The sequence below is a fragment of the Ixodes scapularis genome, unplaced genomic scaffold (genome assembly GCF_016920785.2).
Source record: "Ixodes scapularis isolate PalLabHiFi unplaced genomic scaffold, ASM1692078v2 PGA_scaffold9__187_contigs__length_104089568, whole genome shotgun sequence".
Classification (NCBI taxonomy): domain Eukaryota; kingdom Metazoa; phylum Arthropoda; class Arachnida; order Ixodida; family Ixodidae; genus Ixodes; species Ixodes scapularis.
In genome coordinates this window covers 71,259,495-71,331,266 of record NW_024609884.1, presented here as the reverse complement: position 1 = coordinate 71,331,266, position 71,772 = coordinate 71,259,495, and the positions used below count along the sequence as shown (strand labels likewise).

The 71,772-nt window shown below is 44.8% G+C and overlaps 2 protein-coding genes across 3 annotated transcripts; both read right to left on the bottom strand.

The window, feature by feature from the left end:
• Positions 1 to 25,971: 25,971 nt before the first annotated feature.
• Positions 25,972 to 41,262, bottom strand: LOC8035488 (putative methyltransferase DDB_G0268948). 2 transcript variants are annotated; one of them, XM_029981332.3, is made up of 6 exons: positions 40,247 to 40,526; positions 31,757 to 31,911; positions 29,123 to 29,330; positions 28,261 to 28,361; positions 26,797 to 26,934; positions 25,972 to 26,291 (listed from the first exon to the last, which is right to left on the bottom strand). In XM_029981332.3, the coding sequence occupies exons 1-6, from the start codon at positions 40,352 to 40,354 to the stop codon at positions 26,189 to 26,191; spliced, it is 813 nt and encodes a 270-aa protein (XP_029837192.2). In that variant the 5' UTR covers positions 40,355 to 40,526; the 3' UTR covers positions 25,972 to 26,188. The 2 variants fall into 2 exon arrangements, with proteins under 2 accessions (XP_029837192.2, XP_029837200.2); XM_029981340.3 differs by lacking the exon at positions 40,247 to 40,526 and adding an exon at positions 41,217 to 41,262 and having other exon boundaries at positions 26,010 to 26,291.
• A 4,906-nt stretch (positions 41,263 to 46,168) lies between these two features.
• On the bottom strand, positions 46,169 to 60,871 carry LOC115321080. Its single transcript, XM_040207618.3, has 6 exons — positions 59,972 to 60,871; positions 55,029 to 55,106; positions 53,187 to 53,243; positions 48,348 to 48,471; positions 47,246 to 47,956; positions 46,169 to 46,233 (listed from the first exon to the last, which is right to left on the bottom strand). The coding sequence occupies exons 1-5, from the start codon at positions 60,281 to 60,283 to the stop codon at positions 47,808 to 47,810; spliced, it is 720 nt and encodes a 239-aa protein (XP_040063552.1). The 5' UTR covers positions 60,284 to 60,871; the 3' UTR covers positions 46,169 to 46,233; positions 47,246 to 47,807.
• Positions 60,872 to 71,772: the final 10,901 nt, after the last annotated feature.

Here is a 71,772-nt window from a genome sequence, read left to right as displayed (position 1 = left end):
AGTTGCTGCATTCAGAGAATACGTGACCAGGCTTGGCCTCTGCCTGTGGCACCAAGGAGGCCACGTCGAAGCCCTGGTTTTAACCGAATTAGAGCCGTAGTGTCCTGCCTAGAACTAACCTGACAACTGTCTACGGAACGAACTCACACCTTCCCGTCAAGTGTACAGTTTATTTTGATACCCTGACAAAGGCTCTTTTTAGGGCTGCCAAATGCTGTCGTCACGGAGCCTGGCCATTCTTGACGCTCCTGCTCTCCCATGCCTTTGAAAGCACATGCAGATTAGATTATGTGTATGTGCCCCCTTCTCTCCTCAGATATCTCTCGCTTTATCACCTTCATCTTATACAGTCCGGAGTCACACACAGTGTTACATCTGTCAATCAGTGGAAGGCTCACGTCACGACAACAAAAATGCAGAGTCAGCTGGTGAAGCAACAAAACATCTTTATCCACGGCAAACAAAAGCATTATACAAATAAACAACTTAGCGAGCCTAACCTGAGTTTAAAAAACAGTCCACTAACAACCTGCAATCGTACCCAAACCGAGCGGAGCACGTGAGAAACGGTGTGGCGGTGCTGTGCCGCAAACCTCCAGGCGGAAACCAAAAACCCTTGGCCGATTGAGGCGCCATCTGTCAGACACCGTCGCAAACATAGGAATTTCGTCTGCTGCTTCACGGACGGCATCCTCTCGTAGGCGAAAACAGTTTTTTACCTCTAACGTTTTATTTCGGTAATGGTAGGTGTTGACATTTTGGCATCTTGCTCGAACGGCTGAGCATAGGTTTTGACGGAGTTGGAGCTCCCCACATTAGGGTGACCACCTGTCCCGCGACTCGCGGGACTGTCCCGCATTGAGGGCTCGTGTCCTGCGTCCCGCAAGAAATACCAAAATCTTGAAAATGTCCCGCATTTCACCACTGTTCTAAACTTCACTATTCAACTCATGACGCTGCTGAACAACGGGGCACGGGGAAGTGCGAAGGTCGCTGGCAATCGTGTGAATCGCGATGGTACACCATTTTCGATCCAAGCATTGCGGGAAGCGACCGTCGTTCTCGCATTAGAATTGACGTGCTTGAGCCGTTGTGCCTCTCTTCCCTTGATGGCAATATATTGGAGAGATAATTGCTCGCCAAAAGTTTAAAATAAATTATTGTAATTATTTTCATATCGCGCTGTGTCATTGAAAAAAAAAAACGTTGCTCTCAATTTTTTTTTCTTGAGTGTGTGAAGGCGGTTACACAAGACAAGACGACGGCAACTCAAAACGGTAAAAAAAAAAAAAACGACTAGAAATTTGTGTTGGAGCATGTTGGTAAAAATGAGAATCAACAGGAAACAAGAAGCCATAAAACATTCACTGTTTTTTTGTTGTTTTTTTTCCTTCTGATTGAGTTCTGCTGCAGTCGATTTTATGTTTTCAACTTAGGCACATGTGTAAACATATGTGCCATTAAAACTCAAAATATATCACTGGGAATGAAAATTATTTGGGCTTAATTGCCGCAATACAATTTGCAGCTGTATAATATGTTTTGAGACAAGACAAGATGTGCGCAGAGCCGCATTTCGTGACGTCTGTTGATAAATTTCCTCGAATATTTATTTTTTCTATGATTCTATTTTCCCTCCTTGTGCCCCAGTCTCAGGTAAAAAAAATACCTGAGACTGGGATACAAGGGGGGAAAATATGCTTCCTGCTTCTACCGCAGGCTCGAGTTAAAAAGTATCATGGTAAACTTCCCCCAGCTCGACTGCGCACGAAGTTAATTTTTGCAGTCGCCACACACTGAGGGCAAGTTCGTCTGCTTCTTGCGCAGGGGGTAGCGGTGACGTCAGAACGCCGAGCCCTGATTGGCTGATCGCGTCCCCCTATCTGAGCGTCGTCTGCTCCCTCGCGACGTCGTCTGCGTCTGTCTTACCTTTCCTGCGACTTTCGGAAGTGCAGAGGGCAGAGGCCAGGTTCACAAAGCGATCTTACGCCAAAAATATGCGTAAGACAAAACTTGAGAACAAATTCGTATTCACGAAACGAAATTTTTGTAAGTTTTGCGCAGGTTACGACGAAATCCTACGACAGCTCCGAAGCTGTCTTACGCACTTCTTACCATCAAATCAGCATGTCCGACAGCGTCGCGGTCGCGACGACCAACGGACGTTTGTTTTTCTACGTGCGCTTCTCACGCGTCCCGACTTCAAGCAGCAAGAAAAAAGTAAAAAGTACTTGAAACAGACCACGACGAACAAGAACGCTGGATTCACAAACACCCGGGAAAAGCTCCAACGGCCACGATTCCACCGAACACGACCAAGCGAGCACGGCAGATAGGCCTAGCAGGCACTCCGACTCGGCGACCGTCTGCCCACGACCGGCTGGCGTGCTGAATGGAATATGCCCACGCGACCCTTGTGAACCCTTCGCGTCTTATACTTTGTTCGCTGACCTCAATTTTAGATTAAGAGGTCAATCTCTTCCTCTTGTCATCTCCTTGTTTTCCGAGGCAACGGTGACTCTCGCCGGTAAAAAAGCGGTGAATCTCCGACAGACGCAGGAAAGGTAAAGCAGACATCGCTTTGACGCCGTTAAAGAGTGAGGAGTTTCGCCGCACACGAAAGGAGGGAGAAAGTATTTCGGAGGGCACTTGCGGACACTAACCACCCTCACTCTCGGTTCTTAGCAAACAAACCTCGGCGCCTCGGGACACCTCGCCAGTGAGTCCTTTGACTTCCCTCCTTGCATGATGCGCGTCTGCTAGTTGTTGGACAAAAACAACGTACCGCTCGAGTTATTTCGTCTGCCCTCTCTGAAAGGCGAAGTCGAGCTCGCTCAACTTCCAAAAGTCGCAGGAAAGGTAAAACAGACGCAGGCGGCGTTGCGAGCAGACGACACTGCAAAGGAGCAGACGACGCTCAGATAGGGGGTCGCGATCAGCCAATCAGGGCTCGGCGTTCTGACGTCACCGCTACTTCCTTTCTCATGCGCAGAAGACGAAAATGAGCCCACTTGCGAGGCGGATACCGTTCGTCTCCTACCTACCCCCCCCCCCCCCCCCCCCCGCCTAAAAGATGGTATTTTTAGAGAAAGTTACGTAAACACTTGGCGCTTCAGACTGTTAACCCTGATAAGTACGCGACAGCAAGCAAGTTTGTCTGCTCTTCGCGCATACCTCGTGCAGTTGTTTACCCCCGAATCTTCTCCGATGGGCGCGTTCAGTAGCGGCCCCGGAGTCAGGGAGTCACTGGGGAATTGTAGTAGACCGTTTCCGTAGCCCGCTAAGCACCCGGATAGCGCTCCGTAATCCGCCACGAGACCTTGAACTATGCAGAGAAGGCTGGCGGCGCGCATGCGCAGCTGCGGCGTTTTCTTCACGGATACCGTAGCGGAGGAGAAAAACGGTCTACTACAATTCCCTACTGACTCCTTCCACTGGACGGCCAAAAGTCAATTCCGGTGCACGTAACTCCGGGGCTTCGGAGTCAAGCTCCGAACCACCGAGTCCGGAGACGGTGCACGTAGAGTCAAAGGAGCTAAAAACGAAGACATTTCCTGACTGGTGACGATTTCCAGCGAGAAAATCCAAAGAGCTCTGACTCGAGCGTAGAGTTATTATAATGTACGCTAGAGGTTCAACTGACGCTAGTGTCTATGCGACTTCCGTGACGCAAATTGAAGCAGGCAGCAACCAGTCTACTTTTGCAGTGCTCCTGTGCATTCCTATGGGAAAACGCGCGTGCATTTTGTCTCTTCGCCGGAAAATAATACGTAACACTTGGGTTATTTGGGTTGTACCGAATAGTATGTACCTTGATTAGCACTATAAACGTGTAATTTCTTTAGTTACCGCATTTTTCTTTATCAGTGAACGATGTTTAACTTCGTTACATTTCAGTCCCGAACGTGTGTTCCGCAGCGGATGTGTAAAAACAAGCGACGTTTCAAAGCAAAATTACAACCGAAAGGAATATCGAGTGTGTTCAAGGTTCGCCAGCATTGCGGTGACGCTTATATTGGTAATACGCCAGTCCTGTCGTCGTGTATGAGCGGATGAAAACATTCAAAACGTAGATAATAAAGTCCGTGGGCTATGAAAGGTGTCTCTTCGTATTGTTTTCTCTGCCGGGCAGCTTTTATCGGGCACTTGTTCTCAAAGATTTGTAGCGTGCGGGTGATCTGTTCAACGCAAAACAAACATCTTCGCTCAGAGCAGAAAGAATAAAGCGGTACTTACTTATTTAAAATCTGAATAGATTGCGTGGCCTTCAATTTATTTTAATCGTATACATGCACGGGTAGTTCCTGATCCAGTGTTACTGCGTTTGCCATATCCCTTAATTCCCAGATGTTCTTCGTTCGTCGCGTTCGGGCTAACAGTGTTTGACAGTGCACATAAATACACGTACGAAGCCATTTTAGCACCGTTTTTAATGCGATGAATTTGAAAGAAAAACGCCGAAACTGACCAATTATTTCGTCGGCCTGACTGAGAAATGTTCCAAGCTGCCTAGTACGTATACGAATTATTTGGGGTATTTGCTCTTACGATCGAGCGCAGAGAAAAAAATGCACTCACTGTTTCCCATAGAAATGCATTACCGGAAGTCAATTTTGGACTGGTTACTGTCTGCTTCAATTTGCGTCAGCACACTAGCACCACTTGAACCTCTAGCGTGCATTATAATAACTCTATGGACTCGAGTCACTCCGTTCGGAAGGCAAGGGAGGCGCTACTGAACGCGCCCAGTGTCTAGTTTATTTTTGAGGTACGAAAAGCCGGGTTTTCTCACAAACACCCGGTACTTCATTTGGCCTTCCGTCAACATGGGGCCTGGCTTTAAAAGCACAAAAGACTGCGCCTGGGTGTCGGCTGTGTACGCACAGCCGGGCAGCAGTCAAAGCCGCAGCACAGGCACTGGGCTCAAGTATACACGCTTCAATTAAAGCGCGAGCGCGCTGTTCATCAGTCGACAAGGAGGATATCGCGCATCAAAGGGATTGAGATTGCGATGTGTGCATTAACTTATTCTGGAATGATATATCTTGACACCGGTATGACACTGGAAATGCTCACAACGAAAAGTGCTCAGCAAGCTAAGCATTGTTTCTCGGCTCTCAGTGGTTGGAGAGATGATTAACGGGTGAAATGTTCGTTGTAAAGTCGTCTCTTCGCGCCGAAATAGCATTTGTATCGAGAGTATGTTTTTATTTTTGAGAAAACATAATCTGGACAGAGTCATTTTTTTCAAAAATGTCCCGACAAGGCGTTTTTTGCTTCGGCTTCAAATGATAGCAAACAAGGCTGCCGGCGAGCGTAGCTCGTGGCGCTCGTTTATTTTTACGAGCGCGAGTCGTTCTGCGTTCACCGAAGTGTTTAGAGGGAGATCTCTTCAACTGAACCAGTTTGCAGCAAACAACTGCCGCAAGTACGCGCCTTCGGAAATGTTTGGCGGGTGCTTGTTTCCGTAGCGGGACTGCATGGTCTATGCGGAGACCAAATCGTCTGCATGATCTTGCGCAGAAGTTGCGGTTACGTCCGAGCGACGCCGAGCTGTGATTGGCTTTGATTGAAAGGATAGTCGGTAGACCCCAATGCTAAATGCCTTAAAATCTGGTCCCACTTTTTTTTTTTTTTCAATCAGTTAATAAGAGCTCGGCGTTCTGACATCATCACAACCCCTGCACAAGAAGCAGACGAACTTGCGCTCCGCATAGCTGAGCGTCCCACATCAACATACCGTATTTACTCGAGTAATAGCCGCACTATTTATGAACAAGGCCCTTGCGTCTACTTTCGCACAGAACACATATACAGCCAATCATTGCGTTGCGCAGAAATAACATAGCGAATAACCAGATCTAGCACACTATGTTCCATACAAATGCAATGTTCACAGATGATATATCTTCGCACGAAAACGTTATCTCTGTCCAGTAAACAGCTGGAATCATGCTGTCCATCGCGGTGATTGGCAATCTGCGTGCTCCGCGGAAAAGCGAACCCTCAGGTTTTCTTCATAAACAGTGCGGCTATTACTCGAGTAAATACGGTATGTTGCTTGATCAGGCTTGATTTCTTCGTTTAACCGTGTTGATGCTGAATAAAGATGTTGGTTCTCGTAAAATCGGCCCCGCTGCTCTGTGAATTGTGAAACCGTAGTGGTTGCAACCATGATTTCAATACCGAGAAGATAACTACACAGGGAAGAATTTGTGAAACATTTGGTTGGAGCAAATCGGGCGTAAGTAGCTCACAAGTTTTACAGTGCACCTGGCCTGCCAGAACGAATATTTGTAGGTCGCGTTTTAATAGTGCGTTATCAGGGACGCGCCGGCATGGGTAGGTTTTGTGCTGCATGCACCCTCCTGAAAACAGGAAAGCAGTCGTTTGTCTTATGCGCATGCGCTTTTAAGCGTAGTTTCCATTCGAAATGCCTCAGCATTCACCCCGATGACCACAATATTTCCATGCGTGACGTCATAAGCATTTACAAGTGTGGCGAATGTATCAAACGAACTGCGCCCGATGCAAGCCTCGTGGACAATCAAGGGGCGCCTTCAGAAGACGATACGGGCTCGTCTGCACCCTTCCTAGGTGAGTCCTCTATGTCGGCAGAACTCGCCAGCCTTCTAAATGCACTTCTTGCGAAAGTCGACAACCTGACAGCAGAAGTGAAACCATTGCAGGCGGAAAACGTACCTATGAAAAATGAAAAGACGAGCGCTCTGCTTTTAAAGCGTGCCGTCGAGGTTAACGCAACCGTCGCCAATCAGCTGGGAGACTCCCTCTAAGCCCCCAAACATGGCCCCAACTACTCCGAGGTAGCTCAGAGGCAGTGATGGGCACGTTACCAGTAAAAAGTAACAGTGTTACAGTTACAGTTACCTAGGGGGAAAAGTAACTATGTTACAGTTACAGTTACCGGTATCAAAAAGTAAAGTGTTACAGTTACAGTTACTAAAAAAACAGTAACGCCGTTACTTTCTCGTTACAGTACAAAAATTGAACTCAAGGAATCACAAACAAAAACCATATTATTTTATTTGTTACACTATAAGTGAGAAGAAAGGTAAACTGAGAAATTAGAAAAATGTAAACTCGAAGGGTGGTTTTTTTTTTTTTTTTTCTTCTTTTTTTGCGCCATTCGCCGTTTCAGCATTCGTTTCAGCATTATGATGTGCATAATTTATTTGCAATAACTGTTATAACTTAGAATCAACCGTTTTTCAAAATTGTCATCGGCCCGCGTCAGTGAACGTGTTGGTTTATTTTTCACTCTGAAACGAATGAGGGGAGAGATGGTCACATAATTACCTTGCGGGATATACTCGGAAGCAGGCCTAAGCATAGCAGGTCAAACAGCTTCGGAATGAAGTGAGAAAGGAGACAATTAGCTTCTGGTGCTTTACGAGTGTACGACGACTACCGCGGCGTCTATGTCCGAAACGCCAACTGTGGAAGTCGCGTTCACTCGAGCGGCTCCGAAGAGAATGAATAAGTTAAACAAGCGCCGGCTTTCTGCACAATATGGGGACGGCTTCCTTGATAACTAATAGGGATGAGGAAACGGCGAACGGCTGGCTGTAAAAACGACAGCACGGACATATCCCAGACACAGCCCAGACGGAATACTCGGAAACATCGCACGACCACCGGCACCGACACCCGCAGATGGTCCCATGGTCCCCAGTTTCGTGCTGACTCGTCCGTCGTCCGTTCTCGGTCGGGAACTAAACCAGGCAATTTTTGTTTGTTTAATGCGTAGCCACACTTCTTATTATTATTTTCTTTTTTCAGCGAGTTTAGAGAAAACTACTTCAAGATGGCAATTTCACCATGTCCTCGGCAGTGGGTTCTAATTTATATAGTAAACAAAAAAGTACCTGTAACGGCGTAAACAGTTAGAGTTACCCAATAAAAAAAGTAACAGTGCTACAGTTACAAGTTACCAGTATTAAAGAGTAACGCGCTACAGGCAAAAGTTAGCGGAAAAAGTGACTACTCTCCGTTTCACCTTCAGTCCGAGCGCAGTGGACGCCACGAGCCATCCCAGCCGATCCAGCGCCGGGAGAAAGTCGCGTGACCTGCCGGTGGGGCGGGGCGACACAGGGAGCTCAAGGTCGCATGACACTCCCTCAACGCCGCATTGGCTGGGATGGCTCCTAGCGTCCGCTGTGCTCGGACGGAAGGTGAAACGGAGTATAGTTACCGGTAACGCGTTACTAGTAACTAGTTACTGCCCAATACTGCTCAGAGGCATGTCGACGTTCCCCGTCGCGGTGCTCAGCCCGCAAAGAGGTCCGGACCGTCGATGCGGCGCTGCCCCTCCAGCCGGTGGACCACCAGCTGGTTTGCCCTATGGAGGCGACGCGACTTCGCCGTTTCCTTCTTCGGTGCCGGGATGGACCAGAGTGATAAGGCAATCGGGACGCCATTGTCGGCGCTAACAAGTCGACTAATATTTTTACTGTCGCGCGTGGACCCGTCAAAAAGGCCCTTTTTTGTCTCGACTTTAGCCGAACACATCCGTGGACGACACCACCTACCTTCTGAGTGGCATGGTGACTGGCAATGAACAGACCTGTACCAGGCTAAAAAGCAATTGTATTCATCGTATACGTCTTTCCGCATTTCTGTAAGCGCCGTCAGTTTTGACCTCATCAACGACCCATCGGTGTGGCCTGAAGGCTGTCCCGTCTTTTTCGCGGTATCCTGAGGAACCGCGAGCCCGTATTTGCCGTTAATCGCGTGCATCGTCTCCAGTAGCTCATATACAGAACTATTTTAATCACCTCGACACACGCCTTGTTGACTTTCTTAATGATGACATCATTGCGTTCAAGAGAAGAGTCGACCATCTGATAAAGAGTGTGCTGTCATCGGGTCGAGTTCCGAATTTGCTTTGTTGTCTTTTACCGTTGTAAATTGACTGGTGCTCTACCGTTTTAGGCTTTTGGCTGTTGGTATAGCACTGTGAATAAATAAATAATGGTCAACCACCTTGTTCGAGGATGCCACGCGGAAAAAAAAAACAGAAAAACTAAAAGGACTGCATATTTATTTTGATAATTTTAGTACTCTCGGTTTCTTCTTTACCGCACATCGACAGACGCCGTGGTTCATGAATTATGGAACGCTAGAACGTCGCTTTTATTAGAAAGTTTTAGGGAACCGGAACAAAATACGATCGATGGACAAAAACAATCGATACCTTGGATCGGGCGTGTGGACCGATCGTGTGCCTTGAAACGGCTTTGGGAAAACCGTATTTGCAGACGGTTACAGACGATCGGTACCGGTCGCGCACCCTGGCACCGAAAGCCTGCATAGGCCTCATCGAGAAAAGACAGATTTGCGTGTGTGTGTAAGGCAACGAGGTAGGCGGCCAAAGAGGGAGAGAGGACTTGCTAAAAAGGAAATACTACCGTGGGAGCTACAGCCAGGGGCGGAACGGTCATCGTTAGGGGGGGCTGAGAGCGATACAGAGCCGTATATGTAGACAGTTTGGCCATTGGCCTTCGACGAGTTTAAGGTTTTGAGTGAAAGTCGCATATCGCACATAGATCACCTGTGGCATTTCTTTACGAAACTAGTTGTAGAGTGCCTTGATAAAGTGCGTCCCTACCAGAACAAAAAGAAAGCTGAACACAATCCATGGATTAACAAAGAGATTATTCAGCAGAAACGAAGGATCTCACGATGTGGTGCTCAAAACCAAAAAACACCGGATCCTCGCAAACGTGATAGCTTACGGCTACTCAGCAGAAATCTCAAATCAATGATTAAAAATGCTAAAGGTACATATTATAACTAAACAATGGATCGCTTTATGACTTCGTTCCTTGGTAAATTCTATAGGCAACTTTCACCCCGAAAAAACAGTGTTTAAATACTTGATATCGAAGGCCATTCGATACAGAACGAAACTGATATTGCTAATTGTTTTAATGAATACTTTTCGAGTGTGTTTTCTAGCGATGACGGAAATTCACCGACGTTTCCTTTAACTGGAGAACGTGCCTCCCATTGCTGATTGCATAATAACAAAAAAGGGCTTTTTTGATTTTTTTTTTTTTTTTAATCTTGATACTATTAAATCTCCAGGGCTCGATGAAGTTCCTAACGAATTCTTACGAAGATATGCAGAATCGATTAGTAACTACCTTTTGAGAATCTTTCAAATGTCACTTCGCCAGGGGATAGTACCATCTGAGTGGAAACGGGCGAAAGTTATTCCGATATTAAAATCTGGTGCTGCAATTTCAGTAGCCAACTACAGACCAATATCGTTGACATCGACTTGTGGGAAACTTTTGGAACACATAGTTGCTGCACATATACGTCCTTTTTTATCAGAACACCGATTGCTGGACGACAAACAACACGGGTTCCAGCGAGGCTTATCAACTACGACGCAGCTTGTAGAAGTGGTTCACAATTTCGCAGCAGTTTTGAATCGAAGGGGACGGGTGGACGTCATTTTTCTCGATTTTCAAAAGGCGCTCGATAAGGTCAACCATAGAAAGTTTCTAACGAAACTACAACTGATGGTTAAGAACCCTAAGCTCACTACATGGATTAAATCGTTTTTAAGTGGGAGAACGCAATTCGTAGACATGAAAGGTAGAAGAAGGTCGAATATGTGCTAAGTTAGATCGAGGGTCCCTCGAGGGGTCCGTGCTTGGGCCCTTGTTGTTCTTGATGTTTATTAATGACTTGGTTTCCACCTTAACCGTACACGCCAGGTTGTTCACTGACGATTGCATCCTTTTTACCCAAGTAAAAGCTGATTCGGACCAACTTAATCTCAACAGATCTCTATCTTAGATTGGTGACTGGTGCAAGGAGTGGCAAATGTCACTAAATAATTCAAAGACTGTGTTTATGACTATTACTCACAAAATAATGGCCTTAAATTTTCAGTATAGTATAGACAATGAACCACTGACCCGTGTTTTAGAATACAAATACCTATATGTTACAATATCTCATGACCTTCGTTGGGGGGCTCACATCAACAATATCATTAAAAAACTAACTCAAAACTGTGGTTTCTGCGACGAACCTTGAAGGAAAGCTCGAGTGACACCAAATTGACAGCGTATAAGTTGCTATTCTGACCACTATTAGAGTACGCGGGGGAAGTTTGGGATCCTCACTCAAAGTGTGAAGTGCTAAAAGTGGAGAGGGTACAGCGATGGCTCTGTGTTTTATTTTTTCCGGGTTTCGGAGGCTGGACTCCCCCACTGAGCTGTATTCCAAAGCAAATCTCCTCTTACTAAAATATCGACGCAAAAAATAAAAGACAGGAATTCTTGTTTATGATATGGAATAATCTGCGTTTGGTTAACAAAGATAGTTATTTGACACCGCATAAGTCGAGGATCTCAAGAAATAAGCACAGTCATACTCTACAACAGTACCGGTGCCTGAAGATCTGCTTTATGTATTCATTTTTTCATTAACTATCAGCGATTGGAATCTAGTCCCCGAGGCGGTGGTTTCCTGACATTCCTTATCGTCGTTTTGCGCTCGAATTGATATGTACAATGGTGGCTCACTGTATTTCTAGGATTGTTTTTCTTGTGTCACGGTCGCTAAATATTTGTACTTTGTGGTATTGTTGCAATAGCTGAGTGGTGATGTGTTGTATAGTTGTTTTTATGTATTATTTATTAACCCACACTTATTATAGTCTTACATAAGACTGATAGTATGTGAAATAAATAAATAAATAAATTCATTGGGAAGTATAGGAGACGAATTAGGAAGCGCCATTGGCCGAAAGCGGGCTGGGCGTGTTCCAGCGCGTCTTCACAAATTCGAATGTGGCCAACCAGAAGCCGGAAATAATACCCTGATGGTGGTCGCGAGAAACAAGCTTAATAAGCGCGTCGGAGTAACTCTTGGTGATCGAAAATATGGCGCACGTGATGTTTCAATCACGGTCATTCAAAATCATGGTGGAAGAGTGCGATATAATCCGTACGCCAGGTGCCGAGGGCAAGGAATCTGCCGTCCGAGCGGTCACACTCTGTCCGAGCAAAACAGAGTTGAGCGGCAAATTTGTTTCTTTTAAAACTATGTCAATTTCTCCCTAACCAGACAGACCTCTGTCGAAAATGTTTAGGTTTAAATGACCGTGATTGAAACATCACGTGCACTCTATTTTTAACCATGAAGGGTTATTATTAAAACTGCTTTTCGTTACCACCACTAGGGGATTCTTTTCGGCTTCTGGTTGGCCAAGAGAGCATGTCAAGCCCTCTTTCTGCGTCTGGTGTACGCCCTGGCTCTGCCCGCGCCTCCCATTCACCAAGCTAGCGATAAACTATACTGAAAGTGACATCCAATTGGCCACCACCATGCGCAGTTTTTACCAGTATACACTCTAAAACCGGTCTCTCATAAAAAACGCTGTCCCTCTGATTTTAGAGGGGACAACAATGCTTTCAGGGGGACAGCTCTTTTTAAGAGGGAAATTGAAAAATAAAATAGCAACATCTAGAGGGACACCAACATATTAAGAGAGACCAAGGAAACCGTTTCGTTAGTCCCTCTGAACAGGAAAGAGAGACAAAAAGATTCACGCGAGTCCCTTCATATTAAGAGGGGACCGGTCCCGCTTAGCTGGACCAATGTAGTTCGGTCAGAAGGAGGGGGGCAGGCGCACTAATCAACGGCAAAGAGTTCGGACGGTGCTAAGGCTTCGCGCCAATTCACGGAGAGCTGGAAACGGTCGTTGCCGGAGAGTCGCAAGCGTCATGCTGCTCGTTTGACTTCCTTCGGGTGAGTAATCTTGTCATATTGGGGCTTTTGATTTGGGTGCATTGCGGGTGGGAATAACGAGCCATCAATATTTTCACGCTGGCTGTGAGATGCACGAGCTTTGCATGTAGAGTGAGAGTGTTCAGCTGTAGTCCGCGGACGCGGTCGCTTCCTGGATCTGCTCGTTCAGCTAGCACAAAGCGTCGCTAATCGTTTGCCCTGCCGTCAGCCGCAGGGCTGTCTTTCGCACAAAACACTTTTAGCGGGTTAGGGTGTCCCAATGTGTACGCGTCTGTCTTAGGCTGGTGATATCAGACCATTTTCTGTCCGACGCTTTTGTCTACTTTTTAATTTCGAACGCGCGTTCGTTCTTCCCCCAGCTCGAGCTGCTAGCTTTGGCACTGCTACGCCGGCATTTTAATACCGGCAATTTCCTTGTATTTTATCCGTGAGCTTACACTGTCGGCATCGAGTACTACAAAGGATGGCATCACCCTCCCTAAGGCAAAGCCAACATAAAGGCACCCTAGCGGGGGCAGTCAGTGTTTGTAAGCTTGGCTCGCCGATTTTTTTCCCGGTGTGCACTCTAAATGCTTGAGGTTGACCGCCCGAGAGCGTTGATTGACAGAAACAATGTTGGCGATTTTGCGTTTGTTTGCCTTCACAATTCATTACAGCAATTTACACTGCAACGTTATGTTGTAGACATTGTTAGCGTTGCAGTGATTATGAACATTTTTTTTCTCAAGTGGGCGGCAAGCAAGAACCCATAATGTGTGTGCATGTGTTTGTGAAAAGGGCAGGGGGATTGGACGAGCACAAAACAAAAAGAAGAAAATAAAGGTTTTTTTTTTTTCTTCGCGTGTTCGCGTTGCGTCGGCGTCGCGGCGTCTGCGGAAAGGGGGGAAGGGTGTAGCGGTGGCCAGGGAGTACATCTTTTTTTTAATTTCTTTGGCGTACTGTTTTGTTCGTTATATTTTGACGGTCGTGCCGGCACAGCTACCGGCTTTTTTTTTTTTGGCGCCATGTTTTTGTTTTTGGAGATTTTATTTATGATGTTTATTATGCTCTTTGTTTTCTGTAGCTGGCTGAATATTTTTTTTTCTGTGTCGTACATCCGCGAAAAATATATAAACAGAAGTTTGCTTTTTTTTTCTTTTTCTTTCTTATGCGCTTTAGGGCTAGGTTGACTATGGGCGTTAAATGACTGACCGTTATTAACAATCTTGTTTTCAGAGTGAGGCAATGGCAACGAACGTTGACATGAAGGGAATCAGGCGGGGGTTCCGCTCGGATTGCTCGTGTAAAGAGCTCTACCGGGACCCTCTGCGCGGTGGAACGCACCACCCTGAGTGGTGAGCCTACTGCGGCCACCCGCACACGGTTCACGACGAACTCGGTAATTATTAACTTTTTGTATTCTGGTATGTAGGTAGGCTCTATTTACGTTCTGTTGGCATATGCACTGCTTCTGAAAAAAAAAAAAAAAAAAATGAATGGCTTGCGGCGAGATGTTTACAGAAATGTAATTTTTTATTTGATTATGTTGCTTTCTAAAACATGCACTAGATCCCTTCTGCAGCTTCGAGCCGCAAATGCAATCCATGCTTTCCAAAGCACATGGGGCTTCTAAAGTTCATCTACTATTAAATGCGTTTTCGTTTTGCCTTGGTAATACAGAAACGATTGATTCTCGTAAATTAATTAAAACTGCAGTCTATTCTCGTACCAAAAATTAATACTAGCAGAAGTTACGTCATAAGCTAATGTCACTCGCTATTTCACCGTATACAGATTGGGTTCCGAATCTTTGAACTGTTTGCACTTTATTTTCGCATTTGTTTCCTAGCGCCTGCTTGATAAGAGGTGAAAGCGCTTCATTACCTTTATTCTAATTCCCACTCTCTGTATCTAAAGGAAAACAATATTGTCTTTCATTCAGCTAAAGGTGGATGCACAACTTCGGTTCCATAACGCGATCGTCACCACGCTGGGAAAACTGGAGGAGGTAAAAGGCGCCTTCTGCGGAGACAACCCAACAACATTCTTGAACATTAAGACCATTCTCCGGTCTCGATTGGCCAGAAGTTCTCTCATCACCTATGGTATGTGAAAAGCGAATGCAAAAATAGAAATCTAAGTTTGACGCTGACGCAATTTTTTTTTTTTTTTAACAATTGCTGCTTGCAGGACGATTTTACCCCTGACGAAAAAGTTCCAAGACCCAAGACTTTCTTCGATTCGGAGAAAGGGATCGTTTCTGGGAACTGGTCAGTGAAACTCACCGCTAGCACGACTATGGAGGGGGCACTCGTCATGTGCTTATGGGTGTACTACATAACGGGACTCTCCTACCCTGTGGCATGTGGACGAACCCTTGGACTCCTCTAGGGTCTGCTCGTTGAAAATGAAGTGTTTCGATTCAGTTTATGTCGTAGAAGCTCACAAAAATCGCTTATGGCCGTTCAAAAACAACAGAAATTCTGAGCTTCTGCTGATGGCAAGAGACGCCGAATAATTCGTTTTTAATGCTATGAAGTAGGTAACTACGCTCTAAAAAAAAGCACAGCAATCTACTTTCCCGAGCCAGCACTTGGAAAGTCAATCACCGTAACTCACGGAAGCAGCTCACCGAATCACGATGCCCAAACATAAGATTAGACCAAAAAAGCCAGTCCGAGTTGTGACATTAACCAATGCAAAACATCACGCTTGTTGTGTTAATGTCGCAACTCATTTTTTTTTTGTATAATCATATGTTTCGGCATCTACATTCGCTGAGCTGCCTCCGAGAGTTATAGTGATTGTCTTTCCAAGTGTTGTGCGGGAAAGTAGACGCACGGGCATTTTTTTAGAATGTACTTTTCTTTTTGTGTTATCCGCTAAAAAAAAGCTTTTTTTTCTAGCACAAGTGTATTGTTATTGTTTATGATAGGCAAAATGAGTCACTTTGCAGCACGAAATTTTTTGTGTGATAGTTTCTAAGAAACGCCGATTTTTGGCGTCGTTCTAAGTCTTTTTTATTCGTAAAAGCTACCAGAACATCGTTATAGAATTATTATTTTGATAAAGACATATCGAAATATTTTCTTCTGTCATGGCAAATAAAACAGTGTTTACTCTTAAAGATTGTTACTGTTTTCTTTAACACATTAATTCCGTTTATCAAACAAGATATACAGATCAAATTTCAGTTCTGCTACGCAGCACAGAATAACTTTGGTTAAAAAATATCAGCGAAAGTGCGAGAAGTGCAGTGCAGCATGTCAGCTGACACTCAAAACACGAAGGAGCAGAAATTGTACGATACAATAACAAAGGTAACTTAAAGCCGGGGTCACGCTGCTTATACATCATACAAAATACATTCTGCAGGCATGTTCCAATACGAGTCACCGCGACATCCGTGCTTTGTATGCCACGTGACAAAGCAACCTCTTGATTTGGTTGCCTCGTGGCGTACGAGGCACGGATGTCGCGGCGACTCGTTCCGGAACATGTCTGCAGAATGGATTTTGTATGATGTATAAGCAGCGTCACCCCGACTTAAGGGGGACTATACCCCTGCATTTTAAGCGGGCCACCGTCCCTCCGAATTTAAGGAAGAAAATATCTAAAATCTGTCCCTCTTACTAAGGGACTCTGACCTCAAATTTAAGGGAGACGCCGCCTCGCTTACTTTAAGAGGGGTGGTGTCTCACTTAATTAAGAGGGAGCATCTCCATGTAATATTAAGAGGTCTGTCGCCCCCCTTAAAGTTAAGTGGGAAAAAATCGAAGAAATGTCCCTCTTACTAAGTGGGACCGGGCTTAGAGTGTAGACACGTGACCTAACGAAGTACCACGCACAAATAACTGCTTATTGATCTTTATTAACAGTGCCGACGAAATAAGTTATGTTTCGTTTGTCTTAAGTCCAAAATATCGGAAAAGTTATTGTGTACGACTCTCTGCGCACCAAGAGAAGGCGCTTGTTGCGTTCGAACTGGCGGCGATGGACGAGGAGGACGTCGTACGGCAGTTCAGGTCTCAAAAGAGGATCTCCCCCACCTCCAATCAGCGCTGCTGACTGAGATTATTGTAGAAGGTGGAAGGTCGTCGGCGTTAGGGGGAATGCCACCTATGGTTTATCGGCGCAGCGCACCCCGGAGACGCTGACAACCCACGGCTGGGTCCGGGTGTCAGGGGTCGAGGCCCTCACGCTCGGGCTGAGGAGGCTGACCGACCCCAACCGCATCGGCGCTCATGTTTCTCTCGCGATCGCGTGCGCTACAGATAGCAGATGATCACGGTTCTACGCCTGCGAACCGATCGTCGCGCCGTGAACGGTACGACTACGAAGAAAACATAAAGAAAAACTTGTTGTCACTTTACCGCTGTCTACTTTAGTTTAAATTATCACCCAATATTCAGAAAGCTCGTTCTATGGGATGTATATGTGATTAGCATTAGTAAACAAACGTTTAATTCATGCAACATTTTTAAACAAACTATTGAAACTCTTGATGCAAAAGACTGTTGCTCACTCTCAGACTTGTACGTAGTTCAACTACTCTACTCAAGTTACTGTAGTTTAGCTACTTTTCTTAGTAGTTTAGTAACTTTCAATTACATTTTTATTGTGGTAATTAGTAGTTTACTTGATTTACTTTTTCAAGTAACTTCTACTCAAATCACAAATTACTTGTAAATTTTAGTGGTAGGTTTGCTGGTTAACAAACATTCCTGCACAAAACGAGATAAGAGGTCGGAATATCAGCTTATATTTTCAAAGAGGGGGAAGCATGTGGCGTAGGCAAGGGGGCGGTGGGGTAGTTTGGGGGGTTCAAAACCCTCTAAAATTTTCACGAGCCCCCTACCGCAACAACCCTGCTACGAGGCGCGGAGAGCGGACAGACACGTCGCAAAGGAAGCCCAGTAAATGCGAGATTAGCGTCGAAGACTGGCATTTTGTTGTGTCCCGAAGCTCAAGGAGACTTGACGTATTTAAAGAAAGGGTTTGTCCCCGCTTCTACCCAACACAGGAACTCTCGCCCACTACAGGAGGTGTACTCACTGCTGCCTCACTCAAAGGAGTCAACAAAATGCAGCACCCGCTCTGAAGCCCACCCGGTGCTCCCGCAGTTTGTGCTGTACTTGAAGGATCTCGTGCTAAAGGGCAAAGCAAAGGTGACCCTTTTGCGTTGCCTTTCCTCCTAAAACTCGGCACATGCAGGTCTTTCAAGATTTGAAGATCATTCGCGAAGCTTAATAATTCCCCCAACGTTTTTGCAAAAAAATAAATTAATTAAAATAAACTGAATAGAGAAGTATTTTAAGATAACATATACTTAAAGTACTATTTCAAGTAGGATTAGAGAACTTGTACTATGCATAAAGTACATTCTCTGAGCATGTACTAGAAAGTATTTTTTCTGGTAATTTCTGAAGAAAGTAAAATTCCCGACTTTATCGTACATTCCCCAAATTTAAAAACAAAAGATGGCGTATCGTCATGCGAAAACGCTCTATCAGCTTTCGAGACGTCATCCGGTCATTTTCTCTCAGTTAAGTAATGGCGGCTATAAGACCGATAAAAATAAATGCCTTATAAGTGTATTGTGTTAAATAGTTCGTCAGCGAGAGTAAAACAACTACTCCGTGGCGACTTGACTTTATTCAATATTTGCCGCCATTTCTGAAAAGAAAAACACTGATGCTCCTCCGATTACCCCTGGAGCAATGCATACCATATAAAATAAAGTATTAAAATAGGGTATGAAAGGGCATCATGGAAAGATTGTGTTAAAAGTATTTGTACCTTTACTTTAAAAGTATGTTATATTTATAGTACTTTGCCTCAAGTACATTGCACCCTGTGTACTTACGATACTTGAAGTACATAACCTCCAATTGACTTTGTACTTTACTTCAAATACTTTTTATGTGTACTTTACGGAACACTGTAACCAAGCAAACACTGTCTGCAAAATCAAGCTCAGGCAGTGCTAAACCTCAAAGTAGAGATGGTACGTCCGCGGTACATCATTGACCAGAAAACAAAAAGTACGAAACAATTAATCACGCAGAAGCAGAACCAGCTATTAAAACATTTATGTGAGAACACAAGCCGCTTTACATTTGGCTTACAGAATTTCGCTAACGGATCAAAACATGTATGTAATACCTTCTTGTTACTATAAAAAATATAAAAGTAACTTCAAAAGTGATTCGCTACTTTGTTACGGTTGTTAGCAATTTACTCAATTACTTTCCATTTGAGTAATTTCTACTCTACTCAAATTACTTTTGAGGCCAATACTCAGTAACTCAGCTTAATGACTTTTTTTAGTAACTTGTACGTACACGTCTGCTCACTCTGTCGCCACTGCAGATAACCCACATAGTCATAATGGGTAATAAGTGCCCGAAATGCTCATCTCAATGTTTGTATAAAAATAATAAAAAATAAAAATGTAATAACATAAGTAAAAAAAAAAAAAACATTTTGCAGGTCAGTCGGATCGAACCCTCCATCTTGCGTACAAAGCTGGAGTTTGCTTCATTTGTTTGGAATTGTATCAACCACACTGCGTCATGCTCCATTGAGCGTGTTCAAATACGCTTCATGGGCATAATCTATGACAGGCATTTCGGGCGCAATTGTTACTACAACTATAATGTACTATTTAAGAAACTAGGGTAGCGCACCTTGCTTGATAGAAGGCGTTTACATGATTTTATAATTTCCATAAGGTTGTGAACGGAAGTTGGATTATCGCGTTTGTTAACTACTGTTTGTTTCCATGTTCCCTTGCTGTCTACTCGGTTTCAGAGCCCGTTATACACCCGGACTTTATAGGATACGTCTCCCTTAACAAGAATGCAGCTGGAATTTAACAAACTTGTCCAATCTGCTATAGACATTTTTAGTGACGTGACAACTTTTCGACGTACACTGGAGTCGATCCTTTGTGTATAATATTGAATCTATGTGACTGTCTCCATTTCATTTCCAATGACAAACTGTGTACCACAATTTAGGCTATGTGCTGTTTGTGGACACAACAAAATAAAGATTATTATTACTATTCGCTCTCCTACGAGCCCTAAAATAGCGCTTTAAAGGATACTTCAACGAAATTTGAAATATACCCGCCATGTTCAAAAATAGGTTGAATATGAACCACAATATCCGTAAATGACTATCGCACGTTTGTTTTTTGAGACTGATGACTGTATTTGTCGTTATAAATGGCCCACTCTGGCAAGCGCTCGGAGAGCAGACAGCGGAGACCACGTGACATCCAATGCAATCGTGAAGCAGTTCGTCTCGGGACGAGCAAAGCTACGGCGAGGCTGACGTCGAGAGGATGGCGTATAGTCGGAGCGGCAAATGCCCCTCAAAGGGAATCATATATCCCCCCGAAACCTCCGTATCCTATACACCTTTCCAAAAACCGCTCCTAGGCCGCCGCCATGTTACTGATGCTGATGCGGCTGGCGCGACTCTCGCGCCCTCTATCAGCTGGAAATTTTCCGCCACTCTCTGGGACTGTGAAGACCCGCACAACGCGGTTCTCTACCTACGTTTTTGCCGTTTGCATTCGACGTTTTTTCGCCTCTTCAAAGCTTCCACTTAATTCTTTTTATGCGTGCTGCGACCCTTTATGTGTTATCTTTCATTCTGAGAAATAAGGCTGGTAAGTGCCTGCCATTCAAGCTTTTCCGCTCGACATTCACGAGAAACGAAGGAGGTGAAGGACGTCGAACGACCCTCGACGCAATTTTGCGAACATTGTTCTCCCCCCTCCCAGAGATAATCCGCGTAGAATCCTCAGTCATCTCCAAAAATAGTTGTCCGGGTTGGGGTGAGAAACGGGTCAGTCGCGTTTGTTTCTTGGCCTTCGTGCGGTTGTGCAAATGGGAAGCTATCCCCAAAACGTGCCTCAAAACGTGCCTCAAAACGAAGTCGTCTCGGATTCCGTCCGATCGTCAAGATGTGACTGTCGTCGACTGTGACTGTGTTATTTGAGATCTTTCTCAAATAAATTCTTTTCGGATAACGCTCCATCGTGTGGTACGTACGATATATTGTTTGAATGTTAACACTTCCTCAATTGTATGTCCGTGTCCTGTCCACCGGTAAACACGTTATTTGTGAGCGTGAAAAATGCATGCCTTTAGGCCCTCTTTTGTTGCAATTTATTTTTGACAGCAAAGCGCTTTGTCGTTTCACGTGCGGCGAATCCCGCGGCGCCGTCAAAACTTATCGGAAGAAAAAAAAAATAACTAGAACTATACATTCCAGTCGCATTCGTTCTGTCGCGCGCGTACCCAACAAAAATAGTTTACTTTTTTTTTTGTTACTTTTTTTGTTTTTTCAAATGTGGCGCAATGCTTTCTCAATATCCTTGGGAAAATACATGTACCATGAAACACAAAATATAGCGGGAAAAGACGAGAATTTAGCCGCCAGCAGCGTTTGAAGCTGCGCCTACGCAGGCTGCGCCTATTGAAATCAGTCCAGTCAGTTAGGGTTAGGAGGGACGCCAGTGAGAGTCTAGCCTCAAACTCAGTGACTGGGCTCGAAAACGGTTTGTTGCCCCTGGGGTCGAGTGTTTTTTGGAAAGGTGCTTTATCTTTCGACTTTGATTTAGCATTGTGGAGGCCACGAAAGGGAAATTAGAAACCGACCGCCGCCCCCCCCCCCCCCTCCCCTCCCCTCCCCTCCCCTCCCCCCCCCCCCCCCCCCCCCCCCCCCCCCACCTTCCCCCGCCATGGAAACAAATACGACTTTCGAGGATTAGCTTCCCCCCTCCGATGGATACAAAGGCTGCTTTCAGGGGCTCGGTTCCCCCTCCAATGAATACAAAGGTCGCTTTCTTAAAAAGTGGGATCGGAGACGAGTTCGAACCCATTGAAGCGGAAAAAGGAGCGTTTCCAGTGAACGCTTCTTTCGACTGCGGACAGATTTGAAACGGGTGCATCACGCTTGTGGGAGGAGCTTCTCCTACCTTCTTGACTTGTAACCAGCCACCGAAGCGGCTGCTTTTGTACGAATTTTGAGTGACGAGTTAATCTTCTATAATCTTGTAGAGGGACAATAGCGACTTCTGGGTCAAACAAAAGGCGTTCTCGGGAAGAGGGGAGTTCCTCCTTTCCCTCTTCTCTCGTCGTGGCCGGAGGCGAGACAGTTACCGTCACTACCTCTCAAGGTTCCTAGACGGGTATTACAAACGAGGGGTTAGCGACATCCCCCAGGTGCTCTTTGCTAATCGTTTAATTCGTTTTAAAATTCCTTTTCGTGACTTTTTTAACAAGATATTGGTGTGTTCGATGTGATACTTCTCTTTTTTCTCTTTGCTCTAAAATCTTGCAACATATGCAGCTCAGTGATATAGGGCGATAATTCTCTACATTGTGTTTTGATCCGTGCTTATGGATTGGCGTAACACACATCATCTTCCATTGACCTGGGAGTACACTTTGTTCTAGCGATTTACAAAAAAATAATCCCTACGTAGCGAGACACAACAAATGAGCATAATTTTAAAACTCTCGGTGATAAACCATCGGGACCTACAGCCTTTTTAATATCAAGCTCATCTAAGCACTTCTTTATCCCTTCTACACTGATGGCGACCGGAGGCATTTGATTCACAATTTGTTCATTGAGAGGGGGGTAAGAATGAGTTCTGACGCTGGAGGCAAAAATAGGGGCTGGAAGTATGTATTAAAACAGCTTGATTTTTTGTAACTTTCTTCAATTACTTCCCCAAGGTAAAATATATTTGGAATTCCCATGTTCTCCTTACGCGTCTTTGTGAGGTATTTTCAAAATTCCTTGCTTCTAAGTCGCATGCCATCGGGAAGTTTATCAAAATACTCGCGTTTTGCAGTGGTAATAGCTTTCCTTATAGGTTACATTCAGTTTCTCTAGATCTGCGGCTGCCGATATGCATGGGTGTAATCTATAATTTTTATACCCACGTCTGCGCTTTTTTATCACCTCTTTTACGGCAGCTGTCATCCAGGGCTTATCATTCATTGCTTTTGCACGTATTATTTTAACGGGAACATATTTTCCTATTAATTCCAACAAACGATTTTTGAAAAATTCCCATGTAGCGTCTACACTGTTTTCTAGAGCGAAAAGCTCGAAACCTTTAAAAGATTCAGTCAGCCCTTTCTCGTGCTGACTTGTCCGTCCATTCTCGGTCGTGGGCTAAAGCAGGCAATTTTTTAGTTGTTCAATGCGTGGCCATGCTTCTTGTTTGTTTTCTTGTGAGCTAGGAGTTTCTCGAAAAATACTTCAAGATATGGCAATTTCACCGTGTCTGCGGCTCTGGGTTATAATTTATATAGTAAAAAAAGTAACTAACTGCCTAAACAGTTAACAGTTACCCAATAAAAAAAAGTAAGTGTTACAGTTACAAGTATTAAAGAGTAACGCATTACACGTAAAAGTTACCAAAAAAAAGTATTTAGTTACCGGTAACGCATTACTAGTAACTAGTTACTGCCCAAGACTGCCTGTGCATGGGGTGCAGCGTGTCATTCATTGTAGGCTCATTGCCGTATCCTGTATATAAAGTGGCAGCGGTGTTTTCCAACGTATACATTCATGCTGTGCAAGGGTGACTCGTACCACTGAGTATGAAACATTCAGTTTGTTTCATTTTGTGGCTTGACAGGAAGAGTGGCAAACATAATACAACCATTAAGTTTAGGTAAATTTTTATTGACCCCTGATGTTTATGATGTTTAAACAAATCACAAGTAAGAACAAGGTGCCTGAAAACAAATGTAGACTACGACTATACAGGGTGTTTCACGAAAAGTGGACAAACTCGATATTGCGAAAACGATGCATTGCAACAAAAAAGACTTGTCGTTTTGTTCCTGGGTCAGGAACCCATTTAGGAAAATTATTATAAAGTATGGGATATTTAAGTTGTTATTTTTTCGTAATTAACTTTTTTAATACTGTGTTTAAGGGCATGCTTTTAATTGGAAAATTGCTGAGCATCATCGAAAAACACTAAATCAATAAATAGCAGAATGATAGAAGGCAGGCACAGCATTTTACGGCTTCCTGAAAAACTGCCAACCCTTGACAATTTTTTTTTTTTTTTTTTTTTTTTTCGGTTTGCATTCGGAGCGCTTTTTGGCCCCGATGGAACCGCGCCCCGTAGAGAAATAGTGCACGTTTTAAGAGCTGCTTCTTTTTTTTTTTTTTTTTTTTTTTTTTTTGCACCGCGCCAAAGCAATAGACCTTATTCAGATTCGTGCGCCATCTGTCGGACGTGGCGCCAACCTTCCTTCCGACGCCATCTTTGAGGCGACTGGCAAAGCGCTGTGGCCGTTTGCGGCGCGTGAAAGCGACGCGCAGCGACCGCACGACTGCTCTGTTCCGCTATTGTATTCAACGAGGAAATAAAATGAAAAAAAAAACGATGTAAAGATTCAGGTCGTATTGTTTTCTTTTCAAGTTAAAGGTATTATAGCCAATGTTTTAATAGCCGTGCTTTCCTGCACTACTCATGCTCCTAAAAAGAGCACCCGCGCGTTAGTGCTGTGTGCTTTTACAAGGCTGTTAAACCTTTTTTTTTTTTTTAACATATGACACTTTCCACAGTGGCATGAAGGGCTCATGATATTTGCATGTAACAACAGCGAGCATCTATTATTTTCTGTGATTTTTTGGGAGCTCGATGTTGGCTAGCATCGTAGCTTCGCTCGCACAGAGGAACGGCGAGGTCAGTCAACGTTACTCAGATACACCGGTTTAAGATTTTTTTTTTTCTTTTTCTCGCTCAAGTAAGTCTGTTACATCCAATTGAAGGCTGATGCAAAAAGAGCTAGGCAACGCAACAACTTCGTTTAGCACATGAATGATAAAGACAACGGTGCTAAAGAGCAAAGGTAAACGCCCGCTTACTTTACGCTGTATCATTATTATTACTCGACTCTCAGATTTCGAGAAACATTTTCAAGATGTGGACGAAAGCATAGAAGCGGGCTCCTTCTTGACTGCTAACCTGGACCTGTTGGCGAGTTTAACAGTCCCGTTTGCTCGCTTCCCAACAGATCGGGTTTGCGCTGGGGGAGAAGCTTTTTTGTTTGGAGCCAATACTGCAAGCAGCTACTTTTATGGGCACTGGTCATATTCCATTGCGAGTAAGCATGAAATTTAACTCTACGTGACCGCGCTCCCAGGAGGAGCTCATTAAAATGTCGCTGACATTTATTAATGCATTTTCTCTCACGGGGCTAAACAGTATATATGTGCCAGTACTGAATTTATTTGTTAGTATTATTCTTATGATTACAAAAGGAAAATGTTCCAACTTTCCGTAAAATCTTTTTTTTTTTTTTTTTGATTTCTCATACGTTATGTTCCGCATACTTGTAGTGCGGCAACTCGCTGGTCATTCCCTTTTACGTTTTTGTGCCTCGCATATGCTTGGGTGAGCATGGTAGTGTAGATCTTCAGCGAAGTTTTTTTTTTTAATTTTTTACCTGCAATAAAAAATACTACTATCGTAAATTCGTGCTGTCTCACACGCACTCCTTATTATGATGTTTTGAGCTACCATTCGATGATCTCCCCAAGCAACTAAATAAAAATTGATGTAATAAATTCTTTTGTCTTTTTTTTGTGTGTGTGTAATCATATCTTCAATATTCCTAAGGTTAAGAAAACGGGGAACCAAGATTAAACGCTCAACGCCGCAATCATAGAACTCTGCAATTCGGGTCTGTACACGCTGGATAAATGCGCACTGGGTGAAGAAGTGCTCGCATTATTTAGACCTGCAGCCGCAAATGCCAAATAAAAACAAACTGCCACACAGTAGCTGACGGCTCTGCTAAATATATCATATAAATCGTCTTTCTGCGAACAGGCATAATCGGCTGATCAGGCAACTTAACGCACGATCCTAAAACAAGTGCGTGAGTCGGCCTGCTATGGTGATAGAATGAAGCTCATTTTTATAAAAAGAAATTCCTAGTGAAATAGCTGGAAACAAACTTGAGCTTAATATACGGAAGTTATTCTCGAGCAACTAACACCATCAATATACTAAAAAAATTAATAAAACGCAGAAACATGCACGAACGCAACGCTGGGAGAGCGGTTCGTATACTGCGGCTGGCTGCGGGGAGGCGAAGCCTCAAAGATGGCACCGAACCTTTGATAGTACCCGTGGCCACCAAGAGATGGCGCTAATAATGAATAAGGTCTATTGAATGAACATGTTTATTCTGTCCCCATACTCTTACCCGACCCTATCAACTATTTTTCGCGAAGACCGCGGGCCGCAGTGGCACGCAGCCCGTGTCGCCGCGGGCCACCTCCCCGTGTTCCGCTGACCCCAGTGACGCCACTGCCCAGACGTCACAAATTGCAGCATTGGTGTTGATCCAGTGTGTTAACCCAAGGGCTTGCGGGCCATAAGCAGGAAGAATTGAATCTTCACTTCGATCGGTGTCGACTCTGGTGTGCTTTGCTCTGTAGAGAAGTTGTCCATCAGCCTATGAGAAAAAAACACGAAGTGGTAGTAATTACAAGGAAATATATTATTGAAGTTACCATGTGATCATGCCAGAAGCAGACTTGAGTGACGCTCTCGCGCCCCACCCCCACCCCTCGCCCCCCATGCCCATCAAAATTATTTAGATTTTTCGAGGCGATTTCTGACATGTTTGCCATCTAAGAAAACTAAAAACTGTGAAATGTCACTAACAGACAAGAATTTTTGGAATACGTGCGACTTCCACGGAGTGCAAGTTGGTCTGCTTCTTGAGCAGGGGTTGCGGTCAAGTCAGAATGCCGAGTTCTGATAGGCTCTGATTGGAAAGATTGTGTACAGACCTCAATGCTAGCTGCCTTGAGGTCTACCCACCATCCTTCCAATCAGAGCTCTGCGTTTGGACGTCACCGGACCCCTGCACAAGACGCAGACAAACTTGCGCTCCACAGAGGAGTGTGAAACCGCATCAAAATGGGTGCGGTTGAGCACATCAGCGCCAAACTTACACTGAAGTCAGTCTCTTTATGAGACTCTCCGCCTCGGCGGGCTCTTCATTCAAGAAGACCTGGTAGCTAGCCCAGCTGCGGATGTAGTTGACGTAGTGGGCCACTGTCTGCACCTTCCTGTCTTCGATGCAGTTCACTCTGAAAGCAAAACAGCCGGCACATCGGGTACCCAAAGATGCCACCAATTATCAAAGACTTTTCGCATTCCTCAAGATTCCCTCACGCAGATCTAACGACCTGTGCCGTCTGGTGACGGTTCTGCCTCGCTCGTTTGAAGGGACACTAACAGGCTATTTATGATCCTCATGGTTTTTACATGTCCATGACACACGAGAGCCCAATTACCCAAAGCACAATTTGCAACTCGAAATTCTTCTTTTTTTTTTTTTCCCCCAAAAATTGTTGATTAGGAATTGGGCGATTTGAGTTGCACTCACTCTCTTCTCCGTGGTCACGTGCCATCTTCTATGGTTTAGACACAACCACCAAAGATAATCAAAGTCGTGGGTCATCGAAGGCAAACACTCAATATTGAAAATAGAAAAGAACTGTGATAACCATTTTTTGTGGCTTCTAAAAAGCTGCAAATATGTTCATTGAAAAAAAAAAAAAAGTAGCACAGCCACGTGACTTGCGGTAACTTTCTGCTCCTCTATATTTCTTCTTCCTTCCCGGTCCAGTTTCGGTTCTGAGCAGTTGCGTTTTTTTACTTTATCAAAAATATATGCGACGCTGTAGCAAAATATTCATTGGGTAGTCTTCTGACACCATTATAGATCGCCTGGCAAGACAAAGTGTTTTGGGGGATGTCGGTGTCCCTTTAAGTGCTTCATCTTCCAATGTTTTGAGTGTTTCAAATTGGAATTTTTTTCCACAAACCCCACAATGTCTTCAATAAATATGTTGTTGCATTTGCTCCTTGTTTTATGCATTCCTTATAAAAAGGGAAATAAGTTTTCCTCGTTTTATGTATTTCTCATAAAAAAAAATACAGAAATAATTCTTCCTAGTTTTATGCATTCTTTATAAAAAAAAAAAAAAGAGAGAAATAATTCTACCTTACATGTAGAGCAAGCTGGACCATCAAGCGCTGTTTCTTAGAGATGGCCACCACTGCATTCGGACGACAGCCAATATGCAGCTTTTAAGTGCTACGTCACTAATCTTTTTTAATCTTTGATTTTGATACATATAAGCAAGCGTATTTGCACTAGGCATAAAGATGGGAGATGTTGTATAAGCAAGGGTAAGGATATCCTCCCAAGACTGCGAGAACAAAGACGTTGAAATATTCTGAAAAGGACAGTTACTGTTCGTCGAATTGGTCAGTTCGAAGCGCAAAAATGTGTTTCTAAAACGCACGACTGGATGTCTGCATGTCCACACTAACATACTTCTCTCCCTTTTTTTTTTCTTGTGTATCAGCCTAAACCATTTTTTGACATGACATGAGTCTCCTCTTACCGGACATGGTCCTCCCAGGGAAGAGGTATTCCCTCGTACAGGTTGTCGGTCACTGTTTTCTTCTCGCCCCAGTACTTAGCCCCAGCACCCATGTTCAGCAACTGTAACGATGCAGGCATCTCAGACTGGAGGTAAGTTGGGAGGAAAGTTGAGTTGAGTTCAATTCATATGCAAATCATAGTTAGGCCTGCCTCTCAGTTGCTCTCTCAGACGCCCGCGACATCAAATTTCTCTGACCCCCCCCCCCCCCCCCCCCCCCCTCCCAAAATCCTGACTCGTAATTCCGCCCCTGCATCCAAGTGACTCTAGGCTCCAAAATGGTTGCCGCCATATTTCCATAAAATTCCCTTCCCAATTTTTTTTAAATATCATTGAACGCCAGACCCTGCCCCATGAGCAGGAGGCGCTCTTGCTCGCTCTGACTGACAGTGGGTAGAGAGACAAAGGCAGCTAGCCCTTGCATCTATACCCACCAGTCTCCAGTCGGAGCTCGGCACTTTGATGTCACCGAACGCTCTCATCTCCTCCTCTACTTCAGTTTCTTTCCGCATACATTGTTTTACTTGAGTCCCTGAAGACCCGTTCACACACTTGCAGCCAAGTAGGACCGACCTAGACAACACCGTTTTTTAAGCCTCTTGCGACGACTCGGGACCTGCTCCGCAGCAGTGCATCGGTCCTACGCCGTCGCAAAAGGCTTGAAAAACGGTCTTGTCGAAGTAGGTCCTACTCTGTTGTAAGCGTGTGAACGGGCCTTTAGAAATTCTGACTGAAAAGAGGCTCACTTACTCCCAAAAACTCCTTTTTTTTTTTATGAGTTGTTTAGTAACATATGCGGTGAGACAAGGCAGCGTTCCCTCACGTCGTGCAGCAGCTTGTCTAGCCTGTCCTGGTCTTCGGCCACGGGCGTCGGCGTGGCATAGGCGTAGACGGCGAGGACACCTCCTGGTACGAGCACCCTTTCCGCCTCTGCATAAAACTTTTCCCTGTCGAACCACAGGAGACTCTGGCTTGCCGTGACAAGCTGCACCGAGCTGTCGGCTTCTGGAAGGCACTCCGCACTGGCCACGCTGTTGGCGGATGCAGGATGTAATCAGAAGTAGAAAAATGGAGAGTCTCGTAGCCTGCACATGGCGACCATTTTTACAAACCATTAAACCGTTCAAATGATTGTCTTCTGCACGCCGCCATCATTGTCTACTGGACTGTTCTGAGCGTGCGCAGTATCTTTTTTGTGCAGAATATCAGACTTTGTGCATGCATCCGCAGGTCAGTGATCCGGTATCTTTCATGTCTTCTGAATGTGAGGGCTTCCTAGACGCTGCGGTGACTTGAAAATAATGTTTATGACCTGTGCTAGAGCACTGCATGGGCCAGAATTTCTAGGCCCAACCCGGCCCGGTAGAGGCGCGCTCTGTCCCGAGCCCTATAGAAAATCTGATTTCTAGGCCCGGCCCGGAAGAGACACTGCCCGGCCCGGGTCCGGCAGAATTTTTAGACAAACTTGAGGCTGGCCCGAGCCCGACAAATTTTTTTAAATATAAGCCTGAGCTCGGCCCGAGCCGAGCTCAGGCCCAACTGAGCCCGAAAATGTTTGCAGCCCGAAAAAGTGTGCAGGCTTTAACCCAAAAACTGTCTAAGCATAAAGCGAGCATATTTGATTTAAATTTCTTTAAAACTTGGACAGAGTTTTTTTGACCTGATAAATATCACGACTTAGACCATACACTTTCGAGAATATGAAAAAATATGCACTTCATAAGTGACTTTGAGAAAAAGAAAAAAAAAGGGGGCAATATTTTATTTATACATTTTTTGGAGATATTGGACTTTTCATTGTTCAATTCGTTTCCCATATAACTTTCCTCTCCACACGTTTTTGTGAAGAAACAATCACGCTAGTGCATCTTCAAAAGGCTGCAAGCATAAAATTATATATGGTACTTAGCTTATCTTTGGTAGCATAGTAAGGGCCCCTACACAAAACGCAAAGTTAAGCTCGCTTTTTTTTTTTTGAAAAGCAGAGGGAAAAGACATTTATGTTGTACCCTGCAACCGGAGTGCCTCGTTTTCTTGACTGCACTTTCCCACTATGCTGGAGGAATCCATATGTTTCCTTTTATCCACATGAAGGATTTCCAAATGCAAAACATCTTTTTTTTTTTTTTTTTCAGCGGCATTGTAGTGTTTTTGCATTTCGCTTGTTTGTTTTCATTGAACCTAAAAGATCAATGAGCACAGTTTTTGTTGTCAACAATTTAGAATTTACGGCACACGACTGCCAAGCCACGGCCCGTAAAATATTTTGTTCAGGCCCGAGCCTGAGAAAATGCGTGCTACCTGGCTCAAGCCCGTGCAGTGCTCTAACCTGTTCTCCTGTCCCGAGCACAGAGACAAGAAACGGGTGCCAACACAGTCATGGAGCGAGAAGTCAGTCAGCCCATGTGGGTGTCTCTACTACGGTTTATTTCTGCTGCAGATGAGAAATTCAGCCAGCGCACTTAGTGCAGTACCACAGCTAGCTTAGGGTCCAACATGCAATGCGCAGTAGTGATAACACGATCGCACGCTGGTACAATGCTCATCCATATCCGTACAACACCGCCTACACTATAAAAAAAGCCCACACGTCTACTTTTCCACACAACACTCACAACTTTCCCGCAAGTTACGGAGGCAGCTTAGCGGATGACGATGCCGAAACATATGTTGCGACCAAAAACCCACCGAGTTGCGACATTAAGCAATGCAAAACGTCACACTTGCATTGCTTAATGTCAACTCAGACTGAATTTTTTGGTCTAAACATATGTTTCGGCCTCAACATTCGCTGAGCTGCCTCCATAAGTTGCGGCGACGCACGGGCTTTTTTTAGAGTGTAGAATAAGGCTGTGCAATGGAATTTTGTTGTCATCACAGTGAGATCTAGTGAAGACACCAATTGGACGCAAGTGTTGCGTCAGCGTTCGGCTGGGCCTCGTTTCCAATTAACGCGTCGAAGGACACTCGGCGTCAGACTCGGGTCCAATGGCCGACTTGGCGCCATCCTACTGTGATGACGTTTTTGGACTGGTGGCCGCGTGAAGCCAAAGGTCGCACTGCAGGACCCAGGGATCCTGATTCCCGGGTTCAATCCCCACACCTGCCCACTTCAATCTGAATGAGCATCGTACCAGTGTGCAGTCACGTATCACTTGTGTGTGGTGCACGCTGAAAATCCCCAGGCTAGCAGTTGTACTGCACTGGCAAAATTTCTCATCTAAAGCTGAGAGACAAGTCGCCTGTCGAGGCTGACTAACTTCCGGCTGTCTAAATACAACACAATTACTTTGTTATGGAGATTAGGATGTTCGTAAGCCTTGATTTCTCAAGTTGGTGTTGATAGAACCCAGAAACCCTGAGCTAACACTCTGCTTGTCTTTCAGTGTTCAAACTATTAGTATTTTACCGGTTCCACCTTTCTCCGATTACCCATCTTTAGTGGAAGCACACACACCTGAAAGTGAGGTTAGTCATCTGGTTGTTGGCCTCAGCCTCCGTGATCTGAGCTTCGGACATGTCATACGCATGTACCACGCTGAAGTGCGGGGCAAGCACTCCGGAACTCTGGCCAGAACCGCAGCCGACATCGACCGCCAGACGGAGGCTTGCCTGTGGAACAAGTTTTGTGTTTGTTGATTAAATTTATCCCGATAATAAAATAAAGCTGTCCTTATTCTTTATTTGCTATAGGAACTTTATCTACGAAGTTCTGTGTTATGCCACAGATCCGAGGTGCTAGCGCATGACTTTGGATATTACGTTCTGCGACAATCGACAGATGAAAATGGGAGGGCGTCTCTCTCCGATGTCTTGCCTCCAGCATGCGGTTAGCTTCAGCAGTGAATTGGCTGCGCGTACATGCTCATGGCTCACGACAACGTTACTGTTAGGTCGGCTACGGAACTGTCCATAGACGCCGCTGAGGTACGAGACAACTTTTCTCCACAGCGTTCAATTTCAGTTAACATATGGCTTTCTGATTGTAAGACTTCAAGAAACAATTCATATTTTTAACGCGACAGCGTTAAGGAGCTCGTGTTGCAGAAAAGTCGACGTCGGTGGCGTTGTGACCGGAAAATACCGATTGGTCGATTAGGTTGTGACGTCACAGCCACATGACCTCGCGCGTGAACCTCGAACAACCGACAAGGCTCACGTCAAATGTGCCGCTACCCGTAAAATGAAAGTGATTATGCTATATAATGCGAATTAAAGGTCGCCGCATGTCTCAAATGATTTCACTCCATAAAGTAATTTGATTGCCTTACAGGAAGGTTTGAAGAATTTAAGGCGGGATTCGAACCCACGACCCTTCGATTGCAAGCCAGACCGGCTACTGACTAGGCTACTCAAGACACGCTTGCACGGCTTGGAAACGAGCGGGAGTTTATGTTTCGCTATCGCGTTCCATCCTTAAAGGGGCTGTGCAACTATGTTTGGACACCGGTTGAATAACTGTGGTAGTTGCTGCCTGTCACGTTGGATTAATGAACTGAAAATAAATTTTGCCTATGTGCATTAGTTCTTTAGAAAAAAAAAGTAAAACAATTGATGTTTTGGGTGCCTGCAAACCACCCTCAACTCTCGCACATTCTTTCGAGTCACGTGCGCAGTGACGCGCAATGGGGAGAGAGAGTATCCGGTTGGGGATCTCTTTTAAAGCCTTCAGCGCGTGCGGCCTCTGCTTGTGATTCACATGGCGACCTTAAAGGTTTGTCTGAGACTCTGAGCGATGAGGGGGCGTGGGGGCGAGAACAAAGGGCTTGCCTTTTTGAAAGGAAGTTTGACTGACGTAGTAGCACAACGAGCTGAGGCTCAAGGGAGGAATAGTTTCTTTCCCCTCGGGCAGATGGCACCACTAAAACTGAAAGTAGCATAACTTTGACAATGACACGAGGTTTTGGACGTACTGTAAAACCCTTAATGTTCACGAGCCCTTAATTTTCGCGAATATCGCGAATTGAAAAATTCGCGAAACTTAAAGGCATGCGAAAATTTCGGTTTTCAAGAATTTCAATGCAGGTATCTGGAATTCGCAAACTTTAGTGGCTGCGATATGTCCTATGTGACCGATTCGCGAAAAATAGGGGCCCCGGAATTAAAGGGTTTTACAGTATTTGCTCATGTTGAAACGACAATATTTACCAAATATGGCATTAGATTGAGCACATAATGGCACATTTTGCCAACCTATTACATTATACCCATTGCGCGTCAGCCTTAGTTCCCGTGGCCGCCACCGCGCAGCTGCGAATTGCGAAATATTCCCATTCTTTTCTTTGCTATTATGCAATGGAATTGCGATATTTCAAAAGAATAAGGTGGTTTTTTCGTTGCTTTTGGTAAGATAAACAATGTAAAAATTTTAAACTAAATTCTTTCTATGTTAATATTGTTGCATTGCCATTTTTCTTAATATTATTAAACAGTTCTGTGTGATAGTCAAGCTTAGCTTGTTTTCATTAATGCGTTCAGTTTTGTTTCTGTACGTCTTAAACTTTGACAGATCATCGCTATCTTTAGATTTGAAATATTTATGGTACAAATGATATTTTATACTAATTCCTTTTCCAACAGATCATGTGAAACCCAAGGTTTTTTTTTAACCTCTTGCCAGGCTTGATGACCTTGTACAGAAATCTTTTAGTCTAAATTTCGTGGAATCTCCAGAAATGTATCATATAGTGCATCTGAATCATTAGTGTATACTGTGCTCCAATTAAGCCAGGGTCAATACTGCTTATATATCATACAAATGACAGTTTTCATACAGATTCGAATGCAAGTCACCGCGAGGATCCGTGCTTCGAATGCCGAATGGCAATGAGTTCAAGCAGAAACTTGGCACATGGCATTCGAACCACCAATATTGCGGTGACTCGTGTTTGGAGACTGTCCTTTGCATGATGTATGAGCAGTGTCGCCTCGGCTTTAGTGGTTTCGATGGAGTTTCTGAATGACTGCAGTCTTTGTGGTGTAATAGTGCATACGCGAAGGGTTCCACATTAATTTTTTAATGCGAAAGCATTAATTGCCTTATGAAGCGAGCCGACGTCATCAGTTTGAATTGCGCCAAACGGCACCTTAAAGGGATGCTGAACCGAAATCTGGATTCCACACAGCACGGTGGCAAAAGCGTGCAACAGGATGCTATGAACATCAAAACATCACTCATACAACGGTATTTTGAACCGATGACCGTATTTTTCAAAAAAAAAAGGAGGCGCATCTGACAGATGTTTACGTCTTGTTTCTTCAAGGAGAGGGAACGGCCTCGTGTCTTCTCCGCCTCGTCGCCTTAAGGGGGCGAAACGAAGAGAGGGGGAAACGAGATATCTTGACGTCACGCACTTCGTCGGCCTCGTTTCAATCTCACCCTTTTTTTTTCCAAAAATACAGCCATCGATTCGAGATACCGCCTTACGAGTAGTATTGTAGGAATTGTAGCGTCACGCCTACAACTCCTGCATTGTTTTCTGAAATCCAAATTTCGGTTCACCATCCCTTTAAATCTTTTCTCCAAGTGAAGTCAGCTCCCAGCTATGAAACCACGCAAAAAGCCTAGACAACGGCACCTAGTTTCCCCAATCCCAAAGGAGCGGAGTAAAGCTGATAGATTTCGCCTTCCATCCCATTGGCTGGCGTGCGTCGACGAGGCCCCCATTGGCCGCTGCGCGCGTCAGTTTCAACGACCGCCGCCTCATAGTGCTGCGTGTCCGCACCGCGAGCGCGCCTGTAACACGAAAGTGTCCAAGGTCAGAGCTGCGGGAGAGCTGGGAGAGCGCACGCACGGTCTACGCAAATACGCCGCAAACGAAACACGGGAGCGGAAGAACGGCACGCATGCTTTCACATTCACAACTCATAAGAAGTGCTTAGGTGTACCTCGAGCCTTTTTCGAGGTCAAGTCGAGGTTGCTAGTAAATGGTCACTAATACAGCCATGTCTCGTCATTATGCACCCCGTTAATATGCATACCCCACCATTTAGACACCATTTTCGGGGACGAACTGGGAAAATATATGAAATTTTGTCTCGTTAATATGGACAACTCACATTATGGACGATTTTTTGGGGGAACGGAGGCGTCCATATTAACAAGACATCGCTGTATTACAGCTAATTACACCTGATGCAGAAATATCTTCCTGGACACAGTTTGTGATAAAGTAACCTAGTAACCAGGCCAGTAACCCTGGTCTTTTATCCTTGTAGCTCCCATAGTAAGATTCAAAGTCAGTTGATTGTACAGCAGAAAATAGCTCATTGCGCATAGTTGATGTTTTTAATAAGTCAATATTAAAATCAACTCTCAAAAAAAGGGTATAGTTATTTTCACTAAGGTAACCAAGCAACCTATAAAGTACAAAAAGCATGCTGCTGAAATTTCCAGATGGAGGTCGGTATTGTACACAAAAAAACATAGTTACCAAAGAGTATTGACATTAAGTCATAAGACTTATTCAGTTCTGCGAAATATGGACTAACAACAATCGAGAGACTGATTAATAAGCATTGAAATGCCTCCCCCCTCTTCACAATTCGTGGTAAAGGAAATCGATTCTAATTAGGCAAAACAAAGTCATTTGAGTCAGAAGTGTACCATGTTTCTGAGAACATGAGAATACTAAAAAGAAAAATGCAAAGTATCAAGAAGTATTTCAACATCGTTGACTTTTTGTAGCATAGAGCGGACATTCATGTGAAAGACAATGCAGATCGCTTTTGATTACTTACGGCATTTATGAATTCTTCAGGTTCAAGGCATATATTAGTCAATGCATAACTTTCTATAAAGATAGAAGAAAAAAAAAAAAGAAACTTATAATGCCCTTTACTTTTGATGAGGTTGTTTCGAGCTTCCCTGGAAAGGCGCCCGTTTTTCTGTTACCTTATCAAGATACTACCAACCTTATATTCTCTCTCTCTCTCTCTCTCTCCCTCCATGACCCAAATAGCAGTTGTGTTGACTCTAAAGCTGTGGTGCCACAAGATCAACAAACTGTTTTCGTTCACCAACGAAACAATACCAGCCTCTTTGGCATCCCAAAAAAAATGTTTTGCAGGACCGCATGTTACCAGCCAGCCACGTTCTTTTGGGGTCAGTTGGTGACTCTTGAGTAGAAAACGAAGGTGTACCTCACATGTACACAAGTAACGTTTGTTATAGGAATGAGACCTTTAGCGCAGCGACATCATGCTATTTTGTGTCATCGTGCTTCACTCTTCACGTGAAAAAGTGTCCTCAGGCTCGAACTCTTGGCTTTGACCAGCTATTTGCCACCATTTTGAATCTCTCGATTTCTGGTTGTATATGCTGTCGGCATCGAGTGATAGAAAGACTAATGTCGCCCTAACTGAGGCACCGTACGCGCCTGCTATGAGCGATCAGTCTCTCTACCAACACTCTACAGTAAAAAAAAAAAAAAAGAAAAAGTTATTGAGTTTTTATTTAACAGCTCCTAGATAGCAAAGCAAGGCTGAATTTTTGGCGTCACCTAGGGAAGGCCGGCGCGGATCAATGATTGGACACGAGTCTCGGCCGAACGCTGACACAGCACTCGTGCCCAATCAGTGTCCCGCGTTAGGCTTCTTTGCGTGATGTCACAAATTCAGCATGACGGCATTTTTATCTAGGAGGTGGGGTCATACTTTGTAAAGAAGTCGATACGTCCTAAGCTATCCTTCGAACAATGGGCTCCACTCAGGGTTCTAAACCTGCATAAATTATACTCTGGGGGCCAAAACTATGGTGCCTGGAAAGCGTCTCCGACTGGCGTGTTTACTGCACCCTTAAAAGTAGTCCCTCGATTTGCGCCTGATGACATCATAGAAATTGCCATGTCGCCCGCCACGATACTGGCGATGTCGCCGCAGCGGTGGTGGATGCGGCAGATGCCTGCTGTTTTGCTGCAGGTCGCTCTCCCGCTTAACAGTCCACGAAACCTCGGCAGCCAGGGGTTGATGGGACCCCGCAATGACAGCGACACTCACAATTGGCCGTATGCCTTTTTAGACACAGGCTAAGTGGAGCAAGCTACCGCCCGTTACAATGGATATAGTCACCAACTTCCATCCATCCATCATATACACCTAGGCCGCTGCCATGTTGCTGATGCTGATGCGGCTGGTGCAACTCTCGCACCCCCTATCAGCTAGAAATCTTTTGCCACTCTCTTGGACTGTGAGAACCCGCTCAGCGCAATTCTCTACTTATGTTTTCCTGTTTTGCATTTGACATTTTCTGGCCTCTCTTGAAAGTTTCCACTTAATTTTTCTGATGCACGCTGCATACCCTTTCTGTGTTATCTTCCACTGGGAGAAATAAGGCTGGTAAGTGCCTGCCATTGAAGCGTTTCTGCTCGACATTCACGGGAAACGAAGGAAGAGAGGGACGTCGAACGGCGTCCCACTCTTCCTTCTGGTCTGTTCTGAACAACTGTTCTCCCCCCTCCCAGAGATAATCTGAGTAGAGTCCTCCTTAGTCATAGCCAAAAATAGTATTTGGACTGGAGTCAGTCGCGCCCGTTCCTTTGCCTTGGTGCTGGTGTGAAAAAAAGTAAGCTCTCCCAAAAACGTGTGCTAAAACGAAGTCGCCTTCGATTCTGTGACTGTCGTCGACTGTGACTGTGTTATTTGAGATCTTTCTCGCATAAATTCTTTTCAGATGACGCTGCATCGTGTGGTATGTGCAACATATTGTTTGAATGTTAACACTTGCTAAATTGTATGTCCGTGTCCTGTCCATCGGTAAACACGTTATGTGTGAGCTCGAAAAATGCACGTCTTTCGTCTATCTTCTGTTGTAAATCATTTTCGACAGCTAAACGCTTTGTCAGTTGACACTCGGCTAATTGAGCGGAGCTATCAAAACTTGTCGTAAAAAAAAAAACACAAATACACAACTAACATTCCAGTCACATTCGTTCTGTCCCGTGTGTACCCAACAAAAAAAGCTTACAGTTTTTTTGTTTTTTTTCAAATGTGGTTCAGTGCTTTTTCAATATCCTTGGGAAAGTACCACTGATCTCTACTACTGGATGACACATCGAGTGCACGGGACTGAGGTCACCGGAAGTAAGCGGCTTGTCCTGGAAGTGAGTGCCCCTTGGCAGGCTTTGCAACCCTTCCGAGTAATTCCAAAAGCGTCGAGTGTGCTGGTTTTTCGCTTGTCACCTCAAGAGAGCCTGCTTGTTGTGTAGTAAGAGTGCATGCAGACCCGAGAAGTATCATGGGAAGCCATTGAATGCAAAGATTTTGAGATTCCAGTTGATCAAGTGTGCATATGTCCAAAGTTCAAATGCCTCATTTTCGAGATTTAATTCGGAGCACGATTATTAAAACCCAGTCAAAGACACCGAAAAGTATGGACCAAAACATAGACTGAATGCACTGGGAAGCCCAGCCATAGAGTTATTATAATGTACGCTAGAGGTTCAACTGGCACTAGTGTGCTGCTGCAAATTGAAGCAGACAGCAACCAGTCCGAAATTGACTTTTGGTAATGCATTTCTATCGGAAAAAGTGGGTGCATTTTCTCTCGGCGCTCGATTATAAGAGCGAATATCACGAATAATTGGTACGTACTAGGCACATTGGAACACTTCTCAGTCATGCAGACGAAATATTTGGTCAGTTACAGAGTTTTTATTTTAAATTCGTTTCATGAAAAACGGTGCTAAAACCGCTTCGTACATGTACGTATGTGCACTGTCAGACACTGTTAGTGCAAACACGGCGTCAGCGCTTTCCTCCAGCATGGGGGATATAGGTGGCAAACGAACAAGGGAAACCTGGAAAACTAAGAGACGACAAGAACTACGCAGTAACACTGGATAAGTAACTCCTTGTGCATGCAGACAATCAAAATAAATTGAAAGCCACGTAATATAGTCCAATTTCTAATCAATAAGTACTGCTTTATTCTTCCTGCTCATGAATATGTGCGAAGATGCTTGTTCTGGGTTCAAACTTCAAATCATCACCCGCACGCTCCAAATCTTTGCAAATAGGGAGAAGCCAGATAACAGGTGCCCGATAAAAACTGCCCGACATAGGGAATAAAAAAAAGACATTTGTAGCCCACATACTTCATTTTTTACGTTTGAATGTTTTTTTTAACCGATCGTAAATATGCGCACGGCGGAGTCATTTTCATATAATGACAGGACGGGCATATTAGCAATATATAAGTGCTACCGGAATGCTAGCGAACATTGAACACCCTCCACATTCCTTTCGATCGTTATTTCGCTTAGAATCATCGCTCCTGTTTACATACCTGCCATGGTACAGAGGTTTGGACCTGAAATACAGCGAAGTTTAACATCGTTCAGTGGTAAAGAAAAATGTTGTAATTAAAACAATTACATTTTCACATTATTAATAAAGGTACATACTATACGGTACAACCGAAATAACAAAAGTTATTCATGTTGTTTTCCGGCGAAGAGACAAAATGCATGCGCGTTTTCCCATAGGAATGCACAAGAGCACCGCAAAAGTACATTGGTTGCTGTCTGCTTCAATTTGCCTCCCGGAAGTCGCATAGACACTAGCGCCAGTTGAACCTCTAGCGTACATTATAATAACTCTATGAGCCCCGCAGACGCCTGACTTCCGGGACAAGCATCATACTTCCGGTGGCTTCACTTGCGTCCTGCTCGGAGAGCGGCTATGCGCCATCCTACAATAGAGATCAGTGGAAAATACATACACAATTAAACACAAAATACAGCGGGAGAAGACGAGAATTTAGCCGCCAGCAGTGTTTAAAACTGCGCCTACGCAGGCTGCACCAACCGAACACGCCGGCTCCGGTGACGTCCCCTTCGGAACCACTTTTGTTGAGTGCTTTTGATGTATGGACCTGAGAGGACGCGTTCCGGGCACCTTTTTAAAACGTAGTCAAGACTGCCACAACTTGAAGGTCTGACGTTCGCACCTTTTCTTTGACGAAGCTGACAATCTGCTCGATGAGAGCGGGAGGCGGAGTGGGCCTGAATTTGAGGTAGATGCCCGCGTGAGCCTTCGTTCTGTACACGTGGCTCATCGTGAAATAGACGGGGCACAGGGGGATGAGGCTGCCGTCGCCACAGGTGCTTCTGCACGGTTGCTGGAATAGATCGCTGTGAACTATGGTCAGTGCGGGATATGGATATGGATTATGGATATGGTGGCTTAACCCTTTGTATCGGGCGATCACAGTTTTAACAAAACTAAATCTAGCCAAAAAAAAAAAAAAAAAAAAACTAAGTTTGATTGCCACTGCTCCCCACCCTTCTCACAGTTTTCCCCCCACCAGTCCTCCAATCTTCGCTTTGCGATTTCAAACACCCCGAGGACGCCGACATCTTCCCGCTGGCCGCGCTGGCCACCATGGTCTCGACAATAATGCACGTCGTCTGCGTCGTCTGCTCCTGCCCTGTCAATGGTGTCGGTCCCAACCTCTTCAGCCCCAGTGCAACCGCATAATCCACCAAATCTAGTGACATTGGCGGTCTCAACTCTCAGGACTCCATTATGACATGTTCGGCTGTCTCCTCCTGCTGGCCGCATAGCTGGCATTTACCGTCCATCCCCGGCGTGTACTTGGACCTCAGGTGAAGTGTCCTCAACACTTCACACTTCACTTCGTGCCTCGCACGCAGCCCACTGCCCCTCGAGTTGTCGACGAATTCCTCGCTCACAATGCTCTTATTCACCGCACCGTAGACGGCGAGGGACGGCCGCGCGCCTACCGCGGTGACCCATCTGGTCGTTTCTGTCTCCTTCACGCGTTTCCGAACCCGTTTGCCGTACCCGGAGATTCGACCTCGTACAGCAGCACCCGTGGCACGTCATATCGCTCCGTGAGCTTGTTCCCTCTCTACCCACCGGGTGTTGATGCTTCGAAGGTGGATGTACTTACGTACTTGAACACCTGCCGAGCCCATCGTTGTTCTGGCAAAGTGCAAAAACGCCGCTCGAAAATTTTGATTAGTGTTGCCAGATAGCCAAACGAAAAACCGCCAAACGGCTGAGAAGTATAGCCCGAATATAGCCAAAGCCGTAAAAAAAAAAAAAAAAAAAAAAAATATATATATATATATATATAGCCAAATTGCCAAGACTAAAAACAATTATTTTTAAGCCTTTTATTCACAATTTTTCACACACATACAAAACACAGTGCATTCACTTTTCCAACCCTCATATGTGCCACATTTCGTGTACATTCTGTCACTTGTGAATTTTTCAAAAATGTTTCAGAAGGATGAAAATTCGTGCAGCAATGACTTTTCCTTCGTAGGCCTTCAGAAACACAAAAAGACAGCTTTATTGTGAAGCACGGGAGATATGATCATACGGTTAAAGGGGCCCTGCAATCATATTTAAGCGCCTACCTTTTTTGCGGTTTCCAAGTCTCTTGGGGTTCGGGCAAGACATCGGGCACGGAGAGAGTATCTAAATATCAGTGCATCATATTTTAACCAGACGACGCAGAAACCTCCTCCGCTGACGGGGGCGACCCGCGGTACCGAAAGCGCGCGACATGTGACGTCTTTGGTCCTGGGCTTACTACTGGTCAGAGCCGCTGAAGGCTTCTTTTTAGTCGAAATACAAAACATAGCGTATTTATTCGAATCTAGGCCGGCCCGATTCTAAGCCGACCCCAAAAAGTCCGAAGCCAGGAAAAAAAAACAAAAAAACTTACCTCGATTGTAGGCCGAACGAAAAGGCGAGGACAGTGCTCACAAAAAGGAGACATTTATTGAACATAAAGATGTTCCACCTTCATGTTCACCGGACCACGAAAAGGCTGCGGTGACGGCCTTTCACCAGACCACGAAAAGGCCGTAGTGACAGCCTTTTCGTGGTCCGGTGAATGCCGTCCTCGTTGCGGTGCACGCAAATGAAGCAAATATCCTCTCCAGTTGTCTCCTACAACGACGGACATTTCTTTCATCCACGCTGAAGTCCTGCCCGGCTTCAACGTCCGACGACAACTCCGCGGCTAAAACAGCTTTTCTTTTAAAAGCGGAATTCTAATGGCACCGCCTATTTGGTGCCATTGCGCTTTTAATAAAAAGAAAACGCCACGCCGCACGCAAGCCACTATCAACGCAGGTCAAAATGGTGGCACCTTTCGTCTAGTAATGGCTACAATACTTTTTTTTCGAGGTGGCGCTAGCTGTGCGCCACTTTCTTCAATTTTCAAAATCCTCGAATCTAAGCCGACCCTAGAGTTTGTCGTATCGGTATTTTAAAAAAAAACTATCGGCCTAGATTTGAATAAACACGGTAAGTGGCGCGAACCGTTTCAATTAGTTATAAAAGTAGTTTTTGTTCAATATTTCAGATCAGAAAAGAAACAAATGCAGTTTATAAAGTTCAGAAACAAGAAATGACCCGTCGACTTACCCGCCACCAAGCGGTGGAAAAGGCGGCGCATACTAGAAAGGAATAGTGGGATCAGGCGCCGACGCAGAAAGGTCCCGGATGTACGCTGCGGTGCTGTGGTCGTGTGGACTAGAGGATCCGACCGGCTCCGAGCGTTCTCAAGGCCTTTAGCGAGCAGCTTTGTCGTGCGGTTTGGCCATTTCGCAGTATGGCAGCGCGAAGTGGCTCCCATTCTGAACCGATCTTTACCCTGCGTTTGCTGTCGTTTGTGGCCAATAAAGTGTCATGCCGAATTAGCGTTCAATCGCGCAGCAAATGCAATGAGAGTCGCTCTGGCTGCCCGCTGCATACAGCCTATCCAGAGCATGCTTTAGTTGCGCCCTCTCGCGCCGTCGACACGAAGTGCGGCAGCCGTGAGCGCTCGCTGAGCACACTACCCCTCCTCTAGTTCACAGGCACTCAAGCGACCAAGGACGTCATGAAGGAGGTTATTTTTTGCTTGTTTTTGTAATCTTAATTTGCCTATAGCTTTTAAAATAAAGCGAAATTCGAGAAAAGTTTCATTAAGTTACTACGTTCAGTGCACTCAGGTTCGGTGCAAATTAAAAACCAGTCAAAAACGACTCGCTCAATTGCCCTTGCAGGGCACCTTTAAGCGTCTACCTTTTTTGCAGTTTCCACGTCTCTTGGGGTTCGGGCAAGCCAGCGGGCATGGAGAGAGTAACTAAATATCAGTGCGTCATATTTTAACCGGACGACACGGAAACCTCTTCCACCGACGAGGGCGACCCGCGGTACCGAAAGCGCGCAAAATGTGACTTCTTTGGTCCTGTACTTACTACTGGTCAGAGCCGCTAAAAGCTTCTTTTTTGTGTCGAAATACAAAATATAAGTGGCGCGAACCGTTTCAAAGTAGTTTTTGTTCAGTATTTTATATCAGAAAAGAAACAAATACAGTTGTACCTTTACAAAATTTAAGAGAAAAAGAATACAGTATAGACCACTTACAACGTAACCGCTTATAGTGCAGGACCGGGTATAACGCGGTTTTTTTAAACCACCGGTTCACCTCCCATAGAACTCCATGTAATTACATACCGCTTAAAATGCAGGCGCGCGAAAGGAAATACCGGTTATAGTGCGGTTTTTGGCAGAGCCCGCCGACCGCGCCGACGACCGGAGCAGCGAGCTCGCTTCCCTGTGCGACACTTGATAACGGCGCTGACGGCGCGAGCCGCACGCTGCACTAGCGGGGCAAGGATGTTGCTCGAAAAAGCGGGCAGAAGCGAAGAGAGAGGCTTCAGTTGCCTTAGCGACGGAGGGACGCACGCACGTGTCGTTCACGTGCGTGCGTCCCTCCGCTGCGTTGGAAACAAAGAAACAAACAACCGCAACGACAGACCAATCGCAGGTCGAGGAGAAGTGTTCGCGCGCGTTGCATGCTCTCTCCTTTCCCCCCAACCTCTCTTACAACGCTTCTCCTCCTCCTCCTCCTCTCCGGTCGCGGGCCGGCTGCTTCTATCCGTAAACATGGCGTCGGTTGTGATCGTCGTCGTAGACGGCGTTCATCTCATCGTTCTGCGTAAAAGCGCTATCCTTGACTGTGAATTTTCGTTGTGTGTCGCTGTGATAACCCAGCACGTAGTACTAGAAGGGAAGATCCACCTACTCGTGCGGCGATGTCGTGGCGGCGCTCTCAAGACGGCTGAAACGCCCGTGCCGTCGTGTTTGTTTACTTCGACTACAGTGGTGATTTCTAAGCATTTGTGTCCTCGAACATCGCCCGGATTTCTTATTTGGCGCATTTCATGCGTGTGCTCAAGTTCAAGGTATTACTGGTGCGTACGTATGAAGGATGCGAATTTTCACGCGTTTTCATCTCCGGAGAAAAGTGATTAGGGTTAGCAATCCTGAACGCTCGCAACGTCCGTCCGCAACTCGCGACGCCGTTAAAAGGCTGCGCCAGGCAAAAGCCGCTCATTTCTTTCAAAATGTGTGACACACTTGAGACAGAACTGTACTAGTCTGGTGAAATAAAGACTTTCCTCAAACTAAGCTTTATTTTTCATCTAACATAAAAATAAATTCTTTTACAAAGGTAAGTTGTTTCATGGCATGCATTTTGGCCTGAAAAATTGATGTTTTGGTTATAGCGCGGTACCGCTTACAGTGCGGATTTTCGCGACTCCCGAGACATACGTTATATGCGGTCTACACTGTATATAGGAAATGATGCTGTTCTAAACATCAGTTTAAAATGACTTACAAAACTAATTCTGCTATATACACAACTCCCAATGAGGCAATGCCACATATTGGTGGATATGTAGATTGTGAAAAAAATAGTACAGCATGGTGGTCAAAGCATTTAAGCAGGGGACACATAAGCAGGGCAACTAGGCACCGCACAGCGCTCCGCATGACGCACCACCTGGCGATACTTGTGGATCCAAGACACATGCATGCAGAAGTCCGTCGCGCGACGCACATAGTTGCTGGACCACCATTGGCACTGAACGCACAGCAACTGGCAGTGCTTCGCTCTAAAACACGTTATTTATGCCCAAAACGTAAATTAAGTTATACAGATTAAAAAATAAAACAAATAAAGCCCAGTGCATACATTCTTTTACTACCATTATATTACTATTAAAGTAACAATGTCAAAGAAAACATTACCACAAAAGTATGTTGACAACACTAGCAACGCCGGGTTGGGTCGCTTTTCCGCTTTTCATTTCTACCCAATCAAGCTACCAAGCCTTACCGAAAAAAAAAAAATGATTGAAATTGTTTTAATAATTAACTGTCAGATTGTATACACATTCATTTAAAAAAATTCAAATGCAATGTGTTCAACTTCCCTGTGAAAACTGGAGGCACACGGCGTGCCAGTCCTGAAGAAAACATACCACAGAATGTATACGGATCCCTGAACATCGCAAAGAAATTCTAGACATAGAGGCCCAAATTGAACAAAAAAGGCTAGCACAAATCACTTGTACGAGACTTTCATGAGACACATGGGCGCTTTCATTCGAAAGTACACGGAGATGTTTTATTGACTTTATGTCAAGGAAGTCACACCAAATAAAATATTTATAAGGTGTTTATGCCCGCCGCAGTGAAATGAGCACAGTGACAAAGCATTATTACCGAGCATCATAAAAACAATACACATGGGAGAAAATACCTATAGATGGAGTTCAAAATACTAACCCAGCAAAGAGAAATTCCGAAACCACACACAGAAGGTTTGGTCAGTCTCCTGGCGGCATCGAATGGCTCGCTCCAGAAACCTGACGATGCCAAAGGTCTCTCCGGTACAAAGTACATTGTCTCTGCATTCTTTCTAGACCCCTCGTGTCAACTCCTTCAATGGCTGTGGCAGAAACATTCCGGCAAACAGATTCCCCATCTTGAACTCAAACCACCAACCCAATCTCGCTCGGCGTTGCACCGCCACTTTTTGGCATCGTCGTTGTTGTTCGTGAAGACCCGCCGGTCGCTAGCTGAGATGGTGATTTCATAACACCTTCTGTGTCACCCCTGGAAATTCGAATAACTTCGCAGACGACTGGAACATTCCCACGGGATTCGTTCGAGCCGCACACAGCACTGAGCCCAAACTGAACTGATCAAACAAACAGTCGTTATATTTGCCTTTCCGCTGCTCGTCGCTAGGCGCACCGCACAGCCTTTTCTGGGACAACCGGATCAGAGCAGCGCCGTGCCACAAGGCACATACGTCGTAGTGACATAAGGACGCAGTAGCTGTTTGCTAGAGAAACTGCCGCGCGCTTCCACGCGGCACCCGTTTTCATTGCTTCTGTGTCCCATGCTTTACACATAGCATGTGGGGTTTGAAAACACAACGTTGAAGTTGAGAATAGCATAGCAACAACTGAGACAATGTAGGAAAGAAATCTAACAGCTGGGATGAAATTGGCAAATAAAAATGACCGCGTCTCCACGTGGTGAATGATGTTGATTGGGGCGAAGCTCTGGTGGTGCTGATGATGCTGATTTTGTTCATAGGTAGTGCTGATGGTGCTGATTTTTTTTCCATGTCAGGAAGTGAATGTGTGGTACGGAACGTGGTTATATACGCATTTGAGCATTTGACCGCAGCGCCCTCTCGTCTATAAACATTGAGCCAATGCATGCAAAGTTTAACGCGATTATATACGCATTTGACCGCAGTGCCCTCTCCTGTATAGACGTTGAGCGGCTACATGCAACGTTTCATCCATGACAGGAACCCCAGCTCTTGAGTTACTACCACATCTATGAGCCCCCCACTCGTCCCGCAGTCGTGGCCGAGTGGTTAAGGCGATGGACTAGACATCCATTGGGGTCTCCCCGCACAGGTTCGAATCCTGTCGACTGCGCAAACATTTTTTCTTTTTTTAAGAAGACAGATGGGATGGCAATCAATGAGAGCACGGATGCCGGACGGACAAGGCCCTAAGGAGCTTCGCCCCTAAAATAACTGAAATGAAATATTCTAAGCATCGCTGTAGCTCAGAATGCCAGACACATCTATGAAATGTGTCCTCACCTGAGGGGCAGTAGGTCCAGTCTGCAGCATTGCACGATTCTTTTATAGAGGGGGAGATCAGCTTCGGAGAGGGGACCAGCTCTGGAGAAACGATCCAACTTCAGAGATGAGGTCAACCTCAGAGGTGGGATCTACTTCGGATGGAAGGTGAGCTTCGAAGAAGGGATAGTTTTCTGAGGAAAGGTCAGCCTCAGAATATGGATCAACCCCTGAGGGAAGGTCAGCCTCAGAGTATGAATAGGCTTTGGAGCGAATGTCAGCTTCAGGCGATGGAACGAATTCAGATGCGAGGTAAGCTGCAGAAGAGGGATAGACTTTGGAGATGAGGTCAGCTTGGTGCAGAAGGTCAGCATCAGGTATGAGTTCCGAGAGAAGCTGTGTCTTCGAGGGAAACTTCATCCGTAGCGAAACCATTCTGTCTTCTGGCAGGTTTAGCAGAGACTCCGTCCCAAAGAGCAGCTGGGTCAAGAATGGGGGCTCTGTTTCAACTGGAAGCACCGTCGGTATGGCTGACTCGGGATGAAATTTGAGCCACATCTCTCCTGTGGCCTCATCCTTATGTCTACGACTTTGGTCTCGCACAGGTGATGGCAAGCCAAAAAAGGGAGGGACAAATCTCCAATGCTTCAGGAAAAGATATTTGTGCATAATCTGTCTGAGTACCACGGGTGACCATCACCTTTGTCTCTCTCAGCATGTCAGCTTGCGTTGCTGCAAAGAGAAAATTATTAAAATAGAATGTGTTTATACGCCAGTTTTCCATGGAAAAACTGACACACTTTTGCAACACATGTGACCGTTACGTTCATGTGACAGATGTGACCGCTACACATGCCAAGGTATTGGTGAATTTTCCCCCTAAATATAGGAGAAAATTTAATTGGTATAGAATCCTGCCAAATTTAGCCAGGGAATTGAAATTGGAAGGAAAGGAAAGAGACAGGAGTGGAGGAAAGAAAAAGGGAGAGAGTAAGAGGTAGGAAGGAGGGGGAGGAGGAGGTGTGGGAACATGACAAATTCTGTGCTCTCCAGTCTTTCTCAGCATGATCAAGCTTGTGTAAGTTTTACTTGGTTACTCACAGCAGACTTATTGTATACTTACAGACACAAGAATGATTTTGGGTATCTGTTGCAGTTCCCATTTCGTTTGTGGGAGTGAAAGCCCATGCTGCCTTGTCTGTCATAGTGCACCTTGCAATTGGTTCAGTGTGTGCCATCATTATAACCTAAAGAGAGAAAAAATTGCTCATGGACCAATTCTTGTAATAGTACCGAGAAAAAACAGATTGTAGTCACAGTCTGGTTGCAGCAGTATTTCTCCCCTTACGAATTACTTTGTAAACTATTTTCTAAAGAAACCAATGTGCCGAGAAACTGAGGAAGAGAAGGAAACGAAAGCGCGCGTGGGCGTGAGAACGCCGAGCTTGGAACGATTAGGGGGTAGACCTAAAGCTAGCTGCCTTTGTCTTCACTGCACTTATTGAACGTGTTCGAATGCGAAAGCCAAACGCCAGACGCTGGCATTCAGCATTCTAATGTGCTCGACGAGTGCAGTGAAGGCAAAGGCGGCTAGCTTTAGGTCTAACCACTAATCGTTCCAACTAAAGCACGGCATTCTGACGTCCTCATGCACTCTCGACCCCTCCTTTTCCTCAATTTCTCGGCGCTACAATTGCATGTAGGCACCTCACCAACATCCCAAATTAAACTTGTAGGGCGTAAAGTCCTTCACGTGAGGCAATGGAGTAAACTGAGATTTTAAAATGGCTGAATGTTTTATTGGGGGGTTGAATGCTCTTAGGACTGGTAAGCATGCTATCACACAGCAAAAATGTCTGCGTTTTCGGCACGTGTTTGATGTACGGGGGCAGAGCTGCGCATAGTGAGGTCAATGGCGTCTGTAACGTCACAACCCATTTTGCACAAATTACATCTCACGTGACAATTCAAAGACGGCTGTCAAGGTCATGTGTCAAAGATGCTGATGGTGAACAAGACAATGTTCTTGGAACAGCCGGGGATTACTGAAGAGCTGAAGTTAGTGGGGCTAGCATTACCAAGTGGTCAATTATACAGGTCTTGCAGGTACTTTCATATTTCTTCCAGCCAAGTGAAACTGCCCCTGGTGCAGTGGTCGGTCTACCGGACGAGAGTGAGTCATTTGTGTTACACCTCAGCATGGACGCCAAGTTCTTGGAGCGGCATACACCAACTGTTCGTATGGATTTGGGTGTGGGGCATTTTATAATTGTGTCACCGTTGTGTGTTTTGTGTTGCTACTGATCAGACTTGCCACCTGCATTTAATAACTGCCGTATTTACTCGAGTAATAGCCGCACTGTTTACGAAGAAAACCTGAGTGTTCGCTTTTCCACGGAGCACGCAGATTGCCAATCACCGTGATCCACAGCATGAGTTAAGCTGTTTACGAGACAGAGATAATGTTTTCGTGCGAAGATACCATCTGCATAGATTGCATTTGTATGGAGAATCGTGTTCTCAATCTTGTTATTCGCTATGTTATTGATGCGCAATGCAATGATTGGCTGTATATGTGTTCTGTGGGAAAGCAGACGCAAAGACTTTATTCATAAATAGTGCGGCTATTACTCGAGTAAATACAATACACTCTGCCGGACCTGGCATGCCGAAGAGCAACCACGAGGTTTTTGTCATTAAACGTTTATTCCACCCGTCCATATATTATACAGGTACGTTCGTGAATATTGGTAGTTGGCGAGCAGGCATTTCACAATGCCCTGATCATGCGCAAGTCGGTTATCAGCCGAAAGCTGTAGACGCCATAGAGGAAGCACTGAATTAGCTGAAATAGTAATAAGATATGTTGTAGTAGCACCGTTTTGTTGGTTCATTCTCTTTGCTGGTCTTTTCAATGTCGCAACTCAGACTGACAGATATTAATGATTGTGAAGTTGTGGATGAGAGTTTAAACCATGTTAGGATTTATCAAATCCAGTTCATTTAGTGCCTTGTCTGTTCAAGTCTATGATGTGCTTGCACAGGATCTCATCCTCGGTAGCAGCAGAATCTCCTAAAATGGCATTTTGCTTCGCTTGAGCGTTCATTACTGTGGTTCTGTCACCAGCCACTCATGCGTAAACAATGAAAACTATCCTGTACTCAGCCACGTAACCAGGTATCCGATAAATAGTAAATACTATTTTTTTCTGCGCAGTCCGAGCGCAGGGTGGACCGTCTATAAAAGGCAAACTGCACGTCTTCATCAAGCCAAATCCGTGTAGAACAGTTCAGTCTTTACGGAGGCCCACTGATCGGGGACGTAGCCGGGAGAGGGGGGCATATGGGGCTGCAGCCACCCGCCACCGCCACCGCCAACCCCCGCCAACCCCCCAACCCCCCAACCCCCCCCCCCCCCCCCCCCCCAAATTCAGCCGACCCTATTCGCGACTCCAGCGACCTATAGGGGGCGCCATCACCAAACAAAAATGGCGGCTGAATCCAGGTCGCGTCGGCTCAGCCGTCCGCCTGAACAGATGGCGTGTTCAATTTAACAGGTTTTCTTTCGTTTAATGCCTAATTTTATAGGTATTTGAACTGAGACGGTTAAGTTATGCCGGCGCACATAAACTTGCAAAGCATAGTTTTGTTTTCCCGGTGTTTTTTGTTCTTTTCATGTCAAACTTTTGTTTCGGAGATTTCGTTCAAAACCGAAACTACGGGTTCCGGAGAGACGGTAAGATACTAATCCGTTTTGATCATGTAAGAAAAGCGGCGATGACTACAGAATTGTTCCACCGAGAGTAATTTTCAGCTAACTCGCATGCCTCGACCATGCGACCTATCTGTCCGCGAAATCGAGCTATATCCGCGTTTAAGAAACAGCTGCAGTCGTCTGCTCGGCCAACAACACAGGCTGCAGGAAAATTAAGAAAATTAAGCAAGCGCTTCTGCTAAGGACCATGTTAACCCGCCGGCGCCCCACTGAGCAGCTGATAGTCGTATTCCAATTCAGATTTTAGTAGCAATCGAGAAGTCATTTTGACGAGCGGGTTATGTATTATATTACGTACTATGGGAGGTCCCACTAAAGCGATATTAGTATATTCTTCGGGTTGAAATATGAGCTTAGTTGACTAGCTACTAGGTGAACTGCTGAATAAAGGTATATTTGACAGACAGAGAGATACTACTGAAACTTAGCCAAATGGTTCTAGCCGGCAGCACGGAGACAAACTGAAGAGAGTCTTCATCGGAGATTCACGCAGAACCCCTCTGCATTGAACTTTGCTTCAAATCCTGAACGGAAAAAATTAGTTCTTTTTTTTTTTGTGGCCGGTCAACCTGAGCAATGTAGACGTATATTGCTGCTGGCTTCGGCGGGGGTATAATATAAATATTAGAGGCACGATAGATTGAAATGCCGTGACAGCTTCTAACATTACGAGACTCGTCCCCCACCTTTTGAAAACAGATCATTTCCCTCATTCATCATTTGCAGCGAGCAGGTTTTCTGGAATCAAGTAATTGCGAAATCAGCCCAAACTTCTTCAGTGTGATCCAGAATCTATTTCGGTGAAAAACAGCCAAGATGAATAGCCAACGCACCGACCGGCGTGGGTGGCTCAAACTTGAAGCCTGTCAAACATAACCAAACTCAAGAAAAGCAGCTGTCGAACCTTCCTCACTGGACTGCAAAATTGGTGTTCCCTACAGTGTAACGCCTCGTCTGTCGTCCTCAGTCCACTGTTCTACATCCATATAAAGAAACCACATATCAGTTACCAAGTAGTCGTCACTTTGAATGTGATTAGAGACAGAAAAATAATCAAAACCTTTTTCCGTGATTCCTTTCCATCCAAGAAATCGAAAGCATGCGACCGTGTGCTGTGGAGTAAACGGGCTTTCAAACAGGTGATGGAAGGAAACAATCTGCTGAGGCTTCCCCACACTAATGAACACTCAGGCAAACTTAAGAAATTTTCGGACCTCCGTCAAATTACACTGTTCGCCACCGCGCCGACAACACGTGTCCGCGAAAGCCACCAGAGACGCGGAGGGACGCGGAGCGACCTGGTCCGACCGGTTCCCGGTTTTCCCGCTTGGTGGCGGCGTCCGTTTTGCTGGAGTCGCGAATAATATACACGTGCATTTTTACCCCCCACCCCCTTCCCCCTCTCCGCACCCCAAGTCATGGACTCCCAGCCACCTCAGCCCCCCTCGCCCCGAAAAAAGTCCTGGCAACGCCTCTGCCACTGATTCAGGGGGCAGAGCAACCGATGGCCCAATAAATTAAAATTGTGCTGAAAACACAGACCCGGTATTACAGTACATTAAAACACTTGACAAGGTTTTTGTTTCTTTCTCTTTTGGAAGCTTACACTCGAGATAAAAAGAGCTAGAAGTCTCAGCATGCCCAAGCACTGATCTTTAGATGTGGAGTTAATTAAAAACTATTTGTACATCTCACTGTTTAAAACACATTAATGTGTCCTCCTTGCAGAAGCCTAAAACAGCAGCTTGCACAATGCACAGGCTTAGATTAGTTTTATTGGTGACCCAGAAGCAACACTGATCCATTGTCCTGAACAGACATTAACGATAAGCCACTCTGTCAAACATCCAGGGTTAGAAAAAAGACTAGAGTGGTCCCTTAGGATCACTGATCCAATGTTCCTTAGGGTACTTTACACCAGTCCAGACCTGATGTAAAGTATTCCATCTATATTTTGTCATCATGTCATTGAATATCAGAGTTTTTCGGATAAATTCAAACTGATGATAATTTTACCAGCGAGTGTTATCGGAACTTTATCGTTTTTATCCTAAAATGGAGAACCCCACCAAAAATAGTCAAGTAATTAGTGTGTTTTTTGTTAAAGGGAATGAGGTTATTTTAATGACTTCATCTTCCTGTCCAGTAAGAGAGGTACCAAGTGCTGAATGTGGAGGTAAAACTTACCAAATGAATATCATCTGAAGTACTCCTTGCAGAGGGTGTGTCATCAGCCAGATATTCCTACAAGTATTAAAAGTGCAAATGTTATTGAGCCTATGAAATCTTTACTTTCCTTAGAGCCTTCAACTACTGAAGTTAAGCGCATTTCTTGATGCGAGTCTTGTCGCATGTTCCAGCTCTTGCAATAATGCCATGCAATAAATGATTTTAGAGTGGCTTACGACAATGTTAGGAAATTTCTTATTGCCGCAATATCCTGAGTCATCGCCAAACCCCCTGCCGCCTGAAATTCATAAAAAAAGTGGGGTGGGCCATGTCTCGGTGGGTAAGCACAGAAAGTTTAGAAAAAACTAAATAAACGCCCATTTTTCTGTACATAACTAGCATACCTGCACAAGAGATACATTAAACTCAAAACTCATATCAGTTTCATTGTTTTATGCAAGAAATGACGCTCACGAAAGAAGGTTTTACTATCGCAATTCGTTGCTTGCATATGCACGATGAACACCGCCAATCGGCATACAGAAGGAACGTTTGTTCCACGAAAGTATGTTTCTAACACCGCTATGCTCTCCTCGCAAAAAAAAAAAGAAAAAAGTCAGCAAGAAAATAGAAAAACCAACGAGGTGAAACGAGTAAGCGAGCGAGTGGACGAAAGAAGCAATGAAGAGCGATGCTGGGGAAGCGGGAAAGCTGGCAATCGCGTATGCAAATACTTCGGCGTCGGGCCAAGTCGGGCGCCTTGTCACTCGCAAGAAGGAAGCTCTTGAGCCGCTTTCTTGTTTGGTGCACACATGCGTGCGTCCATTCGCAACGTGCTATCAACGCGGATTAAGGCGGCGTTGCTGCATGGCATGGACGGCACCATGAACACGGAGCTCAAAATGGGACGCTCTATGAACGGCTGCGTGCAGCGTTCCAGCAAATCTTTATTTACCCGTTGTTCAACACTGCACAACCTTACCAACCGCAATCGTGGCGTTCTGGGAGAAGGAGCGGGTTCACGGTGACCTTACTTCGGTGGATACAGACTTTGATTTTACACGCCGCAGTTACATTCCAGAATATGGGGCGTTCGCTGAACTCGCAATCCTGTGTTATCTTCCCAACTTTTTTTTTTTTTTTGTCCGTACAAAGTTTTTTGTAAGCAAAACAAAGTTTTATTTTTTTATCTTCATTGTTTTCCTCTCGCACGCATGTACTACGACTTCGGGGTAGCGTAAATTGGGGAGGAATGGCGTAAACAAAGAGAAGTTTCTTTCCCTCCTTCGTTTTAGTTTGCCACGGACGTCCTCTAACTGTAAGGTCCGCGGCCGCGTCATTCGTGTAGGATGAATGTTCGCGGATCGCGGAGTCCGCGTAGGGGTATTTGGGGTGAGCAATCACTCGGTGTTTTTTTGGAAATTGATATTCGCCCAAAAAGTGGGGTGGGCGATGACTCGGGGATGGGCGGTGACTCAGGATATTACGGTAGTATGCTATACACTAGTAACCATATTTTTGTTTTGCACTTGAAGAAGAGCTCTTGGGGGAGGGAGGGAGCGGGCAAATATTTAGTCAGCACGCCAATCAATGAGTAACTTGAAGAATGCACAGAGCATGAACGTTGACCAGGCAGCCAAGCACGCACCATCAACCATCATTGACGGTTGATGGTGGGTGAACAAACGCATGTGAGTACAGTTGGGGAGTAAAAGAACATATAAGGTGCACAAATAACAGACAAACTTGCATGCCGTCTATGTTTACAACACTGTCAAATTTAATTGTTTTGTCGGCAAATATAATAGTTTGCTTCTTTCATGTAATATCGAGTGTTAATGTGATTTTATATGCACTCACTTGAGTTTCTTCAGCTGCCCAGCTCGACGACTGATCAGTTGCAGCTGCTCCTGGTCCATCAGTGTCACACGGAGATTCCTAAAAAAAACATTACTCTCAATTTTTGTAAGAGCAAAGATGGCAGCTCTCTTGTGATTTGTGAATAACTCTTCACTACATGATTTGCCACAAAGCAATCTCGTAATCCACAAAACTTTGTCTAAAGTGCCGTCCGGCAGATTGAGACGCTGTGTGACGGCACCCCAACTATATACGCTTCGACCGCACAATCAAATCGTCCTGTCAACATTTTTGTTCTTGTTCATAATTTATGCATTACTCCCCAATATGTGCACGGAACATAATGAAATTGTTGCCAGAAACTAAATATTTTAGGAGAAAACAAAATTCTGGCTGTGTCAAGACGCCACCTCCCATTTTCGATTTTTTTCATTCTTGCAAAGCTTGTTGTCAAATATTATGCGAATTACAAGTGACAGAATTATCTAAAATTTTGTATGAATAGTAACTATCGTGACTATTAAAACAAATATTTATAGCAGTGTGAAAGTTGTATAGCGTGCGTCCGAAATCCCCACAAATGGCTAATTTGACGTTATGACACCACATTTATGAGCCGTTATTGTGCAATGTCTTTTAGCCACCTCTCTTAATCTTTTATCACATCATAAAAAAGCTCTATCAAATAAGATATAGATAATTTATTTATTGTGTAAATGAAGAATTTTACAGCTTTCCATTCATAACTAGAGGTGGAAAAAAATCTGAAATTTAAATTTCACAGGGCAATTAAAAAAATACCATCAAAGTTTGACTAATTGCTCTGCTCCACATTTTTGTATTGATCCATCAAAAACATGTTGCATCGTTTTGTCTCCGACAAAGTAACAGCGCCTAGAATTGTACCTCTCGCACCGACATTTTTGCCCAAAGCCAATCCTGAGATTATCTGTTGCTAGCCGTGAAGTTTCTACAAACTTCCGGAAATATTTTTATTTTTATTTGGGTGCATTAATAATAAAATAATCCTTATTTCTGGATGAAAATAAGAACACCAAAAGCTAATGAAAGCCAAACTGAGGCAAGTAAAAGGGTAATTAGTAAACGTTAGGTAATTACTTACCACAAAATACCGGGCAAGCGCCCACTCACACTTTAGAGATAATCGCAAAAAAATGGGGGATGGGCGCTTGCCCGGTCATCAATTTTACATATAAATGTACTGTGCATATTTTCTCAGATCTTAGAAATTTGGATATGGGCGCTTAATGTGGAATGGGCGGATGCGCGGTATTCTACAGTAGGTGAATATTTGAAAAGTGAAATTGTATGAAAACTTTGCTGTAAATATACATAAAAAGATAGAATTAATTGAGCTTTAAACAATGCCCATACCCAGTACGATCCAGCAATTGTTCCTTGTTCCTTATTATCTTTCCATTAGCCTTATGACAACCATTAAAGGGCAACTCCGCTCAATTCCGAAGATTTCGGGATAATGATTGATTTCGAATTAAAAAGTCCTAGTAAAACACACTACGTCGTTTGCTTCGCGAAAAATGGGATATATATTTTTAAATCTGATTTTAAACACGAGCGGAAATCGAAACCGAAACTTCGGCTCCGCCCGGCAACATTGGCCTCGGGTCGCCAAGTACATGGCCATCACGTGGTACGAGATGTCACGTGATCCTCGGCCTAACGACGGGCGGGATTGGGGCGGGCGTGTGGCAGGCGCGAGTGTCGTCTGCACCGCACTCTTCACCACGTTTTGGTGTCTACGGCATTAGACGACGTCTGCACAACTGCGGCATAAGTGTGCGTGTGCGCGCACGTGGTGTCCGTAGTGTGGATGAAACTCCGAGAGACAATAATCACAATCGGTGAGACGACGACAGCGGTTGTGACGCGGAAGACGGCGGTAACGGGGGGACCACGGCGGGCGGCCGGACGACTCCCAAGAAACGCGCTGCGCAGGCGCGTACGCCAATCACGTGGACACTGCCGAGCGCCGAGAGGCAACGTTGCTGACGTCATGTGCTACGCTCGCCCGGAGAAGTGAGAACAAGCAAAAGGGGGCCATGTAGATGGCGTTTAGCTCAATGTTGGCTCCGCCCATGCCGTAGCCTTGACTGTGCTGTTGGTTGCGCCTGAATTCGCCCGCTCAAGTCAGCCGATTTCGGCAACTTGGCAAGTTGCAAAGTTTGCCGGACCGTTTAAGAAACATTTAGACAGAACTGCGTCGTAAGATTTCACGTGTGGTCTTCCTAGGCGATACTGAAGAGGACTGCATTGTTTTTTCAAAACCAAAAATGACGCGGAGTTGCCCTTTAACTCGAAAAAGCATGCCTGCCCCCCCCCCCCCCCCCCCCTTCAATTTAGTTCGCCTCCCCACTGCCCCCCTATTATTAAAATCCTGGCACACTCCCTGAGCTTTGCGAATGAAACCACCGGAAGTATCGTATCGGCCATCTCTGAAGTACCGAAAATCAACATTTTGAACCGTTGCAGAGGCTGGGCAGCTGCGTGCTGAAAGACACATTTTCTGCTCGTTTGCCGTCATTCACCAAAGACGTTTCTCTTAAAACCTTGTGTAAATGGTCATAGTTGCCTTTCAGAACACGTGGAAAGTTTTACAAAAGTGCAGCACCACAGGAAAAAGGTACAATTCGTTGAACACAAGTCTCGCGGCATCATCAAAGAATATTCCTTGGCACACCAAAATACTACATCTCTGCCTTCACACACTTAGACACCAATCAGGAATCGACGCCATGTGGAGGATTTGGAACGTGTGTCGCACGTCAAGGTGTATCTGCCTCTGAAGCAGCGTTTTACTTTACATTGATGACTGTATTCGTAACTTGCGGCACTCGCGGGCCAGAAATATGTTTATTCTGTGCCGATGAAACAGAGAGACAGCGCAGTGGTGGTGGCGATCATTCTTTGTCTTCGAGACATTTTTAGTACCATATTTTTTGGACTATAGTCGCACCCTCGTATAAGTCACACATCCATATATTGAGCCATTTTCGTGGAAAAGTTGGTATATAAGTCGCACCTCTTTGCACGGTTCACGCGATGGGTTCTTTAGTTTACGCACATTGGCATCGCGAAATCGGAGTTTCGCACAACTGCTAGATCGCATGTCCCATTTGACGTGCAATTCGACTCGCGAAAAATGCCCATAATACGGTACTGTCTGGCAAGGGCAATCGAGTGTTTTGCAGCAAAAGGACGTAAACTGGGCAATATGAGAGGGTAGTCAACTTTATTCGAGCGAACGAAAGTTTGGAGCTAGACACTCGCAAACCAAGCTTTGGAGCGCTAGGCCTAGCCTAGGTCAAGTCCCAAAGACGACGCGAGCATCGATGCACAGGCCGAAAGATAAACATTGACATACTTTTTTTTGCTACCTCTAAAAGATTGGCTGGCCACAATCCTTCCTTTTACATGTAGCAACACGGCTGGAGCATGGCACAAAAAAACTGCTCATCAAACGGAAACTAAGAAATACGTGAGAAAATATTCTGCAATGCGTGCATACCAGCCCACTTACTTTTCAGTGCAACTGGACTGAAGCAAAAGAATACGGAACCATGGCTGAACAAGGAAACGTCAATAACATGCTGTAAAAGCTTTATTCTTAGTCTTTCCTATCAACATTGAGCCGCATCGGGGAAACCATAAAACTTAAAAACATCTCGCATTCCAAGTCAAAATACTGCGGCGACAGCAGTGCCTCCTGGAAAGGGAAATACCACCTACGGCTACGTAGTTATGGTGCTCTACAAAAAACAACATCGCACTTCGAAAAAAAAAAAAAAAAAAAAGAAAAAATTGTATATAAGTTGCATTGTATAGACGCTTTCAGCGCGCGCCAGATTGAGCCGCCATAGCCGACCTTCTCTTGTTTTACCGAGATGCCGAGCCACTGAAGCGGGCGTTGACGAGCCTCCACAAGGGCCTAGGCTGGGGAGAAGGTTACAGTAACACTTAAAATGGCAATAACCGGTCCTGCTGTGGTAATGATGAAGGAAGCGCACCAAGAAAGATGTTTGAAAAAAAACGCCATTTGTAGGCCGGAAAATACGGTAACCGATTTAGTAGAAGGGAACAGAAATCTATCTTTCTCTATACCCTATCCCTATCCCTATCCCTATCCCTATCCCCCCCCCCCCCCCCCCCACACACACACACACACATCTCGCGAACACTTCCGACGCCCCTGGTTCCATTGTTCAAAAGTGGCGATGTGGTTTGTAACCCATACTTGACTGCATTGCTCCATCTGTGTTTCCATGTGACATGAGCAATTTGGACCCATTCGAGTAATTTCCAACATTCTTAATAGTCCATAATAGCAACCACTGATCAGTGCAACTTACTGGAATAGCTGGGCGGTCCAGAACTCCACGACTGATATGTAAGCGGCAGAGACGTCTATGCGCGACACACTTTCAAAACTTCCCCCTCCCCCCCCCCCCCCCCCTTGAAGGGTTAACATATCCACACAGTGTCGATTCTTGATCAGTATCCAAGTGTGCAAAAGCAGATACACAGAAATTCGGTGAGCCAATTTTCCTCTGATGACGCTGTGAGGCTTGCATTCGGCGAGTGGTGCCTTTTTTCTGTGGTGCTGCCCTTTCGCTAAAGTTTCTATGCGTTCTCAAAGGTAACTCCAACCGTCTAAACACAGTTTTAAAAATCTTCTTCGGCGAATGACAGCAAAAGAGTAGAAAACATGCCTTCCAGCACGCTGCCGCCCAGCCTCTCCAACGCTCCAGAATGTAAACTTCCGGTACCCTCAAGATGGTCGATACGAAACATCCGGTGGCCGTACTCTCGCTGCAGCGACCTGCAGCGATGCGCGATCCAGCAAATTGTCAGAAGAGATCAGTGCTCTAGCCTCTCGTAACAGAACACATCTTTGAATGACTTACCTTTAATCTTGATCGCATTGCTTCGCGTGATGGGTCTTGGATTGGAAAGTTCGTTGGAACGACCCCACGCCTCAAACGATGACGGGATCGAAATCCCAACGCCCTAGCAACATTCGGATTTGTCTCGTAATCGTCATCGATGAAGTGGCGACAGCAAACGAAAATGCACGATCCTGAGCCTTGGAATTGTCCTGCAGGAATTGCCTCCAGCCAAGCCGCCTTCTCCGCTTCATTTTTTGGAAGCTTGTGTAGAGGGGCACTTTCGGGTAGGCCAGTGCTGGGACAGTCCTTCACGCAGCACCGACGCGACATCGCCCCTCACGTCGCTCATCAAAGTCCGCTGCACTTCGTCTTCAACTGCACCACTTTTGAAAGTGTTTTGGAAGGCCGGAACGCCTAAACAGAACAGTGGAAAAGACTCTTTGTGGCTATGCAGTTATGCAGTCACAGATATGGGCGCACAGGCGCTCGCGTATCTGGAGCGCCGATCAAAGCTGTGCACGCGCACTCTTCACTTCTGAAATACCACAGAAAGTTGTGCACCAGCTCGGAGCACGTGGAGATGAAGCTCGCGCTGCAGAACACAGGCAAATACTTCACTAAGGGGAATACATCTCACTCCGGGGAAATCAAACAGCGTTAGCGCGCGAACAGGTTTCGGCAAGTTCAAACGGCTGGATGGGCAGCAGCGTTAGGGTTCGTCGCAATGAACTTGGAGTGGTGCCGAGCGCTACCTATCGTCGTGGACGTGACAAGACGGATCTGTGAGAGACTGTCGCAACACGAAAACGGAAACTCAAAGGCCGTGGACTTCGAAGTGAATTTCCACTAAGTGAACACTTTATTTTATTTTACTATTAAACCAGAGGTATTCTTCCCAGGGAGGTTAGAAGTACTAGGAGGGGGCACGTTGCAATATTGGTGAAGCCTAGTCATAAAAAGTTTAAACGATTTTGTGCCCAGCGTGACCGCAGATCTGTCTGGCGATTGGTGCGCGTGACATGTCACGTGCGAGGTGGATGGTTGATTGTAGGAGGATTCCTTGCAGGCTTGCGCGCGCTTCGTCCGGTAGATTTTATCAAATCGAAGGCTAGACGAAGGCTATCTACGGTCACGTGATGTGGTGAGAGTAAGGAGGAAAATGAGAAAGAGACGAGGCGTCAAGGGAGCATAGCTTGTGGAGGCTACGCGGCTGAAATCATGCCCTCTCCTACCCTTCTTTTCTCCTTAATACTTCCAGAGTACCCGCCAAATACTTGTACCCGCCCTGATCCAAAAGGGTCTTGGTTCACCTGACTGACTGACTGACTGACTGACGTTCCTTTGGGAGCGACCGCCCTGATGCAAAAGGGTTTTGGTGCTACTGGTGAATACTGAATACTGCGGCTCGAATGGCTCAAACAGCTCAAATCAGTGTTGGCGGTAACGCGTTACTTTTTTCGGTAACGTAGTAACATACTCGTTACTTTTTTCAAGAACGGATAACTTACGTTACTTATCTCAAGTAACGTGTAATGAATGCAGTGACGCTACTCGTTACTAGGGATGTCGCGAACCACCCTAGGTTCGATTTCGAAAGGTTTCGATATTTGCGAAGCGAACTGAGGTTCGATTTCGAAAAATTTCGATATTTTCGTACCGACCGAGGTTCGATTTCGAAAAATTCGCAACTTTTGACCACAGCGGAGTTTCGAATTCGAAAATTTCGAAGCTTTCACGGTTTCTAAAATTTCGAATTCGATTATTTCGAATATTTTTTTACTTCAGGTTCGATAAATTCGAAGATTTCGAAATTCTTTGTAAAAAAATTCGAAAACTTCGAACGCTTCGAATTTTTATAGACATGAAGTTCGAACAATTCGAAGATTTCGGATTTTTTTTAGCATAAAGTTCGAAAAGTTCGAAGGTTTCGATTCTCTTTTAACGCTAAATTTAAAAAAAAAAAAAAAAAAAAACTTTGAAGATTTTGAATTTCTTTCTAATCCAAGTTTTCAAAGTTCGAAGTCCGATTTTCAAGTTTTTCCACAGTTTCAGTTTCAAATAACGTTTTCACGACTCACTGGTTTTCACAAAATCAAGTTTAGAAAAGTTAGGGTGTGATATCTAGATTCTGCGAAGTTGGTCGGGCAATTAAATGAGACGACGAGTGTCCCGGGCGTGCTAGAATATTTGCCAGTGCAGAATTGTGACCGCCAGCCCCGGGGGGGGGGGGGGGGGGGGGGGGGGGGGGGGGGGGGGGTTGGGTTCTTTAACCTGCATCACGCAGTAGTGATTGCACGAACACACTGTTTTACGAGACTCATCCAGTTCGAAACGGCCAGGGGCGGGCAGGAGGTTGAGGCTCAGAAAAACCTTGAAGCGACCTGGCAAACTAGCCCGCCACCCCTTGCACGCTGGTAGTAATCCGATCCGGTGAAGTTTGTAATTGTCCTGGAGGTTTATTTTCTGGGACGGAGGAATCGCCTCGCAAAAAAGCACAAAAGCCGACACAACTCGAGGTCGAGGAGCGTTCTACCATACAACTGGCGTCGGAAGAGGAAAAACGGGGGGAAAGAGGGTAGCGGGGGGGAGGGGGCTTCAGCCTCCTTCTTCCCTTTGCAGGTATTTTGGACTGTTAAAGAAAACAATACGGGGAAAGAGGGCGTGGTCGAGCTTATTTTAATCTGAAATTATTTATGCATATGTATAGCTAATGTCGCTCTTCACTGCATAAAAGGTTGCGTAGATGGTCATTGTTAGAAACTCGTTGTCAGAAGTTATTTATTCTTCTGCTCGTCACATGCTTAGTGGTTCGGAAGTTCAAAGCTGTCTTTTCGACCTAAACACCTGTGCCGGTAGTAACAAAAAAAAAAAATAATAATAATAAATGCGGGAATAAAAAGCAGGAGAAAAAAAAAACTATCAAGAATTCGTCGGAAGTGTTCTATTCTTGCATATTCAGAGGTTCAGAACTTCGAAACAAGTTTCTTTTACCAAAATGTGTACAGGCTAAAAGAAAGACGTCCCAGGAACGTGAAGCGAAAAAAAAAAAAAATGTTTTCATTTAATGACGTGCTGAACTTGAACATTATTAGAAATCTTCTCCCATGAGTTAATTTATTCCTTAATGTGAAAAAAAACAATAAATATATTATTTTGTATTCTGCAGATGGCAACGATATGTACTGTCTGTGGTGTTAATTTAAATGGGATACCTCAAACAACTTAGACGAAAATAAATATCAAGTTTAGGTCATAATTGCATGCAGATACATGTTTGTACATTTCTTCGAAACTCACGTTGAATAACAATAATCACATCTTAAGACGGCACTTACCTAGGCTATACATAGATCATTCTTAAAAAAAGTATAACATATCTACCATAAATAGCTCCGGCTGCAGCGTGCTTCAAATCTGGCACAAACGATAATCGTCAAAAACCCGTCGTCCTTCCTCGCCCCTTCGGAGATTTATTTCTTTAAACCTAAGCATGCCAGAACATTGAAATAAACGACATTGTCTTTCGTAAGGAACGCAGCACCGCTTGTAAAAGTTCGAGAAAAAAAAAATTACGAATGTACCCCACTACTTGAAATCAAATGAAACCGTCCGCCGGTCTTTCGAAGTTCGACGAACGTCGAACTTTTACTCTAAAAGTTCGAGTTCGTCGAACTTCTGACTTTTCAGGATTCGAAAATTCGAAACTTTTCGAATTCTCTTGATAAATAAGTTCGAAAGTTCGAATTTCATCGAATTTTTTGGTCAGTCAAGTTCGAAAGTTCGACAAGCATCGAACCTTGCAGCGCAATAAATTCGAAAGTTCGAAAAATATCGAATTTTTTAGCGTAATAAGTTCGACGGTTCGAAAAGCGTCGAACTTCTTAGCTTAACAAGTTCGAAAATTCGACCTCCGTCGAATTTTACGATGTAGACAATTCGAAAAATCGAAATCTTTCGAACCTTTCGAACCGCTTGATTCGATCATCGAAACTTCGATTCGAAAAAAGTTCGCGGCATCCCTACTCGTTACTACATTTGAATTTTTTTCGTGTTTTGTCGTCAAGCCATGTGGAGTTTTGAGTTGTTTTGCATTTTTTTTTTGTTGCATATTTTCTTGTGAGTATTTAGGTGAAACCGTTAAAAGATAAAGTAATTATGTTCAGTTTGTGCATGAACATAGTGTTAGGTCAGAACAGTAAATCGTGTTCACTCGTAATTTAAAAAGTAATGCAAAAGTAACGTGCGTTACTTTTTATCTGTAACGGTAACGCGTTCCTCTTATTTTGAAGTAACGTCTTAAAATCGAAATTCCCGACAACCAGATCTACAGGGTGATTCAAGGAGACGCCAGGCTCTTGAAATCGACCGCAAAATTCGGTTTCTTAAACTGACACTGACACTGACACCCCCCCAAATTTTTTTTTCATTTTTTGCCAGGCGCTTTATTATGGTGTCGGAAGACTACCCAATTAATATTTTGCAACAAAGTAGCGTATTTTTTTAATAAAGCCAAAAGACGCAACTGCTCGAAACCGAAACCGAAACCCGACGGAGGTCGGAGAAGTGGAGAGAAGAGAGTGAGATGCGGAAGTCACGTGGCTACACCCAACCGTGTTTTTTTTTTTTTTTCTCTCTCTCTCTTTGTAGCAGACGACATGCGGCGTACGGGAACTGTTCGCCGCGAGATTCTTTTGCAGTTATGTATGTTCCGCTGGTTGTTCTGTACTCCAAGATGAGTTGTTTTGTACATTGAGGAGTTGGAGATGAGTAGTGAGAGCCCGTGGTGAATTTCCATGATCCGCTCCGAAAAGAATACACCCAAGATGTTGCGTGAAGAGCTGGCTCACATGTCCTGCGTCCGAAAAAAAGTGGCATTGTGCGACAGAGTTTCCGAAAGATCAACGGGATCGAGACCAATGGCTGGCTGCAATTCCTGTAGACCATTTACGGGCACCTCGGAAAGCGGACGCTACCTGATTTATATGCTTCTTGCATTTTGTGGAAAGTGATTACATTGAGTTCGCAGGTGTCAAAAAGGAAATCCGATACCATTTAATTCAGCGACGTGTCGTCCACAACATTTGTTTATTTTTTTTTTGTTTCTTCAGTGATAATTGAGAAAAAAAAAAAAAAAAAAAAGAAAGGTTTCACGGGGGATCGAACTTGGTAAAGAAACCGTACGCGTGCATATTCAACTCGAAGTAGACACGTCGTGCTTGACGTTTGCGCGAGCGATGTCTTCAGCCACGAGAAGGGAGCGACGGCTCGGCGACGTCTTCGTGCAAATCGGCTTGGTGGTCGGGCGTGTCGTACGGGATGAATACCAATTCTTTTGATCAGTCCTAAATTTCTCTTTTAAAGGCAGACAAAATTCGCCGGTACCGCGAACGACAGTTCTGAACTAAAGGTCCCACGCCCGTCGTCCGCTGCCATCGCCGTCCCCGCGAGTCGAGTCCCACGATGCGCGAAGCGACGCACGCACAGAATGCTTCCGGTTCTCTGTGGAACTTTTTTTTCAATCAGCGTATTTGCAGCTTTTTAGAAGCCACAAAAAATGGGTTTCATATTTTTTTCTATTTTTAATATTGAGTGTGTGCCTTCAGTGACCCACGACTTTGATTAAATTTGGTGGTCGCATCGATACCTTAGAAAACGGCCCGTGACCGCGGAAAAGAGAGTGAGCGAGACTCGAACCGGCCAGTTCTTGATCGGCGGTTTTCGGGCGGAAAGAAATCGAATTTCGAGCTGCAAATTCTGTTCTGGGTAGTTGAGCTCTCACATGTCACGTACAACTAAAAACCTCGGCGAGCATAAATACCCTGTCAGTGTCCCTTATCGCGCTACTACTTCGTGCAGCGTTGCCCACAAATGGTGCTTTTTTCTTCTTTTTTTTTCTTTTTTTTTTTGTGTGTGTGTGTGTGAAATTTGCAAGCAGCGAGCTTACCTGAGGAAAAAGTAAAGAAAGAAAAAGGCTTAGCTCCTATGGAAACGCAGCGAAGCCACCGGTCTTCAAACAACACGGCACCGTTTCGCACGGGAGACAGATGTAAAGAATATTTAAATACCCGTATTTTGATATGTTTTGTGAAGTATTATTAAAGATGGTTTATTTGCAAAAAAAATTGTGAATATGTCTCTAAAACGCGTTTTTATGCCATGTTTGATATTTTTGTTTGCATAGAAATATTTTATTGATATTTTTAATTTTTTTATGTATGTGTTGTATTACCTTTGTAAAACCTATTAAAAAAGTTATGGTGCCGTGAAAGGTTCGATAAGGAAATGACGACTGTTCAAAGTAGCATTGTGAAATCTTCTCAATTTCCACGCCTCAAGCTTCTCTATTTTATATCTCAGCGAAAACATTTGTTACGGCGTTCATATTTAGCTGAATGTTCCTCCCCAAAACATGGCTTTCATATATATTTTTAACAAAAATATCTAAAATATGACCCGGACCATCATTGCATGAATTGACGTGGAATCACCCAACTGTAAAATTTCAGGCACAATTACAATTACTTTTGAAAAACTTTGCGGCGTCGACGGAACCTTTCTGAAAGCCTCAGCGCTCGCGAAAGCGGCCTAGCTCTCGGTGAAACACTCGCACAGAGACACGTATTCACACACACGCACAACATAAATAGCGTCGCATTGTTTGTTGTTTTGTTGTTTACACTGCGGGCTGAGAGACAATCCTCTTTGGAGCATACCTCATCGACGCCGTGTCGCACCCTCTGCGGTGCAAGAAGACAATAGCGTAAACATGCCAAAATATAGAGAAAAAAAATGAGTTTCAGCTTTTAGTCAAGGTTGGGAATTTTAATTGTTTATGAAGATATTTTCTTCCTTTTTTTGCCGTTTTTTTTTTTTTTTTACGTCCTTTTTTTTTAGTACTGTCGCCAGCGATGGGTAAAATACATGCAAATATGTATCGAAATACAAATACAAAATACTTCGTCAAAATGTATTTAATTACAAATCTAATTAGATTCCCAAAAAAGCATTTAAGTACAAGATACAAATACAACCAAATGTATTTGGTCTCCTCCAAATACTTTTCCAAATACATTCCTCAAAATTTGCGTCAGCGACTTCAGGGCACCTGCAACGGGTGTCTGGTTATCTCATTTTAATTTTGCATCGCACACTCGGGAGTTAGTGTGCGAGGCTCTAGTAACGTAATAGAAATACAATAAAAAAAAATGTAATCAGCTTGGACATAGGTGAAAGAAGTACAGAGCTTCAAGCAGCTTTTTTTTGTCGAATACATTTTGGTATAGACTAACAAAGAATCGAGACGACCTAGACGCGCAGCATTACCTAGATATTTTTTTATTGTTGCAACTCGCACCAGTTACGAAAATCTGGACGACCCGCGCATTTAGAATGTTCCGGGCAAAAATATGGATGGAAATCAGGCTGGAAAACATCACAGTTGTCACAGGCACTTATTTAGCCAGTCTGCCTGTGAACGTCGACTTCGTCACTATTCTTGCCCTGGACTAGCACCGTAATCACAAAGTCACTAAACGCTCGTGCTTGATTGAGAGACACTGCATTCGGTGCAGAACGTAGTTTTCTTCCTGCTCTGAACAGTGCATTTAAAAAAAAGCCGGAGGAGAAAAAAAAAAAAAAAAGCCCCATGGCCGAATAAAGGATGGAGACCATCTTACAACCACGTGCATAAAAACAAGATGTATTTTCGTCCACAAATTTGTATTTAATTACAATTGTATTTGAAATACCCACGTTTTAGTATTTAAATACACACGTCAAATACATTACCTAATTTGTAATTAAATACAAATGCAAAATACACAAAATATTTCAAATACGTTTTTCAAATACTTGTATTTGAAATACGTTTTTCAAATACTTGTATTTGAAATACTGCCCATCCCTGACTGTCGCATATGTGTATCTTCGTAGTATTTTCAGTTTTATTGCCTGTTAGTTTTACTTCGAATATTATTTGCATAAGCACTTTGGAGACTGACCTCGCACGCGTGAATATTGTTACCAATGATTCGGGAGCGCCGATTCGGTACTCATATATTTATGAGCCATTAAAATTTCAACTAAATGTAAATAATGTGCAATACCATGATGTTTGTATGTGAATCTGGTCGTATTAGCGCTTGCGGATTTTACTTCTATGTTAACACTTGTAAAATATTCCTATATGACTAATTGTCGCATTTTTATTTGCCTGGCTAACAGAAGTCTGTCAACCCAATTTTTTTTTAGCAATCTGGCGCCTTCCAGCACATAAACTAATTTATTATTATTTATTAAAATATAATAACGTTGTACTTCATTGCCCCATACTGTCAAGTTCTGTCATGAATTTAACAAAATTCATAAAAAGAAAGTAGAATATGTGAACATTTGATTAAGGAATGAACAAATACGTTCCATACTATACAACCCGTTTAAAGTTATGTAACCCAAGTCGGGTCGCTCTCCAAAATAAGCAATTATAAAGTAATTGCATTACTTTTGAAAAGTAATTTATTATTCTAATCAATTACTTTTCACGTAGCAGTAATTGTAGTTAAACTACTTTTGAAGCAAATTAATTGTAATTGTAATTAAATTAGATTTTGGAAGTAATTTACCCATGTATGAAGTGTATGCGAAAAACGTGGTGTTCGCTCGGTCCGCGTTAATTTGACTTCGAAAGTTCTGGTGCTGTCGGAAGAGGGTGCCTTGGCGCTACTACGCTGCGAAATGATGCGGGAACTCCAGCAAGTCGAAAGTCTTGTCGTTCTTTCTATTCTTTCTAGAGGGTTTACCAAATGTTTCAAAATGTCAGTTTCTTTCTTATTTTTTCTTTCTCTAGTTCGTGCCGGTTTGCGAACGGCCTTCCCGCGTGGGCGATTTCGGCACTCGGCGGTTTCGGGGACTCGGAGGCCAATAAATGAACACTCAAAACGAATAGCAATAAATTGTCCCCACTGCTGTTAACAAAACTGTATTTTTTCTGAATCTTTTTGAAAGAAACGGCGCCGAAGTTAACACGCGCCACCGGACACCTGGGGTGGGGGGCTTCCTCGGACCGATCCGAACCGCGCGTCCGTCGTAACCTCTGTGGTCGTGGTTGTGGCGGCCGGGGACCCTCGAGGACCATTCTGGGTGTCGTGTTCTCGCTGAAGACGCCGCAGGGCAAATTCGAGATACCGTGTCACTTGCGTGCCCGGCTTTTGCTCCGCATTTTTTTTTAACTGCGTCAGATGACAGGCGAAGAAGTTGTACTCTAAGATAAGTAAAGACGATCATTGAAAACATTGAACACAAACAGAACACTGAAGACAAACAAACACGCTCAACCATCTACAAATTGTAATGTAGATGGTTGAGCGTGTTGGTTATTAATTTACGATAAGGAAAGAGGAACATTTAAGACAAACAGACAAGACAGGCTGTATTGTCTGTTTGTCTTAAATGTTCCTCTTTCCTTATCGTAAACATCTACAAGTTGTACTCCGTCTTCTAACGATTTCGCCTTCCCCTCCCTCTCGGCCAATGTACCTACCCCTGTTTTTGTGACGTGTCCGACCCCTGCCCGTTTCTAGCCGTCTTTCGCGTCTATTACTGGAAGAAAGGCGTCAGCCCGAAACGTCGTGCATACCTCCTTGTCCGCGTATTTTTTTCGAGAAGCACAACCATATTACTTGGATTACGCGTTTTGGCCAGGGCCGTACCCAGAAAAAAATTTCGGGGGGGGGGGGGGGGGTTTCGGGGACAACGGCGGCCATTTTGAAAGTGTCTATTGTCTTATTTTCGCCTATGAATCATGTGCATCGGTGGCATATAATGGAGAGTTACAGCAAACCGGAGAACCGGTCCCGGTTTGGTACCCGGTAGCCGACCGGCGCCACTGCGCGTGCGCAGAGGTGGACATTAAAATCGGCTGGCTGCCAGTGCACCGACCAGGGCCGTACCCAGAAAAAAATTTCGGGGGGGGGGGTCAGAACCCCCTAACCCCCCCCCCCCCCCCCCCCCCCCCTGGTTACGGCCCTGGTTTTGGCTCATTGTGCTCGGCAGCGCCCCCATTCTCAAGGGCGGTAACGCGTTACTTGTATTTGCAAGAAACGCATTCCGTTACTTTTTTTCGGTAACGCCTACAACACTGGCTTAAACGAACGAGGTAGAGGGGCTTAGAGCGATAATCTGGTATCCCGTTCACCAGACAAAACTGACCCCCACTTGTTGCCGCCATTTACAATTTTGACCACTAGACACGTGACCGTACCGAATCCTGAGGCTTTTACGCAAAACTGAGCCGAGATTTGTATTGCGATCGCTGTAGAAAAACATGATAAAATATTTTTTCAATACTGTTAGTCCCAGAGATCAACCGAAAATACAGCACCGCGGCTGACGGCATTAGCGGAGGCATTGCGAAGCTGCCGAGGTTTTGTCGTAAAAGCACCATTTTGGACTTAAACGAAACACAACTTATCTCGTTGGTACTAATGATCAAGAAGCAATTATTTGTGCGCAGTACTTCGTTTAAATCTAGACGTTAAACTATAAGGTCACGTGTCTGGGGGTCAAAAATGTGCAATATGATAATTTCGGAAACCGCGCGCGCGTCGCGGCAGCAGCAGCCATCCGCCATCCTGCCCATTCAACGGAACGTCGTACGTCGGCGCCGTACCGTATCTGTAGCAGCGTAAACGCATTGCGAAAGGTGATTTGAATACGCTATTGGTCGTAACTTACCTTCACGTCCTTGCAGTGTCACAGACTCCACTTATTTTGCACCGCGACCATGGAAGAGTTCGACTGGACCTCCGGTTGGTACGCCCATGCCTGCTCGCGTATGCCACGTGGTAGCGGGAGAAAAGACGGTGGGAGTACGGAGTACTCCCATTTTTCGTCGCGGGAATTTTTGCAGAGGGTCTATTGGGATCACTTGCAGCTGCCAGTTTATCGCTAAAGGCCCTCTTCCTCCTCGGCTCAAACGCAAAGCACACGACTGCGTTCTCTGGGGTCTAGTGCACTCTAAAAAAAGTGTGTGCGTCTACTTTCACGCACAACACTCGGAGAGCCAATCACCGCAACTTACGGAGCCAGCTCAGAGAATGACGACGCCGAAACATATGTTTAGACCAAAAAACGCAGTCTGAGTTGTGACATTAAGCAATGCAAAACGTCACGCTTGCATTGCTTAATGTCACAACTCAGACTGCGTTTTTTGGTCTAAACAGATTTTTCGACATCGCCATTCGCTGAGCTGCCTCCGCAAGTTGCGGTGATTGGCTCTCCGAGTTTTGTGCGGGGAAAGCAGACTCACGGGCTTTTTTTAGAGTGTGGACGCGGTGGAACGCTGCACGATCCATTCGGTGTCGCAGCTTCTTTCGCAAGCAAAAAATAGAACGGTACAGGTAACCGGTAATGCACTTTGGCACTACACGTTGCGCCATCTAGCGGCTTCAAAATAAAACACTGGGTAGGCCAGGATGACCCGCGGGTCGCGCGGACAGCAGGCGGGCGCATTTAGAAACCACGTGTGAACGTGGCATTTCGGATCGGCGTGAGCCTTTTTGGGAACCGTTTTTCGTAAAAGTAAAGTTCCAGCTTCACGTCTCTATGATCTCACCGGGTCCCTGTGACATCTCGCCTACTCCTAAACCCCCCCCCCCCCCCCCCAAAAAAAAAAAAAAAAAAAAAAAAAAAAACGTTGTTACTGGTGCGTGAAAGGCTGCTGCAGTCGCGAAGGTGACTCAAGCGTTAAACGTTACCGCTTCCCTTCTAGATCTTAGGAAGCGACACGGCGACAGAAGTGGTAATGAAAATAAGAGTCAAAG

Bases quoted from the DNA above. Each gene is read 5' to 3' on its own strand.
- LOC115321080 (XM_040207618.3), bottom strand. From the start codon at position 60,283: ATGTCGCGTCGGTGCTGCGTGAAGGACTGTCCCAGCACTGGCCTACCC. The intron at 55,107-59,971 runs GTAAGTCATTCA...TGTTTTTTTTAG, and splicing joins CAATGCGATCAAGATTAAAG to GAATCTCCGTGTGACACTGA. The intron at 53,244-55,028 runs GTGAGTGCATAT...TAATACTTGTAG, and splicing joins GGGCAGCTGAAGAAACTCAA to GAATATCTGGCTGATGACAC.
- LOC8035488 (XM_029981332.3), bottom strand. From the start codon at position 40,354: ATGAGCCACGTGTACAGAACGAAGGCTCACGCGGGCATCTACCTCAAA. The intron at 29,331-31,756 runs GTGTGTGTGCTT...ATCCGCCAACAG, and splicing joins ATGACTAACCTCACTTTCAG to CGTGGCCAGTGCGGAGTGCC. The intron at 26,935-28,260 runs GTAAGAGGAGAC...TTTTGCTTTCAG, and splicing joins CCCTGGGAGGACCATGTCCG to AGTGAACTGCATCGAAGACA.